The following is a 67409-nucleotide window of genomic DNA, read 5'->3' as shown; positions in this document are numbered from 1 at the left end:
GAGGCTGAGGCAGAAGGATTGCTTGAGCCCAGGAGTTTGAGGTTGCTGTGAGCTAGGCTGATGCCACGGCACTCTAGCCTGGGCAACAAAGTGAGACTCTGTCTCAAAAAAAAAAAAAAAAAAAAGAAATAACAAATTATCTCCTCCTTGAACATCAGAGGTTGCCTGTGAAACCATGTAGACCTGTTCTCCTGTGAGTGGTTGTTATTGGGCAGTATTTTAAGTTGTTTTGCCCATAGTGATTGGACTTGTCAGGCTTTCTGTCAAACTTTAAATTAGTTTAAATGATTTGCATTTTCTTAGGAATTATTCATTTCATGCAGAATTTAAATCAATAAAGAGAAAGTTGTAAACAGGCTTGAGATTCTAAGAAAGTATTTTTTCCCTGAATGTGGTACTAATTTTTTTTCTACTCAAACAATAAGTGTTTTCATTTTCCTTCTCTTGCTGTTTTTCTTGGTAAGACTTACAAGGTATTTATGTATTTTGTTGTTGTTGTTGTTTAAGAACAAGCTATTGATTTCATTTCTCAAGTCTATGATTTTTCTCCTTTCTAATGCATTAATTATCCCCTTTTTGTCTTTATTAATTTCAAGCATTTTGAGCTGAATGTGTACTGGTAAACAATTGATGATAATAATGAATAATTTATTTTCATTCTCTCTTATTTGATATTAAAAGTATTTTAGACTAGGACTCTGCTGTGTGCCCACATCCCATGCAATATGTGATATTCTTATCATTCTCTATTATAATTGTAGATTTTAATTGTTTTTACTTTAACATTTTTGAAAGTTAATTTTTTTCCATTGATGGAGTGGTTCACATTTTGTTATTGAATTCTGGTTTTATTTTGCTGTGGTAAGATAATGTCTACATACAATGGATCTCTCTCTCTCTCTCTCTGTTCACCCCTCATCCCTTTTTCTCTTTCTCTCTTCTCTGTTTCTCTGGGACTGTCGAGTCCAATCCATTGTATCTTCAAGCAAGGGCCCTCACACTATCATCATCAGCTTAGTTATCACTAGCTTCATCTTCCATTCCCCCGACCCCCGAAAGACACCTACTCAAATCTTTCTAATAGGTGTTCTTAAAGATGTCTGTGTCGTTGAAAAATACAGTGTTGCTATGTGTGTATTTCAATTTGTATAAATTACATTGTGCTCCACATCCCCTCCTAGAATTGTTTATTGAGGAGTCTTAATTGGTTAAGGTATTCACATTAAATGGTTTTATTCTTTCAAATAATTGCCCTCATATACCCTATGTCAAATCTTCCTTCCTCACCCAAACATCATTTTGGGCAGAGTTCATAATTTTCAATCACTTTTGGTTATTAAACACCACATCCCATTAAAAGTTTCAATTTAAGAATCTATTTGATGTGAATCTCTCTCCTGCTTCTAGGTCAGCAGGCTGGCAATGGGGTAATCTCCTGGCCACAAACGGCCTCGTATCTCCTCCAACTCTTTTTCTCTGCTTGTTTTTTTTAAGAGTTCTTCTTGCCAGCTCACTTATGCATTAAAAATAATTTTTTTTAAATCCCACATTTTTAGTTATATTTAGCAATAGGTTGATTAAGGTATCTTGTCTTCCATACTGCAAGAACCTGAGAATTGACGTTTTTACATTATTTTAAGTTGTCTCACCTATGAAAAATGGTATGTCTGTACATTAATATAGGTCTTCTTTTATGTTCTCAGGCACAGTTTTATTAATTTTTTTCTTTAAGGGTCTTATGTACTCTTTATTAGATTATGTCCTGCAAATCTTGGTTTGCGTTATGTTTAAAAAATAAATGAGTTATTTTTCTGACATAAAATTTTCTAACATTACAAAAGAGTATGAAGAAAGTTTTTAAAAATCATAAGAAACCCACCATCACCAGAAATAACAGCTATGGCTTTTGATATGTCATTGTAAACATTATTCTTACATGTGCACCCATGTCTGCACAAAGAGGGTGGCTGGTTTACATTTCAAACAGCTCACTCTGCAAGCAGGGTTGTAGGAAAGAAGGCGGCCAAGGGCAACAACTTGGAGGCCCACCAAGATTTGAGGGGAAGATAGAGGAGGGGACTGGGGAATTACAGTCAGAGAGTAGTTAGCAAGAGAATGAAGAGAGAGGCCAGCATGGTCCCCAGTGCAGAGTCATGCGTCACTGAGCTCGTCCTCGGGGACAGCACAGGCCTCATACGGCTCAGGCTGAGGAGGCCCTCCTGCTGCCATACTTAAGCTATATATCCCCTCCCTTCCTCTCCTTTGCAGGCCAACTCTGGCAGCTCCCTTGTCTGCCAAGTGAACAAGACCTGGATTCAGATGGGAGTGGTGAGCTGGAGCTTTAGCTGCGGCCGGCGCCAGTACCCAGGCATCTACACCAGCACCTCCTACTTCACCAACTGGATCCGGACTCAGGTTGCTGACATGAGGTTCCTCAGCAGGGCCGGCCCTGCCTTCCTGAGCCCTGTCTTCCTCACCGGCTACATCCTGCTGGTCTCCTTGGGCTCCCTGTGGCTCTTGTGAGCTGTGTTTTCAGCATGGGCCCTCCCAGAGGCTGCTTCCCTCCTCTCTGCTCTGCCCTCAGGAGAAGTAGAGGCCAGAAGGTGCACAGGATGGCAGAGCAGACTGACCTTGGGGGAGTGTCCCAGAGCCACTGTGTTTTAAGTTCAATGAAGATTCTCTTGAACTTTGAGACACTAATGTCATCATCTTTCTTCTTGACTTTGGCTGGAGCCCTGCAGAACGTCCCTCAGCCCGTCGTCCTGGCTGGCCTCTCAAACTGAGGCTTCCCTAATAGTCTGACCCCATGTGTGTCTTGTGCTTGTTGTGTGACCTGGGGAGAGTGTTCCCCTTTCTGAGTTTCTGCCAAATGTGGGGGTGCAGTGCCTGCTTAGGTATCCCAGCACTCCAGCAGTCCCACAGGGCCCCACAGCCCTGCCCTGGGTATCCAAGGAACACATACATCCCTCAGGCCTTCCTGCCAGGGTTGGCTTTTTCCTGAGAAATTCACGATGGTCAGATCACAGACCCACGCTGTGGACCATGTTTCAGAACCCCCGGGGCCTCTCCCAGCCTCTCCTGTCCTCCCCAAAGGGTCTGCAGAATCTGACCAGCTCCTCCTCCCTCCCTGGCACAGGTGGGTGGTGTGGGGACAGGGCAGCGTGCCTGCTTGGATGGTGAATGTGTGAGGTGACTGTACCCTGAGCTCCTGAGATGTTGTCGGAGACCTCCTTCAGTCTCCAGAGAGCAAAGAACGATGGCCCAAGCCAGCCAGACTGAGAACAGAGCCCTGCCCCTGTGTGAGGTAGTGAGGGGACCCCTCAGACTCAGGACGCCTCAGGTTCAGAGCAGCCAGCCACCCTGCCTGGGGCCCCAGAAGGCAGTGGTGCTGTCTTTTCAGAGACTGGAATAGACGGCTTGAGTATCTCTGCCACACTACTTTTTAAATGTATTAACTATCTGTGGCATTGAACCATCAAAATGCTAACATGCAAAGTGACCTCCTGCTCCCACGATGGCTTAGTGGTGACCATCACTCTTTCTCCGTGGATGGTCCCTTCGCCAGTGCCATCTTCCCTAAGCAGTATGCAGATGGATCGGTGAAGCAAGGACATATGCCGAATGGCGGGGGAGGGGGGGCACATAGTAGCTTAAAATGATGCAGTCTTCACAAATTATTATTTAAAACACATTAATCCGCTTAATTTCAGTGCTGGGGCAAAGCCCCACTGTCGTTACCAGGCTGGAGGGAAGAGGGAGCCACCTGGAGAGTCCCAGGGGTTGGTCTTCATCTCACTATGTGAGATGGAGGGTGACAGCATGAACTAGTCCAGGGCAACTGGCAGAGGGGTGGGGAGGTCTAGGAACTGGCCCAAGTTAGGTCGAGTGACCCCAGGAAACTGCTTGGCCCAGCCGAGGTAGAGGAGGAGGGGCCAAGGAGGGCAAACGTTGCCCGAAACAGGGGGGTCAGCCGGACCATCCGGTCAGATTAGGGCTTGGGAGGCGGAAGAAAGGGTGGCGGTCGCTAGGGGCGCCCTCGCGGGCGGACCCTGGAGCGCCGTGGAGGATGGCCCCTGGGGGGCGCCCGCGCAGGCCGGGCACCTGGAGCGCCCTCACCAGCCAGCACCGGCGGCTGCGGCGTGCGCCCAATGGGGGGCGCCGTCGGGGGCACGCACCCGGGCGCGGTGGAGAGGCGCACTCGCTGCTACCACGGGATGGAGCCCTGGTGCGGGGCGCGGGCCCGCGGGCAGGGCCCACGGACGTCTGCCGCCTCCCACGCCCGCGCCCTTTCGTGGCTGCTGCTGCTGTTGCTGTTGCTGCGGCCCGCCGGTGAGCCCCTTGCCCCCATTCCCCCCTCAGCCTTGCCAGCCCCATCTCATCCGCTCGTGTCCTTCCGCAGGTTGCTTAGGCTCAGAGCAAGCTCTGGGGGCGCTGTCTGCAGCCAACCCGGCCGACCCCGGGGTCCTCTGCTCTCCCAAGGGCCCCTGCCCCTCAGACCTGCCTCGCCTGGCCCAGGAGTCCCCGACCGCGGTCCCGACGCAGTCCTCTGTTTCTGGAGCCGTCTGTAAGTTGTAAACACTGTGAGCCGTTGTAAACACTGTGAGTACCAGGCACTCCATGGGGCAAGGAAGATGCCTGAGGAGCCTTAAAGACCTTTGATCCCGGCAGCAGAAGGGACGGGGAGGAAGGGGCGGGGCGGGGCAGTAAGAGACACCTTCCTTCTGCTGGTGTTTATTGAGCTCTTATTGTGGGCCAGTACCTGGTCCTGCCTGGAGGAACGGACCTTCAGGGACGAGGTAGAGGAGCTTTGGATGGGCAGCATTTCCCGGCTCCCTGAGCTGGCTGTGGGGCCAGTGGCTTCTCCTCCTGCTCCAGGCCCTGACTGGCCTGCCCCCCACCCAGGCTCCCAGCCAGAGACCTTGGGACTCTCCAGCACGGCTTTCAGGACTGGGCTGTGCCACCCTCCTGTGGTGTCTGCAGGGCCTGTGTGTGAGATGTTCTCCTGAGCAGTGGCTTAAGCATGTTTAGCTGAGACTCACATAAGAAATACTTACCCTGGGACTCCATGCATGCCATTTAACTGCCACAGAGTCTCATAAACAGGACCTAGCAGTACTCTGTGCTGTGCCTGCTCACATTCTCTTTCCTATCATGGCCCACTTATGTTGATTGTACCATCTACTAATGCATTCGGAGAACACCTAGTTGTGAGGCTGCTGGGGTGTGGGTTATGTGCATCTTCAATTTAAAAAACTGCTTCCCAAGGTGGCTGCAGCAATGGACACTCCCTCCCCCCCCCACGTGGATTCTGGGGTGCTAATCCTTACTAGCACTGAAGACCAGAGACATTAGTTTTTGCCAGGCAGGTGGTATGGAGCAGAACCGCATTATGATGCAAATCTGCATTTCCATGAGGACTGACAGGCCTGGGCAGCTCTGTGGCCATTTGCTGCTGGGGTTTCCTCCTTGAGATATGCCTGTTCATACACATTGCCTATTTTTCTGTTGGGTTGTCCTCTCACTGAATCACAGGAGGGGGTTCCCAGAGGAGGGAGAAGGGTCTGCTTCGGCTGAAGCTGGGGACATGGTGAGGATGGAACCAGATGGAAACACAGATGAGTTTGGGGAGGGTTTGGCTGGAGCTGAGGGCGTGCTGGGCAGGACAAAGGGGCCAGTGGTACTCTGGGCTGGTCGGCTGGGGATGCTTTCGGGCCCAGGCTATGGGAACAGGGAGGTGCCTGGGCAGTGCTGAGGCCCTCCTGCGGCTGGAGACCCCAGTGCGCATGTGGACAGCACCCTTCTGTGGTGAGAAGTGGAAAAGAAGCACCACCTGGATGGGTGCAGGCCAGTGGCTGGAGAGGTGGGAGGTCAGGTGGAAAGGGTGGGGGAACAGGGAAGAGCCCGTCCCTTATCAAGCTCCCACCTTCCTCCTCAGCCTGTGGCTTCTCCTACGAGTCGGACCCCACCCTCAGGCACCCAGAGGCTATGGCTCGGCGGTGGCCATGGATGGTCAGCGTGCGGGCCAATGGCACACATATCTGTGCCGGCACCATCATTGCCTCGCGGTGGGTGCTGACTGTGGCCCACTGCATGATCCAGTGAGTTGGGGCCCAGGTGGGGCGGGTGGAGAGGCCCAGTCACCCCGCCTAGCTGGTCTGTCAGCGGTTGTCGCACTATGCCCTCCTTGGAACACCAAAATCCCAGCCCCACCTCACCCTGGCTCCAAGCAGGTGGGGGCTGGGTCCTGCAAATTCCTTGCTGGGGGCCAGTCTTTTGAGTGTTCCCACCCTGTGCTCCCCTTACCTGGCCCTTAGTCTTGTGCATTCATTCCACAGATAGGGAATGGAGCTCAGAAGCCATTTGTCTGGCCTCTCGCCTCCTCTCCTCAGGAGGAAGGTCCTAATGCTTTCATTCTACCCACTTTGGTCCTACTTCCTTGTTCCCTCCTTTTTTCAATCAACAGTCTTTGATACTCCTTTGAGCCAGGCCCTGGCCTGGGCACTGGGGGCAGAGAGGGGATGGACCATTCCTCTCAGCTCGGTAGGGGAGAAGACAGATGCTCACAAGGGAGTTTGGTGGGTGTGGGGACAAAAGAATGCGGACGCTGATGTTCTGGGACTGGGGGAGTGGCGAGAGGGTGACGTCTGTGCTGGCTGTGAGAGCTGACAGTGGAGAAGCATGTTCCAGGCCTCGGGGCCAACACGGAGACTTCAAGGAGAATGCCAAGGATGGCAGTCAGCGAACAAGGCCCTGGCCGACTCCACAGGGCCTCTGCCCCTCTCCGGGCCTAGCATGGGATAACAGAAAGAGTCCAGGCCGGTGAGGTGGCTCACACCTGTAATCCTAGCACTCTGGGAGGCCGAGGCAGGCAGATTGCTCGAGGTCAGGAGATTGAAACCAGCCTGAGCAAGAGCGAGACCCTGTCTCTACTATAAATAGAAAGAAATTAATTGGCCAACTAATACATATAGAAAAAATTAGCTGGGCATGGTGGCGCATGCCTGTAGTCCCAGCTACTCAGGAGCAGAATTGCTTGAGGCCAGGAGTTTGAGGTTGCTGTGAGCTAGGCTGACGCCACGGCACTCACTCTAGCCTGAGCAACAGAGTGATTCTCTCTCTCAAAAAAAAAAGAGTCCAGAGTTTGGAACCAAAGCAAACTGGGTCCATATTCCACTTCTCCTGCCTCCTAGCTGTGCAGCCCTGAGCAGGTCACTGGGCTTCTTTGAGTCTCAGTTTCTCCCTCCATAAAATGAAGGGCTGTGAGGACTGGACCACAAAGTGCAGGGCTCTGTTCTCATCTGTTCTGAGGAGCAGGCCCAGGGGGCTGGAACCAGGTGGGTGGCCTGCTGAGCTTTGCTCAGAGGGCAGGACGGCAGGGGCTGGAGGCGGGGGTGGGCTGCCCGGAGCTGACTGCAGGCTCCCTCATGGTTCCCCTAGGCATGATGTTTTCTATTCAGTGAGGGCGGGGAGTCCATGGATTGACCAGGTGACGCAGACTACCTCCGACATCCGGGTGCTCCAGGTCATTGTGAACAGAAGGTACCGGGGCCGGCGGTACTGGTCCTGGGTTGGCAAGGAGAACGACATCTGCCTCCTCAAGCTTGAGCGGGTGCTCCAGTACAACAGTTATGTCTGGCCCATCTGCCTGCCTGGCTTGGACTATGCGCTGAAGGAGAATGCCGTCTGCACTGTGACGGGCTGGGGACTTCCCAAGACTGACGGTGAGTCAGGGCCTCCCAGACCAGGGTGGGTGGTGTGAGAGAGGACCTGGGTGCAGGCCGGGGTGCCACCATGACAGGGGCTTCTCAGCGCCTTCTCCAGGGAGCCCGCTGCCTCTAGGACCTTCCTTTTGGGCTCTCATCTCTGAGGTCTGCTTTCCCTGACGGTCTCAGCAGCGGACACATCACAGCCATCCAGGCCTCTGAGGACCTGATTGCCCTGGAATCCTCAGCCAGGCCCGGGCATCGGAGGCGGGGAGGGCACAGAGTAACATCTTGCAGGCCACACACAAGCCCAGGGCATCCACAACTCGAAGCAGAGTGTGCGAAGCGAGGGGAGCAGGCTTGTCTGGAGAACGCTCCCGGAAGGCCCTCATGGCCGGCTAGGGGCAGTCTGCACCTGGAGGTCGGAGTCACTTGGGGTCTGCTCATGGTTCCCTCCTCCCCTTAGTGGGCCTCAATTCCTCGTCGCCCCAATTTAGGAGGAAGGCTCTAAGAGCAGGCATGTTCTCTCAGGCCTATTTGGTAGTTCATTTCCTGACGGAGCCTAGGAATGCCCATTCCTGTTAGGGAGCCGCTTACCCGCAAGAGAGATGCCCTTCCCTGTGGGAGCCGTCTCACCCCAGAACAGCCCACGGGGCCTTTAGTCCATGTGGGAGGAGGTAGCAGTGACTTTGTCAGCCCTGCCATGGCCTGTCTGGGGAACGCTGGAAGCAGCCTGAAGTCTCCTATCTGCCAGGAGCTCAGGCCAGGGACACGGACACACTGGTGGGGGAGGGGAAAAGAGGAAGCAGTGCCTGGGATTTGTGGAGGGGGCTGGGAAAACTCAGTGGGGGAGGGCTTGACCAGCAGGAGGGATTTAGACCTAGAGAGGCTTGGCGGGCATTCGGGATGGAAGGAAGGGCAAAGCCAAGATGCTGAGGTAGGGGCAGAGGGGATGCTAAGAGGACTCGGCGGGGCTGGCTCTGCAGGAAGCAAGCGCAGGTCCAGCAAGGCCAGATCATGAGGGCAGCCTGCTCTAGGGTCTCTGTATCAAGGGCCCTTGAGGGCTACCAGCTAGAATGGAGGCATGTGCTGGGAGAGATCTCCATGGCCACTGTGTGGCTAGTAGAGGAGGCTGGGGGAGTGGGGGAGAGCGGAGAGAGGATGGGGATGAGGGTGGTGGCACTTGAACAGGGCCCCGTCCTACAGGTTTGTGGCCCCAGTTCCGGACCATTCAGGAGAAGGAAGTCACCATCCTGAACAACAAGGAGTGTGATGACTTTTACCACAGGTTCTCCAAAATCCCTTCCCTGATTCCCATCATCAACTCCAAGATGATTTGTGCAAAGGACATCAGCAGGGAAGAGTTCTGCTATGTAAGCACACCTCCCAGCTCACTCACCTCCGAGGGCACCTGGCCAGGGCGAGGAGGGGCGTGGAGAGGGACCTGAGGGGTGCAGGGTGGGGCGGGGAAGGGGGGAGGGCATCGTCAGAGATGGGCAAGAGGAAGGGACGAGAGAAGCAGGGGTACGGAGCGGGAATGGAGGTTGGAGGTGTGGGGGGTGGGCAGAGATGGAGGGTGGGTGCGAAGGGGAGATGAGGCTCTTTGAGAAAGGTCTGGGTCTGTAGCGCCTCTCACGTGTGTTGGCACTGGGGTGCTGTGGAGGACCTGTGGGAGAGCTGCTTGTCCCTTTCTGGGTCACGCCTCCCTCAGGCCTCGCCTGGCCTCCCTAACCTATTTTACTCCCCCTTCCCCGCAGGAGATGTCTGGGGAGCCTTTGGTCTGCTCCACGGAGAGCACATGGTACCTGGTAGGAATGGTCAGCTGGGGCCCGGGCTGCAAGAAGAGCCTGGCCCCGCCCATCTACGTGTACATCTCCTCCTACCAACGCTGGATCTGGGACCGTCTCAACGGGCAGCCCCTGGCCATGCTGGCCCCATCCTGGGTCCTACTACTGGCACTACCACTGCCCCTCAGCCTCCTTGCTGCTCTCTGACACACAGTGCGCCTTCCCTGGTGTGTCCTCCCTCTCCCAGGACCCCTTGCCCTCATGCCCTCGTGCTGCAGGTGCAGCTCTTATAGCCCTGCAAGGCAGGGCAGACCAGGTGCTCAATTAAACACTTCTCTTTCCTGTGCCTCCTTCTTCCTGGGCCTTGGAGGCCCCTCACTCTGTGGGCCTGCTCTAGAGGGAGACAGGTGAACCAGACGGGGTGGGGTGGGGAATTCTGGGCAGTTTATACTGAAAAGTGCAAAGTCCCCAGGATCTGCCTCCGTCCAAAGGTTCGGGGTGGCTCCTGCAGAAGGTGGATGGAGTGTGAAGGGGTTAGATGGTGGAGGGATTGGATGACGGAGGGGTCAGATGATGAAGGGCCTAGAACATACTGCCCAGGCCGAAGCTGGGGCTGCCAGGAAACAGCTTGAGGCTGGGACGAGTGTGCAGCTGTCTGGGCTGGAAGGTGAGTGTGTTCCTTCTGTGATACTTTGGTGGGAGTCAGGCTCTCCTTGACCTTGGCTGCCTTCTGACCAGAGGCTGGAACACACCTTTTCATTGCCCCAAAGAGCCATAGGGAACTTTAACCCTCTAGCCCTGTCCCCTGCCTGGGTACTGGGGCAGGTGCCCACTGGAATCAGATACTACCCTTTATCAGCGGCCGTGCCTGCCCATAAAGGGCTGGTGGAGGCCCCATGTCAGAGGGAGGGCGGATGGAGCCCAGGCCTGGACTTCCCCCAGTCTTCACCAGCTGCCGCTCTCTGTGACCTGGAGTGGTCCCTGCCCCTCTGGACTCCTGCTGTCTGGCCACACAGAGGCTTCTGGCCTGTGTGCCAGAATGGCCTTTGTCAAACCTACATATGGGAAGCCTATAGGCTGGACCCCTAGGACAGAGGGCAGCTGGCTGCTCCCATCTGGTGGCAGAGTACTCAGCCTCCATGGCAGGGCCTTCTGCAGTCTCTGCCTCCCACTGCCCCTAAGACCCCGTGTCACGTGCTTTCCTCACGACAGCCTGGGCCACTCCCCTTCCTGAGTCGTGATGAGCCTGTCCAGGTCAGGAGCAGGGTTGACTCTTCTGTGTCCCCAGCACCGGGCTCAGGCAATCAAAGGCCAGTTGAGAGCCATGGGGCCGAGTGGGGGAGTGTTGAGAGTGGCCTTGTCATCCCAGCACCTGGAGAGCAGGCAGCTTACCCCCCGCCATGACTGCCTCAGTGCCTGCAGCTGCCTCTCAGCCTCTTGGCCACCATTTCTCCTCTATCTCATCCTGACTCAGGTGGAGAAAAGTCAGGGAGGGAACCTCAGCCTGGCCTGAGCCACCTGTCACCGACTGCTGCACCACCCACCACATAAATGCTCTAGGGACAGAGCACCCCAAGGGGTCATCACGGAGGCAGCTTTCTGTGCTTGGGTCTGAGAAGGCACTCGGCTTTATTTACAAATCTCTGCGGGCTGTCTTTGCAGCAGGCTTCCTGGCTCGGGAACCTCTGGTGTCTCCTTAGTCTTCAGGCCCCTGTCTGAGGACGGCAGTCTGATGTTCGGAGCCACCCGGGTGCACCTCTGAGCAGCTTGCCCCCTCCACCAGGTGGTGTGTGGGCCTTTGTCTTCTGGTCAGGGATGCTGCTTTTAGGCGCCCCTAGTGGGAAGTGGTAGAAGAGCAAGCTGCGAGGAAGCTGGGTGCCGTTACATTCAGCTGGTGGAAGGCAGTTTGTGCCCCTACGCTGATCCCCTGGGGCCATGAAACCCCCCACCACAGCTGGCATAAATAGGGCCACCAGAATAGTCCGAGGTCTCCCTTTGGCTTCTCAAATATTCCCTGATTTCCAAGAGAAGGCCCAAGCCCCAGCTTTCTTCCCTGTTCCCTCTGGCCCACCCCTACTGCCCCCAGCCTCGAGCCCAAGCCCCTGGGCCTCATGTGGGCCTCCCGGCAGCCTCAGCTGCTTCACAACATGTAAAAGAGGGGGTCCCGTTGCCTTGAGCTTGGTGTCTGCAGGGCTGCATTTCTGCTTCCAGGGCCACCTCTGCTCACTCCCTTGGGCTGGAACTTCTACCAGGCTTGGGGCAGTCTCCGCACCATCAGAGCTGCCACCTGCCTTAGCTGGAGTCCCTCCTGCTGCCACAGCTTCCCCCAGCAACCCTCTCTCCCTCCTCATGGCCAGTCTGGGTGTGGCCTCACACCCCAACCCGTGCAGTTCCGCCATCCCGGCCAGAAGGGAAACACACATCTTGTTACTACCCCTAGCGTCTGCTGCCATGGCAGGACAGGTGGGAGGGAGGCATGTCTGTGTGGGGACAGCACTGTGAGGCCACTCGGCGTCTGCAGAGGGACAGGGGCCTGAGACCAGCTTTGCTGAGGAAAGGGCCCATGTGGATGGAGTGAAAGGAGCGGAATCCCGGCTGGGAGGCCAAACACCCAGTGTGGTCTTGTCCTGCACCTGAGGGGCCAGGAGGACGTGGCCATGGGCCTCCCCCTGCCCCTTTGCCCACAGCCTATGTGGTCTGCATATGAGCTCAGAGTCTAGGATGCCTGGACCCTGGCCCAATCTCGAGCTCCAGGGCCCACCAGCCCCTGTGGCCACCTCCAGGATGCTGTTCTCATTTCTCTCCTTTCTTCTTCTTGGCCTCATTCTTCTCATCTTCCTCTACCTTGATGGCCACTGTGTCCACGCTGTCCTTCTTCTTCTTTTTAGTCTCTGTGGGGTAGGGGAAAGAGGCATGCGGTAGTGGTGAGGCATGTCCTGGGGCTCAGCGGGCTCCAGGGAGAGGGCCCAGAACCTTCCACATCCTGCCCTTTACTTCCTTCTTCCTTCCAGACCTCTCCTGCCAGAGAACAGGCTCATTGTTCTGCTTGCATCACTCTCACCGGTTTCTGTGCTCTGGTCTCCTGGGTCAGGGCTGGGCCCGGCTCCTGAACCCGCTGCCACTCCATCATAGTGGAGGGGAGGAAGGGCGAAGGGGAGGAGCAGGGAGACTGCGGGCAGCAGGACTGAAGACCTGGCTGGCTCAGCAGGCTCGGGCAGTGGCTGGTGCCGGGGCCAGGGCCTACCCACCTCCGGGGATTTCTGTGAGCTCGTTGAGGGGTGGCACGGTCTCCAGCTTGTCTGTGTACATCTTGGCTGCCTTTCGCTGCAGGTACCGGGCTTCGATCTCCTTCCGGGTCCGTGGCACGCGGCAGTTGAAAACACAGCACAGGGTGATGACTGTAGGGAAGACAGGTTTGGCCGGGGCTCGGCCTCAGACACCCCAGGAATGGCAACCAAGCCTGCCTCCATCCACCTGTAAGCATCTCACCCAAGAGACTAGCAGGAGACCCAGGGTCTTGACAAAATGCCTGGGGACCGTAGGGCTGCTGCAGCAGCTTTCCTGAACAGGCCTGATTTCATGCAGTTGCACAAGGCCCTATGCTTAAAGGGTCCCATGTTTGGTTTAATGCTCTGCTGTCCAGTTCTTAAAAGTTCTTAATAACTTTTGAATAAGGAGCCTTGTACTTTGATTTTGCATAGGCTCTATAAATTATGTAGCCAGTCCTGGTCCTGAGGGTCTTTCGGCCTAGCTTCAGAGCAAGCTAAGTAGGGTAAGGCAAAGGGCTGCATTGTCATTCAAGCTCCCTAAAGGCCTTCCTGCCATCCAACCTAGGCCTCTGGGTTGCTTCTAGTGTCACCTAGCTTTTCCTCCCAGGCTCCTGAGAGCAGGGCCAGAGCTGCCTCAGACTTCAAAGGACATAGCTGTGTCCTCCCCAACCTCCCCAGGACAAGCCTGGACTCCTCTGGGCTGAGGCGGGAGCTGGCGAGAGGGCACAGACCCGTGGCATGTTCACCTCAGAGTTATTCCAGGAGTGGTTTTCCGGCCGAGGGCAGCTGCCCCCGCACCAGTTGGGCCGGGCATGGAGCTGGCCTGTCAGTGATGGGCAGGGCAGCTCAGGGCTTCCAGGACTGGGCTGGACTGAGTTTATTTTTCTAAGGCCCCCACAGTCTGACTACCTTGGCCCTAGCGCCAGGGGAGGGGATGGAGCTGGTTCCTATTATACATCAGATGACCAGACATAACTTCCTGGCAGACTCCTGGGGTCAGGCGGGCCCAGGCAGGACAAGCCAGGCCTATTTTGGGGAAGATGGGTCAGATCTATGTAGCCTGGGCTGGAGCACCCTCTGGGGCCATTTTGTGCAACCAAGGTAGTGTCCCTTTAGCCAAATATAGTGGTCCCGCTGAGTCTCACCTGGACTCACCAAAGGAATGAAAAATGCCTGGGTGAATGTGGTGGTCTCAAAGCCCTTGCTGCTGGAACAGGACTGGACTCTGCATGAATGGATTGGGGAGCCGACAGCATCCCAGCATGCACTGGGGTGGGGGGCACTGCACGAGGGCCCCTGCAGTAGGCCCGACTGTACTCCTCTCTCCTGGGGTAGACCTGAGCAGACAGCAGGCTTTCTTATCCAGAGAGCTGGGTCCTGGGCTTCTCCAGACCCCTGTGCGCACACCTGAGACCCGACATTGGTCCTCCACCCTGACCCTCCGGCTTGGGCCGCCTCTTCTAGCCACCTCGCCAGGCGCCTCCTTGGGACCGTGCCCCACAGGCTCCGTGCAGGCGGGTCCCAGGCCCTGGGGAGCTGACGCTTCACAGGGAGCTCATCGGGCAGCTGTTGGCAGCCTGAGCAGGGCACAAGCACTGCCCCTCACTCCAGGCCTGCCCCACCCAGCCTGGCCCGGTTTCAAAGAAGGGGAGAAACAAAGTGCTTTGGATGGAGTCTCAGGGCCCAGGGGTAAGCTTGGGACACAAGTCCCCAAGAACCCCAGAGGTACCCCATCCCGCCCCAGCCCCTTCCCTGAGGCTCCGAGGGCTGATGCTCCGCTAACAGCTGCACTCCCGAGGCCCAGGCAGACCGGGAAGCAGGGAAGATGTTTTCTCCCTGGGAGATAGGGTTGCATTATCCCCACTGCCTGGTGCTGTGCCGTGGAAGGTGACAAGTGCTGACCTGCTGCTCAGGGGCCCGTGGGACTGTCCCGTACCCTTTCTAGGAAATGGGGTTAGAGGACGGTCTGTCTGGTTGATGTCCAAGTGCCTCTGGGTTTGACACTGTGCAACTTTCTTGTGTGACCCCAGGCACCTCCACCAGCTGGGGCCGAGCAGAGCATGAGAGAGGCTGTAGTGTGTCTCGAGGCCCCACAGGACACAAGTCACCGCTAAGATGCCTGACTGGTTCTTGGCCTCAGCTGGGAACAAAAGACAGCCTCTTGCTCAGATGGGGGCAGGGGGTGCAGGGCGGCGGATATTTTCTCCTGGGAGGGCACTTCTGGTGCCAGGAGAAGCACATGCAAATCAGATGTCATGTCTTCCTTCAAGCCCCTCACTCTGGACGAGCCTCTGTGGGCCACTCAGCCCTCCAGGGTGGTCTCCCCGCCCAGGGTGCACTCAGTAAATGCCCAGCAGGGCTCGTGTCCAGCAGACCTTGTGTGGAGGCCGTGCTTCCTCCCAGCCTCTGCTCACCCTCCCCCTGCCCGAATGCCTTTCCAGCCTTCCCGCCTGGCAAAACCCCACCGGTCTTCCCACCAGTCTGCAGCTCAGAGGACCCTCTTCCATGACGCCTTTGCAGGGGAGTGGGCTGCTTCTCCCTGTTCTGCCTGCACCCCCATTCCCGCATGTGCCTGCAGGACCCTCTGTCACACTCTGCCTTGGGCCATCGCAGCCTTCCCCACCTGGCTGCATTTCACGTGCCTTTCTGCCCCTTCCCCAACTCCAGACCCTACTCCAGGAGGAGGGCTAAGGGGAGTGGGCCAAGCCTGTTTCTGCTGTGACTTTGCATCAAGAAGCTCCCAGACCCCAGGAGAAGAGTGGATCTCCTGCTTTTAATTGAGGCAAGTGTGAGTCATTCTGGGAAAACGGTATCTTACGAGGCAGGGATTGAAGCCTGGGATGGAAGCCTGGGAGCCACATCTGCTGGGCGTCTGGAGAGCCTCTCGTGGAGGGTGGCCTTGCTGGGGCCCATGGGTGTGGGGACTTTCAGCTGACCAAACTGCAAGGAAAAGCATCAGGAAGCCAGCCATGGGAAAAGTGACACGTCTCTGTCCTTGTCTTGTTTCAGTGGCGCTCCCTGTAATTACCATAATTGCCATGTGGCTGCCTCTCCAAGGCCAACAGAATACTTCGGGTCACCACTGGCCTGTCAGCCCTCCTTGGGGACTTTGTGTGGATCAGGAGGTGCCAGAAACCATGGCAGGCCTGCTGTGGGCGCCTGGCCTGCTAGCACTGCCCAGAATTGCTGCTCTGAGCCTGCAGGGAGGTGCTGGGTGGTTAGGGGGTGCTGGGGTGCTGTGCTCCCACCGCGGGGTGGCAGAGGGAGCAGGGAGCAGCTACTCACTGATGGACAACACGAAGAGCGAAAAGATGCCCACCACGTGCCACAGGCGCATGTCCCAGAACACCACGGTCTCCTTGGTCAGCGGGGGCGGCTTGGGCTTGGGCGGGGCCGTGCTGGGCTGTGGGTCAGGAGAGAGGGAGTGAGCCCGGCAGACGCCAGCAGGCGGGACCGAGAGAGGCCCAACCCAACACTTCAGAGTCTCCCAAAATCTGTCTGAGACATTCACTGCCAGCACCTAGACCTTGGGAAATTCCAGATTTAGAGCAGAACCACGGAGCCAGGGGAGGGTGGTTGATGCTTGGGGAAACCAAGGCCAGGAGAATCAAACGTAGACAGCTGTCCCAACCAGGTTCAAGGTCCCCTTGGACACTTCCCACTCCAGTCCTGGGCCCCACTCAGGCTGATCGGGTCTCAGGACCAAGGCCAGAGACAAAGTGAGGTCTGTGCTGTGCTGCTGCTTCGCTCTGTGGTCTCCCCAGTGGCGGTGGGGGGTGGAGCTGGGAGTCAGGGCCCCACAGCTCTGCCGCCTGGCTTGACCCCCTATTGGGAGGCCAGGCCCAAGTGCTCACAGGACAGGGCTGGATAAATAAACCTTCTGCGATGCAGTGGCGACACCTGGAGGCCAAAAGGCATAAGTGGTTGCAGCAAATCTGGGCAGACCACAGCCAACCACTTCCCACTTTCCCCGCCAGACATTACCATGGCCTGGGGGACTGAGGGAACACGACCCTGCCCCAGCGTCCAGAGGACATGGCTTTGCCTCTAGACCTCAGGGTTTAGGGCACACGGTGCTGCCCTAAGTCGGAGAAGACATGGCTTTGTTCTGGGTGGCCAGAGAACATAGCCTTACCCCGAGTGTCTAGGGGACATAGCACTGTCCCAGGTCTGAGGATATGGCCCTGTCCTGGATATCTAGGGGATAGGGCCCTGCTCCATGGAATCTGAGCAAGACCTGTCTGTGACCAGAGAGGGACATGATCCTAACTCTGTCCCTAAGTTTGGCTGAGAGGTGAGGACAGGGGTCAGTGCCCAGAGGGAGAGAAGACTCTGGAGCATCTGTACAAGATGTTGTCCCCTAATTAACCTAATAAGGACAGGCATGAGGAGTCCCTTCTAGCTCCCTGGGAAGGAGAGGGCACCTATAGCTCCACTGTCCACCCATTTTCCTGCCCAGTCCGTACACATGGACTGGGCACCTGTCACGAACCAGGTGCTTCTTCATTTAATGAGCACCGCCTTTGGCATGGGTTGGAGACACTCGGAGGGTCAGCCACCTGTCCCCGGGTAAACAAAGGATCTGGCATTGGTAGATGATTCCTCAGCTCTTTTCTGCTCACCAGGGTGAACTAGGGTGGGATCCTTCTGCCCTTTGGACCTCAGTTTCTCTGCCTGTAATGGGAGTGGGGTAGGTCCAGGAGCTGCTCAGGAGCTCTTTCTACCCAACCCGATGGGAAGATTGACAAGAAGACACGGTCCTCAGCTTTATCCCCTGGATGTATGTGTAGGGTCAGACACATGTACGAGGGGTTGGAGAACACGTGTGGGGTCGGGCACAGTGTGGTTGGAGCACATGTGCATGTGCTCAGGCACATGTCCATGGCATGAGGGTCATGGCAGTGGCAGAATTCCCGAAGTCTAAGGGAATCTCTGAGGTCGGGTGTGTTGGCCAGCCAGGTTGTATGACCTGAAGACTGAGGGCTGCAGTAAAGTTCTCAGATTCCCAGCCAAGGCAGCTGGTGCTCACTTCCTTACGCATTCTGGCTCCAGGCTTGATGTGGGTGGGACGGGGCCCACTCTCTTTCCTGACAGGGGTGTTGGGTGGACGGTGGCAGGCAGTAGCCATCTCCTCGTGGTGAGCCCTACTGGGGCCTGAATTCTGAAGCTTGGAGGCCCCCACCTCCTTCAGAGGGTAACTGTGACACCTGCAGGGCCGGGGTGGGTGGTGACCTGGACCCCAGTCCTGCCCATGTCTCCAAGGCTTCCTGAAGGACTAGGGCCTTGCTCAGGCTGTAGGCAGATGGCAGGCAGACAGACTCCAAATGCAGTGAGCTGGGAGAATGGGGTCCTGGGGGTGGGGGCGGAGAGTCCTTGGCTCAGAACTGACTTGATTCCCACCCCCAGCCTTCTAACTGCACCCAGGCCTCGGGCAGCCAGTGAGGGGTGCAAGTACACCCCATGGGGCTCAAGCCAGCCTGGCTCCCCTTACAGGGACACTGGAGCTGACACCTAACTCCAGCCCAGCCTCCTGGTCACACCCCCTGGTCAGCAGCATGAGGCTACACCGGGGTGTAGGATTCTGTCCCTATGTCCCTCTCAGACCCCCAGTTTAGGGCTGTGTCCCTCTATATCCTCCCTGGCTCTGTCCTTTCTATCCCACCTTGTCCCCTAGCACCTACCCCTCCAGTCTCCCTGAGTGCCTCTGGCTGTCTCCTGCATTTCTGTTTCCTGCTCCTTCCACTCTGCCCCCGCCCCACAGGCTCCATCCCCCGCTTCACCCTGGCCCTGGCCCTGCCCCTGGCCTTTTCCTTCTGCTTCCATAATTCCACATCTGGTCTGCCCTCTCTCTCTGTGGCTCCCCTTCTAGGCTCAGCAGGAGTGGGGTACAAGGGGCAGAGAGGCTGCATATGGTCCCCACCTCTCCCCTCTCAGCCCTTCCTTACCCCAGCCAGGCCCTGTCCCCCCACCCCAGCCATCCTCCTCACCTCTTTCTGGGCTATCTCAGAAGCTCCTTCTTCTAAACCACAACTCATCACGACTCACCTCTGCTCAGAAACCTTCTATCGCTCCCTGTTACCACCAGGATCAAGTCAGACCCCCCCCAGTACCTGGGTCCTGCCCTGCCCGCCCTTCCCTTCCGGGAGCCATGCTCCCCACGGCTGCTCCATAAAGGGTCCTACTGCTCCACCCTCCGACCTGGAATGCCCTCACCTTCCCAGGCCGTGTCTGCCCCATTACACAGGGAGCCCTGGAGGGAGCAGAGGCTGTTTCCTCCAGAAGACCCTAAGTGCAGGGTCTAGATCTCTCCCATCAAACTAGAGGTCAAGGGCACCAAGGGCTGTGCACCCTCTTGGGTCTTCAATGGGACCGAAGACTGGAGGATAGGGACTGAATGTCCCCATCAGTCCGGGCAGGACTGTGTCCCCAATCAGATTGGGAATCCCTAAGATCAGGGTGCCTTTCTCCCATCAGACTAATGTTCCAGAAGTCAGGGGCTGTGCTCTCCCCTCGGACCAGGGACCCTAAGAGTGGGGGCTGAGTCTCCCCACAGCCTGGCAGCGCTTGGGGCCAGGCTGTGTCACCCCACTAGACTGGGCGTCCTCGGCCAGAGGAAGCGATAATGCCAGCTCCCCATCAGAAAGGTGCGTCCCCAACCCTCTGTCTGGACAGAAAGAGACAGCCACCCCCACCCTCTCCCTGCGCCTCACCTCCACCAGCTGCCCGGCGACCCCCGCGAGGCAGACCCCCAGCGCGGCGCCGCCCAGCGCCCAGAGGGGGCCCGCGCCTGGCCGCTGCCCTGCCATCTTCTTCCCGCCGCGCCTGCCCGCGGGAGCCGAGTGATGGGCGGGCGGGCCGCCTGGTGCAGCCCCTGGCCAGCCCGCGCTCGGTGGCGGTGGCGGTGGCGAGCTCAGTGGCTAGCTCTGGCCGCCAGCAGCGAAAGGGGGCATCATTTATTCATCGTCGGTGTCAGGTTCCTGTGCCGCCCGCCCCCATCTCTGTGGGTGGAGGGCCCGCCCCCTCCTGGGAGAGCAGACTCCAGCCTCCCCATCCCCCATCCCGGGGACACTGAGGTGGGGGAGGGTGGGAAGGAAGACAGGTTGGGGTTGGGTCCTTAATCAGCAGGTCCCCCTCCCTTCCCCACTCCAGCCTCAGTTTCTCTAACTGGGACAAGGGGAGGGGCTGGAATCTGCTGATCTAGAAGGCCCTTCCCACTGTGACGTGCTGAATTTGAGAAATGGACTGGACTTGGGTATGGGGGGGCATAGTGGGCAGGTTGCCATGGTGACAGGCGCTCAGGGATGTCCTGGGCTTTCTGGCCTGGCTTCCTGCCCAGAGGCGGCTCTGGTCACCCTGGACACCAGAGCTGGAGAGGGGGATGGGGAGCAGGGGATGGTATGGCCAGAGCTACAAACTGCCAATGCTACAGAAGGTTCCTGAAGGAACTAACATCTTCTGCCCCACAAGAAAAGATGGGCTGTCCCTGGAAGGGCTGGAGGACAATTTTCTGACCCTGGCTACCTCAACCTCTGCCCTAGCCTGAGCCCTGCTGACTCTGGCTCCAGTCTAAGCCAAGACCCCAATCTCACACTGAGGTTGGCCCACACTGCACTCTGGTCCTGCCCCCAAGGTGAGCCTTGACACCCCAGTGATGGAGAGAAGTCCCGGGGAGCTGTGGAGACTTGAGGAAGGAGCTGAACACTTGGGAACAGGAGTACAAGGCCTGGAGGCGAGGACTCTCCTCTGGTCCAGCCACCCTCCTCCCTCCTTTCCTTCCTTGCTTTATTGCCTATCTGCGGCCTGCTGACTGCTAGGAGCAGCAGCCCAAGTGCTGGTCCCCTGCCCTGTCATCACCAAGAGCACCCGTGGAGACCTGCCTGGGCTAGAGGTGGCCTGGTTCCCCTTGGCAAGGCCTGCTTTCAGATCCGGTAACCCAGTGGGTCAAGAGCCTTGTCGGGCTCCAGCCTGGGGGTGCCACAGATGGGCAAGGACCAAGGCAGGCTGCAGTGGGAGCAGTGGGCCATCTGCAGACACCTGCAAGCATCAGGGCCTGGAGATGACAGGGCAGGCAGGAAAATGGAAGAGCACCTGGCAAAGGATGTCTGGCCTAGGGGACCCATTGAAGAGACCCTTGATGATGGGTGGCAACGTCTGGGGACTCAGTGGGTGGGCCACCCTGTCCTCCCCAGGCATGCCCTGGCCAGGCAAACAGAAACGCCATTAAAGTCCGAATCACTTGCTGCAGCTCTCCAACCCCCACTTCCTCATGCCATCGGTCATAGGCCAGGCAAGGCAAAGCCACCCTGACCAGCCAGGGAGGTCACCCTCAGGACACGGGGTCAGAGAGGCTGGACAGGGAGGAGATTAGTGAGCCTGCCACGAGTGCTGGACAAACCATTACCCCTCTCTTAGTTCCTTCATCTACAGAATGGGGCAGGTAGGACTCCCAGCAGACTGATGTGAGGGTGACATGAATGGGGGCACTGGCTCGCCAGAGTGGGACAAGCAGCCCTCTGCTGCTCACAGGGCTCCCACCTGCGGCTCAGCCCGGGAGAAGGGGGGTCGTTATTTTCTGCAAAGTTCATCGTCTTTTCCATCCATCAAGAGGTAGGGCAAGCCTAGTGAAGAAATCTGAAAGGAAATGCAGTCAGGCATGTCTCCACTGTCCCCTGAGATGGTCACTGCTCTATGTGGCTCTGCTTTGCAGACTCTTCAGCACAGCTGAGATCTCACCATACACGGTTCCCGAGCATACCTCTGTATCCAGAGCTTTTCACCCAAAACAAGCACCAGCGATCCCCCCTCCCAGCTCCCCTGTCAAATGTTACCACACAGGCTTTGAAGTCCAACTGACTCAGACTTAAAATAACAGGGTGTTCTGAAAGTCTTAGTGCAGTTTTAAGCCTTAACAGCCTCAGAAGTATAAAGCTACAAATTTATAGGAAACACCACTTGAAAGTTCATTTAGATTTCCTTTTTTGCCATCTGAAGAGGGCAAACGTTGACTGAAAAGAATTTAAAAGTCATTCAAAACTCACAAAAGTAAATTAGCATCAAGAAAATTTGCATAATTAAACTTCAAATTATGTTTCTTATAAATGTGTAGCTTTATACTTCGTAACCTGTGAAGTCACTGAAGCTTAAAACTGCACTAATACTTCTGGGACATGATCGTGAAGCCTCAGGCAGGCTACTCAACCTCTCTGAGCTTCGATCCCTCCCTCTCAAATAGATACAGTACAGTGTCATGCCCCTGCACATTACAAGCCTTTATTAAGTGCTAGTCCCGATGATTATTGTTGTCATTGTTTTTAAAGGCTGCATGATATTACACTGTATAAGAACCTAACAGTACCATGTTCAATCAGTGCCCTGTTGTTGAACATTTGGGGTGTTCCCACTTCACCAATAATAAACAGCATGTTGAGACGAACATCCTGAAAGCTAAAGTCTTTTCCATCTTTGAGAGTTTTTCGGCATTTGGTGTGACTCTGCCTCTCCCCTGTTTACTCATGAGGAATTGAAGCCCAGAGAGGGGTTATGCACTGCCTAAGGTCACACAGGAACTGGGTCTTTCAACTCAGCCTTCTGCCTGCAATCCAGGGCACTGCCCACTGTCCAATACTGTTTCTGCACTTAGGAGGCCTCCCCACGCCCCGGCACCTCACCTGCAGTTGGCCATGTCACTCCTCCCAGAGTCTCACATAGTCCCGTGAAGGAGGTACAGGTCGGTAGTGGGGTACCTCAGGACCCACCAGCTTCCTAGCCTGGTTCCCTGAAAGATAGCGTCCCTTCCATGCATGGTGGCATGAATGCTGGCCTGCAGAACCCTGCTTGTCCCTTCTGTACTATTTTTAGCTCCTGTGGGTTTCCTGTAGGGACTAGGGCCAGCCCAGCCTCCGAGGGCCCTGGATTGGAAGCTATGGACAAGGCAGTGGGCAGTGGCCAGGGGACCCCATGGACAACTCCCTCCTAGAGCCGGAAACCCTGAGGCTCAAGGTTTAGCTCTGGGAAAGCTGGGGGTAAGGAGTGGGGATCTGCCAGTCACAAAGCTAGGCTGGGATCCAGGGCATTAGGGACTCAGCCTGAGGTGGGGGTGGGAGCCGGACAGGCTGGGGCCTGCTGGGAACTGGCTGTCCCTGACCTTGTTGGCCCCAGGCCCTGACCAAAATAGCTCTGTGCATGAGCATGTGCTTGTGTGCTAGGCAGTGGCGTGAATGGAGTGCACGCGCATTGTGCACGTGGCTTTGTGTGTGTCTGGGTGCGAGTCTCAGTGTCTCTAGAGGCACAAGCACCGTCAGCATGTTTTCTGGAGCAGTATGTAAGTCTGTGTCCCTACATGATCTGTACATGTGTGTCCATGAACGGGCCACCAATAGAGTTGTGCAACATGGAAGCCCTGCCAAAGAGTCCCATGGTAGCTGGGTCCATGTGGCACAGGTGTGTGCGCACACCACCACATTCCCTGACTGTGGGATTGTGCATGTGGAGGGGGTGTGGGAGTGGTACAGGCAGGTGTGTACACATCTGTGGTGGGACTGGGCAGGGCTCTCGGCTGTGTTTCAGGGGACTGAGGGCAGGTGCAGAACCCTTACTTTGCCCCAAGCCACAGACCAGTTGAAAAAGAGGCTGAGCAAGTCTTGCCCCACTTGGCAGATAGTGAAACTGGGCTCGAGATCCTGTGAGGTCTCCCAGTGAGTGGGGCAAGTCTGGTCCCCCGCCCAGGGCTCAGTCAGCCTTCCAGTTTCCCTAGATGTGGCTGAACAGGAAGTCTGGGCTCTGGGGAGGAAGCCTGGGCTCTGGGGAGGAAGCAGAGGAAGCCCTTCCCTTCCTGCTAGAGCCAGGCAGCATGGCCTCCCCTCAGTACATGTGCAGATGCTGAGACTGAGCCACAGGGAGGAGAGGGGCTGGCCCAGAGACACTTAGCACAAGTTCACATGTGTCCTGCTCAGGGGCCTGTCCTGCCTGGCCGTGTTTGTCACAGTGGTGAGGCCATGCACGCTTCCTGAGGCCATGGCCACTCTCCAGCCCTTGCCCTCCCTCCCAAGCCCCAGGGCCCCTGCCTGCCCACACCCATGTGGGGGACCCACAGATCCACTAAAACCATGCTCATTCTGGAAGGAGCCCCTCAAACCCACCATGCCCCTCCTCCCAGAGTCTGACATAGCCCCGTGAAGGAGGTGCAGGAAAGACCATTCTACCAGCAGGAGCACTAAGGCACAGAGAGGACACACATTGCCCACGCTCACAAGGCAAGAGGAAGGCAGCACAAGGCCCACACCTCTTTCCAGAATGTTCTGCTATCTCCCACTGCCCTATAGGCACACAGGATCCCCATGGGGAAGACCTTAGGGCCTGTTTAAAACTTGAAGCCTCAGTTCGATTGCACCTGCTGGGTCAGTGGCTCTGGTTGGCTGTGCTGTAGACTCATGGAGACCAAGTGTCCCAGCAGAGAGGCCATTAGGGCTGTGAAGGGGGCTGGGGGGTCGTTGTCCAGAGCCTGGGGGTGGAGGGTGTGGGGAGGCTCTCCCAGAGGGCCAGAGGGAGACCTCGGGAGAGACCTCGCAATGGGGCTGACACCATGTCCTGCCTCCTTTGAGGCAGGCCCCTCACTCTCTGCCCCCCCCAATACCTCTGGCAGGCAGGGGCCAGAGGAGCAGGGCCTTTAGGGGACGGGAGCCCTCAGTGGAGGAAACAGGGAGGCCAGAGCTAGGGCAGGGGCCTTGGCAGTGTGGGGAGGGACAGTGAGAAGGGGAGGAGGAGGGTTCTTCAGGATGAGGACCTGGGAGGAGAGCAATGTGGGGCAAGAGGGTGAGGTCACCTGGGGCCTGGGGTCACCCCGGGGAGGGATGCAGGGCTGGAAATCTTCCAAGCCTGGGGGTAAGAGGCAGCAGGCAGACCTCAAGCTCCTACCTGGCAACAGACAACCCAGGTTGCAGGGGGTTGAGGTTGGCAGGTCCCAGGCCCCCATGACCTCAGCTGGGGCTCTCTCTCCAGCCTGGCAGGACAGGGGATGCCTCCCACTGCCTCAGACCTGAGTGCAGGCTGCTGGGCCACCCTCTCTGCTCTTCCACAGCCTCTGGACCACAGGTCTCTTTCCTCAGTGTTCTCAGCTGGGAAAGGGGCAGAAGGGCTCAGTGAGGCTGGTCGGCTAATGGGTGGCGGCCCAGGCTGCAGGCTGCATACAGCCGGCTTCTTTGTTACAGCTTGAACTATGGTCCCTCCCCCTCCCGGGAGGTCAGCCCGGGACTAAACTTCGGCCCCCCTGCCAAGGTCACAGGCCTTGGCACAGAAGGGCCGGCTGCACGCTCCACGGGCCATGTGGAGATCCAGGAATGGGGGCAGGGGGACTTCCTCAAGGTCAGCCGACAGGAGCGGCGGACTGTGGACGCCCAGCCCAGGGGCTGCAGGGCCGCCTCCGTTTACCCCTCTGTTTGACGAACCCACACAGCGCTCCGCTTGGGCCGGCCTCTGTGACCCAGAGCGGACCGGGCAAGTCACCGGGCTGCACCCCAGGCCCGCAGAGCGTCAGTACCGGCGGGCATCCTCTGCCCCGCCACCCTCGGAGCCTGCCCGGGAAGCGAGCGGGGTGTGGGCGTGGGAGTGTGGGTGGGGCGGAGGGGCCGAGCCCCACCGTCCCATTTCCGTCCCGCGCTGGGCCCCAGGAGCCCCCGAGCCCAGAGGACGCCCGAGGGAGAACCCGGGAGAGACCTGGGCAACTGGGCACCCGGACGCCGCACGCTGCCGCTCCCGCGGCGGGCCCCTGGCCCCCCAGCCCTGAGCGACACCCCGAGGCGGGGCCTGGACCGGGGGCGGGGCGCGGCGGGCGCAGGGGCCGGCGGGGCGGGGCGGCGGCCGGGGAGCCGCCCGGGCACTCTGGGCGCTGGGAAGCGGCACCGCGCAGGTAAGGGCGCGACGGAGGTCGCACGTCTGGGGGCGGGCCCCGCGCCGCTCGCCGGGTCAGGCTGTGGGCTCTGGGCGCCGCCTCGCCGTCCCTCCACCACTCCTCCGTGCCTGGCGGCGCTCTCACCCCGGCCGTCTGAGTTTGTCGGAAGACCCCCTCGGTCCCTGCGGGGTTCCCTGCGTCGTCCTCCCTGCCCGTGTCACCCCGCTCGGGGTTGGGGCAGCGCAGGGACAGCACCCCGGGCACGAGCCCGCGGTGCTCAGGGGCCCGGCCTGGGCCGAGGTGCCAGGGCCGCGGGGCCCCACCCAGGACGAGAGACTGCCAGGAGGAGGCAACGCCGGCTGGTTGGGGCGGAAGCTGGGAAGCTGGCGTTGCCCGCGTGGGAACGGCGCAGGCAAATGCCTCGCGGCTGCACCAGGATCGAGAGTTTGGGAAACTCCAGTGACTGAATGTGCCCGTGCAGGGAGAGGAGCGGCAGCTGGGACGTATGCGGCTGGAGAGGGTGGGGGCGCCTCGGGCAAGGCGTTGGAGCCATGGAGGGGCAGAGGAAGGGTGCTGGCAGAGGAGGAAACTGAGGCAGGTGCGAGAGTTAAGCTCCTCCTCCCTTGGGCAGTCCCTCTCCCCACCGTCCACCACTGCACGTGTCAGTTGATTAAGGGGCCTCCAGGGCAGCCCAGGGAAAAGCCTCCGCAGCCAGCAGAACTTCCTTGCCTGTCCAGACCAGGAAATGCCAGCGTGAGTGCCATCATAGGGTGCGGCCCAGGGGCCTAAGGGGCCAGGCCTGGGAGAGGGCAGGGGAGGCCCCAGTGACCCTCCCTGGGAGGGACTTAGTGTGGACAGAGGCTAGGAATGCAGGGGAGAGAGTGGGTCTGGCTACTGGTTAGATCACGACAGGGACAGTAGTTGACTCACCTGGGCACGCTGGGACTGGCCAGTTCTGTCCTCACCCTGCCCTACGCCATGTGAGGATCAGGGCTGCCTGGGGACAGCTATGGGGCTGGGCCCTGCCAAGAACTCGCTGTGTGCCTCAGGTGAGTCACCCAGCCTCTCTGAGCCACCTAGCTCGGGTGAACCTGGCTGGGAGCCAGAGGCCTGGGTCTGAGCCTTGCACATGCTCTACAGATCATGTTTCTGGGCCCTCCCATCCTTCCCTGTCCTCAGTTTCCCCACTAAGGAGCCTTTGAACTGGAGGGAGGGAGAGGGTGAGGAAGCCATGCCCCTGACCTAAGGGGAGTGGGATGGGGGTGGGACTGGGGTTGGGGAGCGGAGTATTCCTGTAAGGTTCAGCATGTCCTCCTCCTTCCCTGCAAACGTGTACACTCGTACACTTTCATGCCTGGCCTCACCCCTGCATTTACACTCTCCTTGTCACTTCCAGCATGAAGCCCAGAACTCCCCAGCCTGGGAGCAGGCCCCTAGGGCCACCAAACCAGACTACCTGCCTGCCCTAGCTGCAGCCTTCCCGTCACCCATAGCCTCACCAGCCATGCTTAACGTCTACCCTTTCCTCTGGGCAAAGTGACTCAGTTTACCAGGCTTAGAGATCCCTTTGGGAACACATATGTGGAAAGGCCCCCAGAGTCAGTGTTTGCAACTAACTCCCAGTGGTCCCAGGCTGCTTTTGGGGATGGGGGAGTCTGAGGTCCCCACACCCAGAGGAGCTCCCCTCTGTCAGTTTGTCCTTTGGAGGAACAACTAAAATGGCTTGAAAATCTCTTATCTGGTGGCACCCCCATTTCATAGCAGGGTGACTGAGGCCCGGAGAGGAGCAGGGCTGTGGGTAAGCTGGGGCGTGGCCAGGGCTAACAGTGGGTCGGGGTCAGAAGCCTCTCCTGGGGGAGCAGCTGAGGTGTGGCCACGGGCCCTGGCGACACACTGGGCAGGGAGGGAGAGGGGTAGGAGCCGAGGCTCTCTCCAGGGCAGAGCGCTCCCTGTCTAGGGTTCGGCCCTGGCTGGGGTAGGGATGCCTGGACCCCAGGTGAGTGTGGGGGCTGCTGGTTCACTCACTGATCCCAGCAGTGAGTTAGTGACTGCAGTATCTTTTAAATTTTCCTGATGTGGTTCCTAGTCTGCACCTCCCATCCTGGCCTCATCCTCCTCCCCACCCATCCAGCCAGCCAACCCTGGGTGTCCTCACCTCTCAGCTCAGACTCCTGCTGACTTCTAGCTGAGACTGGAAGTGTCACCCCAAAGGGTCTTTCCATTCTATCAGTTTCTGAAGACATGGGTGATGGTTGGGTAGGCCCAGACCACACTTTCTGCACCCCTAATCTCTTTGCTATTCTCTCCTGGTCTGCCTGAGCTACCTGGAGCCCCTATGTCCCTGGGGGCTGGGGCTGCTGCAGGGGCCAGCAGGGAGAGAAGATGGCTGCAGCTGGGCGTCCAGCGGCTTCTCCTTCCTGCCTCTCCTTCCAGCAGCCTCGCCCTTGAGAAGCAGCAGTGGCAGGAAAGGTGGGGCAGGAATGCCTGGGCCCCCGCCCTCGGCCAGAATTCTGAGGCGCCCGCCCACCCTGCTCCAGAGCCAAGTCCCTGGGAGTCATAGGCTCGGCCAGGGGCCTGGGGTGCTCCATGGCATCTTTCCGGTGGTTTGGGGAGGGCTGAGACCCCTTCCTGTTTGCACTTTTGGGTCTGCCTATGTCACTTGCCCTATGTCACTTGTCATTGGGTGTCCTGATTATGTCCCCTACCTCTCCCAGGTTGGCTAACTCCAAAGCCTCAGAGTGTCAGACCAGGGAGAGGCACCTTGCAACTCTCCACCCTCAGATGAACTCCTTTGCTAAGTGACGGCCCCAGAGTCTGGTGGGAGAGGCTGAGGCTGTGGCCTGGCTGCGGCGGCCTTGAGCCCAGGCCCCTCCAGGCAGGATGCTGCATTCCTAGGTGATCCCTGCCTGATTGGAAAGTCCCTCACTCCAGGGCAGGAAATCCCAGGGCTCAAGCCCACCTGCCCACCCCAGCAGTCCCCACCTCTTGAGCGGGTCTCATCCAGCAGGCTCAGCCTGGTTGGGGGGATTCCAGGCTCCCATCCACACTGACTCCCCTCTCACTGCTGGCACCATCTCTGCAGCTGCCACCACGTTCTTCTCCCCAGCTCTGACTTTGGACCCCACCATTACCTCGCTCTGGAGTCCTCCGTGACTCTCCATGGTTGACTCAGGCAAAGTCTAGCTCCTCTGATGGCCAGTTAGGGTGTGCTTGGTGGGCTACCCTCAGAGGCTGGGCTCACACCCACGAGCCTTCGATCTCACGGTCCCCCCGCCTGTGTGCTGTGTCCCGCTTCCTCTTCATTCTTGCCTGTCCTTCGTGGCTCTGGCAGGAAGCCTCCAGACTCCCTCCATCCCCCCACACCTCTTCTTGCCCACACAGCCTTGTTGGGTAAAGGGAGCCCTCAGCCATGGCCTCGAAGACAAGGCTGGACTCCTCCGACAGCATGTCCTTGTTACCAGAGACCGCAGAGACCCTGAGCAGAGACTCAGTAGAAAGGGGGCTAAAGTCAGAGCACCACTAGATGTGGGCACTTGGGATCCATGGTGGGTGTTTGAGCAGGGAATGAGCAGGCCAGAACTGGGCTTGAAGAGTATCTCCCCTTTTGGGTAAAAAGGGTTGCTTCCCTTGGAAGTTCTGAGCCCTCTCTCCCGCCCGTTCAGGCCCCCCTCCACTGGGCCCAGACAGAGCAGGGCAGGGGTCAGTGGCCAGGCCAGGAACTCCCTGTGAGGTGACCTGTGCCCACTGCTCAGTTCTGCTGCAGGTGGGCACCCAGCCTGAGAGGATGGGCACTGACCCTGCTCCTGCTGCTGCTCTCTGGCCGTGACCTGTGCCCCCCTAGGAGGCCCTGAGCCGGGCACCCTGGCCATGTGCAGCGCTGAGGAGGCAGCCCTGCTGCGGCTGGAGGAGGTCTTCTCAGCCACCCTCGCCCGCGTCAACAGCCTTGTCCTCCAGCCCCTGCTGTCTGCCGGTGAGTGGGTCTAGGCTTTCCAGTGGGGACGGCAGGGGACCCAGGAATGATCCCAGGGATGGGAGACCTACCTTGCTGGACTGTGTGAGCCACAGCTTTAGTCAACCTTAAACGGGAGGGTGACACTTGGTATCAGCATCTCCTGGTGGAACTGGGGCCCTGGCCTCCAGCTGCTGGCTGCTCCTTTCTTAAAGGGACCCTGAGGGCCAAGCCATGATCCTGCACTGTCGCCCAGACCTGGCTATGCACAGAGATGAAATTCCCCTCCTCCGGGGCCTGGGCCTGGAGACAGCCCTCTGCCTGAATTCTCCTCGCTCCCACCCAGCAGCCCCGGGGTGCTGGGAAAAGCCCGACTAGAAGGCAGGGACCTAGGTTTTACTTCCAGCTCGAGTCTCACCTGTGCCCTTGGGCAGGTGCCTTCTTCTGGTGGACTCTGGGCATGTGAGAAATAGGAGAGGACTGACAGTGTGACCCCGTGGACTCCACATGCTGGATCTGAGGAGTCGAGGGCAGGGAGGCCAAAGGCACGGGGATCAGTGTATGCGCTTGGCTGCCTGGGGTTCCGGCCATGCCTGTTTGGAGGAGGTGGCGTGCGCCCTGTGTACGCCTCAAGGTGCTGCCCGCTGCTCGGCCTGCCCTGCCCCTGCTGAGCTCTAGTGTCAACCCTGTCCTCAGGGATGCGGGTCCCCGCTGCAGCCACAGGGCTGTGGGGTTCTGCTGGCCCTCGTGTGAGCACACGGGACTGCTGTGTTCCCAGGGCATAGAGTGGCCATGTCCCCCACTCACATGTGGCTGTGCTCCCGCCCCAGCCCCAGAGCCGGCGGAGCCCCAGAGCAGAGAATGCCTGCGGCTCTTGCAGCAGCTGCACAGGAGCTCCCAGCAGCTCTGGGAGGTGACGGAGGAAAGCCTGCACTCGCTGCGGGAGAGGCTGCGTCACCCCGACTCCACTGGCCTGGAGTCCCTGCTGCTGCTGCGAGGCGCGGACCACGTCCTGCAGGTCTACACCGAGTAAGACCACCGAGCGGGGCTGGGGCCTGGCCATGGTTCAGAGCGCCGCCTGGCATGAAGGCCCACCTGGTCAGGGCTTGGGCAAAGGTTTGGGTTCAGCCCAGGGCTGGTGCTCACCTGGAGTGGGGACTCACCTGGGTTTGGTGTCACCCGGCTGGGGTGTTAGCCTGGCGGCAAGCTCAGACGCTCCAGACCTGAGCGCTGGGGCCTCTCAGGGAAGAAAGACTGTAGGTTAGAGCTGTCTTGTTGGGTCAAGACTGGAGGTCACCAGTACTCAGGCCACTGTCTGGGCCCTCTGAGCTGTAGTTGTTTAGTGGGTGAGCTCTGGGGACCCCAGAGGCCAAGGACTTGGGTCTGGAGCTGGGGGCTGGGCTCACAGGTGTCCCCTGTGCTGCCTGCAGGTACATTGAGTCCTACACGAGCTGCATAGTGGTGCAGGCCTTTCAGAAGGCAACAAAGAGGAGGAGGTGAGCATGGGGCTGCCTCAGTGGGCCCCTGGGTGGGTGGGGGGTGTCTGAGTGAGGGTGGGGCAGGGAAGCCCCCACCCCAGAGCAGCGGGTGTCACAGCCTAAGACACATCCTGGAGGACTCCTGGCTCTAAGACGTCTACACTGATCCACACTGGGAGAGAGGGAGGAAGGCCTGGCGGGGCCAGGAGCAGATCCAGATAGCGACAGCGACCGGCCGGGCGGGGAGGTGGCAGGTGTGAGCAGAGGCGGGGAGGGTGAAGGGGTGCGCGCCCTCCCTCTGCGCAGCGAGTTCTGGCGGGCCCAGCTGAAGGCGCTGCGGCAGCTCCTGTCAGGCGTGGGCTCCAAGTGCTCGGTGGGCACAGCGCTGATCCAGGCCCTCCGCCAGCCGCTCGCCCACCACGTGCAGCAGTATGTGCTCCTCCTGCTGAGCCTTGCGGACGCCGTCCCGGAGGTGGGCGCAGGGACAGCAGCCCGTGGGGAGGTGGGGGGGACACAGGCCCAGGCCCCGGGGGCCCAGCTGGTACTCAGGAACCCTAGCTCAAGGAGGAAACTGGCCATGCCTGTGGGGCCTGAGGAGGTCACGCCCTGCCCTTGGGTGTCGAGGGGACCTGGTCCTGCCCGGGGGCATCTCAGTGGGTCAGGCCTTGCCCCGGGCTGTCTGGGACGCATGGGCCTGCCCTGCTGGAGCAGCAGAGACCCAGAGAGCCGATGTAGAACTGTCCTCTGGGTGTGAGGACACATGGCCCCAAGCTGGGGGCGTCGTGGAATGGTCTAGACCCCTCTGGAATCACCTTCACACCCCCACCCCACAAGAGAAGAGGAGCTGGCCTAGATCCAGCCTCCTGACCAGCTGGGGCCAGGACAGAGCCAGGGCAACCATCCCAGGGTGGGGGAAAGCTCTGCCCACCCTCACTGGCTGCCCCGTCCCTGCAGCACCACCCTGCACGGGAGCTGGTGGTGAACGCGGCGACCCTCTTTGGGAACCTAGAGTCCTTTATGAGGCAGGCGTTGGACCAGGCGGTGGCCACCCAGGCCCTCTGGCACACTCTGAGCAGCCGGCAGAGGGTGAGTGAGGGGCAGTCAGAGGGGGTTCCACATGGGGCATGGGGCTGCTGGGTGGCTTCAGCTGCTTGCCATGTTCTCTGTGCCTTGGTTTCCCCATCTAGAAGGAGGATGGTGGCTGTAAGGGCCCTCTGTCTGGCCACCCTCAGCCATCTGCTGAGCCCTCCTGGGCCAGGCAGTGACTGGCGCTGGGGAAGAAGCAGTCAGCAGGACGGACTGTCCCCCTGGGGAGCCACCAGTCCCACCCCTGCGTCTCTGCCCACCGGGGCAGGCACTGCTCTTGCAGGAGGGAGTCCTGTGTGCCCTACGAGGGTGTGACAGGCTTGCGCCAGTGTGGAGAATTAGAAGAACAGGTGGAAGGGACAAGAATTGCCGAAGGGAGGCAGGGGTTGCAGGATCCGGGGTGAAGGTTGAGGGGCGTGGCTGGGGCCGGGACTCGGGGGTGGGATGTAGGAGAGGACACAGTGGAGCCTTGAGAGGGAAGTGCCACCCCACTGGGAAAGGCCAGAAATGATCCCCGCATCTTGGAGCCCAGTGCCTGTCACAGCCCTGGGGGCACGCCGGGTCTGCTGGAGGAGGAGGCCTCTGGGATGTGTCTGGGGTGGAGGGAGGTAGCAGAGTGGCTGCAGCTGCTAGCGCAGGTGCCTGAGCCTCGCGCCGCCCTCCTTGCCCCGCCAGGACGTGCTCTGCACCCCCGCTCACCGACTCTTGCAAGACAGCCAGGACGTACCCGTGACGGTCACCCCGCTGCGGGCTGAGCGCGTGATGCTCTTTGATGATGTCCTCGTCCTGCTGCAGGTTGGGGTGGGGCCGACCTGGGGTCCACAGCAGGGTTCAGGGGTCCGGTTGAGAAAGGAGCAGGACAGGGACAACCTGCTGGGACTTAGGCTTGGGGAGGTGGCGGGGACAGAAAGGAGAGTGTTGGGTGGGGCCGTGAGTGGACATCCCCAAAGGGCGTGGGCTGTGGGGAAAGGCTGCACGGCACACCCTGGCTTCCGCCCTGCCCGCCGCTGTCCCTGGTCAGAAGTCTTCACCTGGGCTCCCTCATCTGGAGAGTGGGGAGCACCGCCAGTGAGCTTGTGCTGCGGCAGGTGCCCGGCAACTCTTAGTTCCTTTCTTTGTACTCAAATAAGAGAGGAACCCCAGGCTGGGCGCGGTGGCTCACGCCTGTAATCCTAGCTCTCTAGGAGGCCGAGGCGGGCGGATCATTTGAGCTTAGGTGTTTGAGACCAGCCTGAGCAAGAGCGAGACCCCATCTCTACTATAAATAGAAAGAAATTAATTGGCCAACTAAAAATATATAGAAAAAATTAGCTGGGCATGGTGGCGCATGCCTGTAGTCCCAGCTACTCGGGAGGCTGAGGCAGAAGGATCACTCAAGCCCAGGAGTTTGAGGTTGCTGTGAGCTAGGCTGACACCGCTGCACTCTAGCCTGGTCAACAGACCAAGACTCTGTCTCAAAAGAAAAAAAAAGAGAGGAACCCCAGAACAGAAGTTGGGGTGGCCTGCGGTGACTGGGGGGGCCAGACGAGGGGGCTTCCGGGGGAGCGCCCGTGGAACAGTACAGATGCCAGGACGGAGGCAGACCCAGGGGCTGGGAGCTGTTACGTGGCAGAGCCTCTTGATTGCTCCGTCCTTCCCCCACTCCCGTTGCCCTTGTGAGGTCCACAGCGCTGTCACCTCTGCCCTTAGAATGTCGGCCTTCGAGCCCTGTGCAGACAGGGAGGCTGAGGCCCGGGAGGGACGCTGTGTGCCCAGTCCAGACCCAGGCCTCCTGAAGCCCGGTGTGGGGTTGGTTCTGATTTAGTTTGTGTTCCTCTCCACTCCTGACTTCACCTGTGTGCTCCAGGTACACTCACGAGATCCTGTCCTTTAATGTGCTAGTGTCCTCTCTCGCCTCAGGACCTTTGCACATGCTGTTGTCTCCGTTGAGCCCTCTCTTGTCCCTGGCCTGCATCTGGGCCTCACGTCTCCTCTTGTTCTGGCCATGGAGCAGCGCTTGGCCTGCCTAGGCCAACGTCTTCCCAGAGGAAGGGACCTTCTGTCTGGCTCGCAGGGCAGGGTGGCGTTCCAGGTAGAGGGAACAGCATGAGCAGAAGCCCAGAGTGAGGAGAGTTTGTGGTCAGCTCGGGAAGGGGCCGTGTGGAGCGGCCAGAGAGGGTGAGGGCTGGGAACGCACGAGCCTGGGCTGGTCTGTGGGGTCTCGAATCCCAGCTCGGCGGTGTGTCCCGGCCCCCAGGCCGTGAGAGCCTCTGACAGTGGGGGGGACGGGGTCCGAGCTGCATTTCCAGAACATTCTTGTGGCCACAGGGAAACAGAGGCTGGTCCCGGGTCCCCAGCCAGGCTCTGGGGTGGAAAGGACAGGGGGAAGCTGGCCCTAGGATGGGAAGCAGGCGGAGTGGTGAGGGACTCAGTGCCGGGACAGAGCAGCCTCCGGGCACCAGGTTGGTGCGTGGGGCAAGCCTGGGCCAAGGGCAGGTGAGCCTCTGGTCTGTTCTGGATGACGCCTGTGTCCATCTTCTTCCAGGGCCACAATGTCCACACCTTTGATCTGAAGCTGGTGTGGGTGGATCCTGGGCAGGACGGGTGAGCGACCCCCTCTGCTGACACCCTGGGTCTTCCCTCCATGCACCCCATGGCACCTGCCACACCCAGGGCTCCAACTCAGGCCCTCTCCCACCCCTCCTGCACAGAGCGGGGCCTACTCACCCCCTCGTCTGTCTAGGTGTACGTTCCACCTCCTCACGCCTGAGGAAGAGCTCTCCTTTCGTGCCAAGGACCCCCAGGGCCAGGTGAGTGTGGGTGAGCTGTGCATTGGGGAAGTGGGTTCAGGGGACGGGGGGGGGCAGCAGGGTAGAAGCGTGCAGCACTGCAGGGCTCCACACGGGTGCTGGCGAGGGGCTAGCAGGCCTTGGGGGCCAGGGTCAGAGGAAGTCAGGGGTCAGCCTGGGGTCGGGCATCAGAATGCCAAAGAGAACAAGGACTTTTTCTATGAAGCCAGAGCCGGGGCCTGTGCCATCCCTGCCCCGTGCCTTGCTCGGCCCTGCTGGGCAGACTCCAAAGCTGCAGCCGGGGATCTCAGCCCGCGTGGGGCCCTAGGAGCAGCGAGGGGCACTTGGGGGTTCTCGCAAGTGACAGTGGGGTGGGGTGAAGGAGGGGGTGGCACCTGGAGCTGCCCCAGAATGCTTCTCAGAGGGGATGTGTCTTGCAGTGACTTGCCCTGTGTTTCCCTGTCCCCACCAGGCGGTCTGGCAGTGGAAGGTGACCCAGGCCGTATGCCAGGCCCTGCGTGGGAAGAAGGACTTCCCCGTGCTGGGGGCGGGCCTGGAGCCCTCCGAGCCCCCCGCCTGCCGCTGCGCCGCTCACACCTTCCGCGCGGAGGGCCGGTTCTGCCAGGCCACCTACGAGGGCGAGTGGTGCCGGGGCAGGCCCCACGGCAAGTGAGTGGCCGGGGGCGGGGCTGCTCCCGGGCTCTGAGACCTCACCCCCTCAGGGCTCGCTCCGAAGGCTGTCACTGTCCGTGGTCAGCGGGTCGATTCTCTTTGTCCCTCAGAGTCTCTCTTATGTCCCCTTGGGCAGGGCCTGGCCCAGAGTAGGTCTGTGTCAAATAAGGTGTTGGTGGTGACAGCTAGAGAGCACGGGGCAGCCGTCAGGTGCTGGCCGCGGGGCCTGTGCTCGTGCCGCTCCCTTCCCAGGAGGGTGGGAGAAGAGTCCTCCAGCGTGGTCCGGTGGTGGCGAATGGTTTGCACACATCTCTCTCCACCTGTCCTCGCGAGAACCTTCTAGGGAGTGTGTTTTACCCATTTCAGAGGTGCAGACACTGAGGCACCGTGTCTGGCAGGACTTGCCCAGGGTCTCAGGGCCGGTGATAGGTGGGCCTGGCCTCAGCCACAAGCAAAAACCCTTCCCCCCATGCTACAGCTGGGAACACTGAAGCCCAGAGCGAGAGGGTTCGCAAGGTTACACTCTCAAGCACATCCATTCGTTTCTAATACCCTGCCGACTGCCAGAAAGGGCTTAAGGAGGCTTCTGAAGAAAAAGACAGAAAAAAACAATGCCATATCAGACGATGGGAGGAGGATGGTAGAAACTCCACTGACTAGCATTTAACTTGAGTTTGAAGTTTAGCTCTGAGCTTCCTGTTGGTCAAGGGGAAAAGGGAATCTAGATGTTTCCTGGGCTCTCCTTATAGAATATGGTGAGTGTATCCCACGAGGCTATTGGAGCAGTTGTGCCAGGAGCAGAGAAGGGCTAAAAGGGCTTTCTTTGGGGGTCTTAGAGCTCAGGCAAGAAGGCTGGGTGTGGACAGAGTCCAGTCCAGTGGGGAAGGGAGGGCCTCTGGGAAGTCTGCAGCTGAGGCTGTTGAGGGGTGAGTGTGGTGGGCCTGAGGTCCTGGGCCTTGGCTGTGTTCCAGGGGGACCCTGAAGTGGCCGGACGGGCAGAATCATGTGGGGGATTTCCGCCAGGGCCTGGAGCATGGGTAAGCGGCCTGGGCCGAGGCTGGCGTGTGGGGGGGCAAGGGGCGCTCTCCTGCCTGCTGCGGTCACCAGTCTGGCCCCGTCCTAAATGCCCGAACCTCAAGCAGGACTGAGGGACCATCTGGTCCAGCCCCCCTCACTGTACAAAAGGGGACCTGAGGCCCTGAACGGCGGGCTGGTCCCAGCTCCAGGGCACGGAGGGGTGGCACCGGCCGGAAGGTGCAGGGGCGGGCGGGGGTGGGGGGCGTCCTGAGGGGGCCCCTGGTAGGAGAGGGAGCCGAGTCCTTTGAGATTCTCCCTATTGTCTGGAAAGCTGGCTGGGGGCAGGGACGCTCCTGGGTGGCAGGGAGGGGTGTGACAGGTGTCTCAGGTCAGGGATGCGCAGGGAGGTGGCCCTGGTACTGATGCCTTGCCCCGCCCCGCCTTGCCGTCAGCTTTGGCATCCGCCTGATGCCCCAGGCCTCCGAGGACAGGTTCGACTGTTACAAGTGCCACTGGCAGGAGGGCAGAATGAGTGGCTATGGCATCTGTGAGTAAGTGACCCTCGTAAGTGACCCTCGGCTGGCGGGGCAGGGGCGGGGGATGGCACGTCCCCTGGGCAGGACTGTGCGAGGCTGGGCCAGCTGTCTGTGACTCTCCGCAGATACGGCACCGAGGAGGTGTACAAGGGCTACTTCCAGGAGGGCCTGCGGCACGGCTTTGGGGTCTTGGAGAGCGCCCCGCAGGCCGCCCGACCCTTCAGGTACACGGGCCACTGGGAGAAGGGCCAGAGGAGCGGCTATGGCATCCAGGACGACAGTGACAGGTGAGTGCTCCCCAGCCACTGCCCCCAGCATCAGGGACCGGGAGGATGCTCGCAGACAGAGTGACCCAGGACACAGGCTCCTGTGCGTCCCCACAGGGTCTCTCTTGAGTCCCTCCCTCCCTCTCTGCCCGCTGGGTTGTTGCGGAGCCCGGACCATCCTCACTGCAGGGCCACCCCCTCCCCGACCCTCCCCATGGGGCCGGAGAGCAGTTTCTGGGCCCTGACCTGCTGCTTCTAAGAAGGGCAGCCCTGTCAACTCTCCGGGCCGTGGGACAGAGCCTGGGTCCTTGGCCTGGCCATCACAGCCTTGCCCGCTCCTCTGACCCCGTCCTGGCCGTGCTCCCGTGCACCCCGCCAGCCTTTCTGGACCCCCGAATGTCCCCACATATCTGTCACATGCTCCTGCCTGCGTGGCTTTGTGCACACAGGACTGCACCCCCGTTCCATCTGTCCTTCCTGCCACGTCCACCAGGCAGCCTCCCTCCCTCCTCCACCCTCTTGATCCTCTTGGGGGTCCTGACCTCACCTGCCCCGTGTCTGAGTTGAGTGGATGCAGGCGACGTCCCTGCTCCTTATCCCCACCAACCCCACGGCAGCAGGGCACCCAGAAGGTGCCTGGGGACGACTCTGATCTGCCTCTGGCCTCACCCCTCTTGCCCCAGGGGCGAGCGCTATATTGGCATGTGGCAGGCTGACCAGCGCCACGGCCCGGGGGTCGTGGTCACCCAGGCGGGCGTCTGCTACCAGGGCATCTTCCATGCGGACAAGATGGTGGTGAGTGGGGACACCTGCGTGTCCTAAGCTGCCCCTCCCTGCAGCCCGTCTGCTCTGGGGCCCGGAGCTGAGCTGGGGCTGTTCATGGGTAGGTGACGAAGGGCGCTGTGTTCCTGGTGCTGGAGGGACCTGGAACCTGGGCGGGCCCCCAGCTCTGCCACCCCCCCTGGCCTTGGCCAAATCCATGCCCAGCCAGCCTCAGTTTCCCCATCAGCAAGTCAGGTTAATAGTTCTTACTGTGGACTCAGTGAAATAGCAAGAATGGGCATGTGGTAATGCTGCCAGTAGCCTCAGTGACCGACATTCGTGACCCGTGCCTCAATGTCTTGCTCTGCTAAGCCTCCCGCCAGGGTCTCATAAGACCCTCCCAGGAGCCCTGCAGGTTGATGTCATTATCATCCCTAGTTATGGATGACAAATGAGAGGCTCCAAGGGGCCAGAGAAGCTGCCCAGTGTCACACCTTTTGAGTGGCAGGCAGAGCGGAGGCCCACCCAGAGCCCTCCCCTTTTGCCTCACCACACCCTGGCGCTCGGGGCTCGGTACTCAGGGGGCTCTGGCCTGGTGGCTGTGACTGTCACTTCAATTTGTTTGTTCACACTCCGCTTTGTTCTGGAAGAGACTGAAGGAGGCCTATGAGGGAAGAGGAAGAAAAGGCGAGAATAGGCACACGAAATAGGTTCAGAAGTAAGCTGAACACAAATCATATCCCATTTGGCTGTGAGCTTCCTGGCAACCAATGTGGCAAGGGAAACTGATCAGTTCCACCGTCCCTAGGGCCAGTGACAAGCAGGAAGCAGGGATGGTTCAGGACAAGCCCAGCACCCCCTAAGCTCCAGGGGCTTCCTGAAGAGGCTGCTGGGGGTACAGAGCCAGGTCTGGGGGTGTCATTTAGGGACACCCAGGGATGAGGTCCAGGGGGCTGATGCTGGACAGGCCAAGGATTAGGGTCCCACTTAGACACAGCCTTAGGGGTGTGGCAGGGCTCAGGGCCTTCCCTCTTTTGCCGTCCCCTCCCCACCCCCGGTTTCCTGGCCCTTCTCACCCACTGCTCCACCCCCTTCCTCCCCAGGGCCCAGGCCTCCTCCTCTCAGAGGACGACTCCCTGTACGAGGGCACCTTCACCAAGGACCTGACCCTCATGGGGAAGGTGAGGGCCACCAAGACCCTGCTCTACCCCATGCCGAACGCTTGGCCGGGGTCTGTCATCTGCCCCCAGGACTGAGGGCGGAGGCGGTGCAGGCAGAAGGTGGCCGGTAGGGGAGGGCCGCGCCCACCTCCGTCACCTCCGAGGGTGGGCACAGCGACTGCTCTCTGCCACGCACTCGGGATGAGTCCTGGAGCCAGCTGGGAGGGGGCCAGCCCAGTGGGCGTGCCCTGCGTCCAGAGGGTGCTGGTGGTCTCCTGGCTGACCCCCTAGTTCAGAATGCACTCCCTCCTCCACCGCCAGTGCCTTGGGCAGCTGCCCCTAGAGTCACCGTTTTTCAGGGTCCTGCTGGGGCCTTTGGAAATGTGAGGCTGTTTTGGTTTCATGGTGACCGGCTAGAGAGCAGAGGTGCTACCAGTGGGACAGCCCCGTGCAGCCAGGGGTTGCCTCCCCTGGCCTCTGCCTGTCTCTGGCCTCACCCCCGGCCCAGCCCCGCAGCAGTGGCTCCCCCACTCTATCCTGTGTGTCCCTCTCCCCCTCCCCCTCCTGCCTCGGAGGTGAGCCCCGGAGAGGCAGCGAGGCGGTGGCTGTTGGTGGCGGGCGGGGCTGTGCCTGGAAGATTGAATGGAGGGTGGGGAGTGCACCCATCCTCTCTGGCCCAGATGGACGGGCACGAGGCCTGTCGTGATTGGATGGAAGGGCAGCTGGCCAGACAGACACCCTGCCTCCCTCTCCTGGCTCCAGGGCAAGATTACCTTCCCCAATGGCTTCACCCTGGAGGGCTCTTTTGGCGGTGGGGCAGGGAGAGGACTGCACACACAGGGCGTGCTGGACACGTCTGCCCTCCCCCCGGACCTGAGCAGCATCTGCAAGAGGTGAGAAGCTGGTCCATCTGCCTGGCCGTTGTGGGGCTTGTCTGGGGGTGTATCTGTGTTTCCACCCCAAGAACTCGGAGCCCATCAGAGGGGCCTCTCCATACCCCCTCTTAGCACCTCAGAGAGTTCAGAGAGCCCAAGGCACATAACCCTCCAGTCAGAGACTCTTGGACTCAAGGGCTACGTGGAGGTAACTCCCTACACCGCTAAACTGGAGAAAAATATTATTCGTAGGCTTTGCTTAGACCCTGCTTTTTTTGTTTTTCTAAAAAGGGTACAAGACAGTTTATAAACCAAACAAACAAGAAAAAGAAAAGAATAGAAAAGAATGAATTGATCATAAAAGAAAGGGATGTGCAAATAGGCCCTACAAAGATGTGATTGAGCGTTAGCCTGGCCCTGAGTTTTCTGGCAGCCAAGGTGAAGAAGGAAACTTGCTAAGTAGAATCACTTTCGCTATCAAAGGGTATTTGAAGGGGAATAGACCTCTTTTCCCTTGGGAACAGAGTTCTTCCCTGGAAAACTGTAGTTCAGGTGGTGACTCTTGCCATATATCTGTTGAGAAAGACTTGGTATTGCACAGATGGATTCTCTATGGGTGGTAGTTCTAATGGGGAGTGGTCCCAGGCAGCAGCTTCTCCCTGACAGCAGGATTTGGGAGTGGACAGCAATCCCCAGGGGCAGGCCCTAGCCCGGGTGGGGTGCAGGTGTAGGGCAACAGCATGACTTGGGAGGGCAGCATTCATTAGACAGTGTCCAGAGGTACACTGATATATGCACAGTGTCCACACAGTGTCCTAACGTACAGCCAGGCCCGGCCTGTTGGCCAAGGTGGGATCAACCACAGGAAAGAACTGGCTATGGGGTGGGCAGAGTGGGGTATTGAGGCAGGAGAATCCCAAACTCTGGGCACCAGTCTATCTTGGGCCAAGACCCGCTCTCTGGACTTGGCCTCCAGCTCTCTGGATCTGTCCACCTCCTGTCTCCGTATTTTCAGGACTCCGTGTGCCTCTGTCTCTCTTCTCCATGGCAGGGTAAATTCTCTCTGTCCCTCTCTCTGCCTCTTTTTCCCCTGAGCCATGGCGGTCAGCCCTATTTGCATGGCCTGATCCATCCACCCTTCCTGGGGCTTGAACCTGGGGCAGGCTGGTACCCCTACCCTCCAAGGGCCTGGACAGGGTCCTGCCCACCGCAGCGCCATCTCTCCCCGTCCCCAACCCCGCCTCCCCCCTTGCAGGCAGCTGGGTCTGGGCGCCTTCCCCGTGCAGAACCGCTGGCAAGGAGTCTACGGCCCCTTCCGTGACTTTGTGGCTGCCGGCTGCCCCGGGGACCTGCAGGAGGCCCTGCTGGGCTTCCACGTGCAGAGCTCGAGGGAGCTGCGCAGGTCCCAGGATTACCTGTGCTGCGCGAGGTGAGGCCGGTGTGTGCGGGTGTGCGTGCACCCACGGGTCAGGGCGGAAGGCCCCCTGGGGGACGGGCCCGGGTCTAGCGTGGGTGAGGGACTCTGCGTGTGGTGCCCCAGGACCCAGCCCGAGGACGGTGTGGGCAGGATCAAGGACAGCCTGGCGGAGCTGCTGCGGCACCGGGAGCCCAAGGCCCTGCAGCGGCACCTCAGGAAGGTGAGGGCCCCGGGGTGGGCGGCCGAGAGGTGATGGTGGGGAAGGCTTCCCATGTCTCATAGCAGGGGCTGACTAGGGGGGACAGGCCTGTGGGCCCCCTGTCCTCAGAGGGCCTCAGTGTTCCCATCTGTGAAATGGGAGCAGTCTTGGGGGCTTGTCTGGGCGTGCTGTGCGCCAGACCCTGGTGCTGAGTGTGTCTTCGCTGCCTGCGCGCCGGCCCAGGCTCTGAGCAACTCGCTGCACCCCCTGGGGAAGCTGCTGCAGAGGCTGATGCTGACCTTCCAGGCCACGTACGCGGGAGTGGGGGCCAACAAGCACCTGCAGGGGCTGGCCCAGGAGGAGGTGAAGCAGCATGCCCAGGAACTCTGGGCTTCCTACAGGTGAGCTCGGTGGCACATGGGGACAGTCACTGCCCTGTGACCTCAGGTGGGGAGGTGCTGCCCTTTCCAAGCATCAGCTCTGCCGGGCATCCTGGTAGGACGGGTGCCTCTGTCTCAGGTCTGACTCAGCGAAGAGCTGGAGGGCTGGTCAGCGAGCAGCTGGGGAGCAAACGGGTTAGAGGTGGGGGGTGATAGCAAGGGCCCAGCTGCAGCCCTCTGCTACAGTGCGAGCCCCAGCCAGGCCCGAGGCACTCTAACCCCAATGCAGACTGAGCCAGGCCCCCAGGGCACTCTAACCCCACTGCAGGCTGAGCCAGGCCCCAGGGACACTGTAACCCCACTGCAGACTGAGCCAGGCCTCAAGGGCACTCTAACCCCACTGCAGACTGAGCCAGGCCCCCAGGGCACTCTAACTCCACTGCAGACTGAGCCAGGCCCCAGGGACACTGTAACCCCACTGCAGACTGAGCCAGGCCTCAAGGGCACTCTAACCCCACTGCAGACTGAGCCAGGCCCCCAGGGCACTCTAACCCCACTGCAGACTGAGCCAGGCCCCAGGGACACTGTAACCCCACTGCAGACTGAGCCAGGCCCCAGGGACACTCTAACCCCACTGCAGACTGAGCAAGGCCCCAGGGACACTGTAACCCCTCTGCAGACTGAGCCAGGCCCCAGGGACACTGTAACCCCACTGCAGACTGAGCCAGGCCTCAAGGGCACTCTAACTCCACTGCAGACTGAGCCAGGCCCCATGAACACTCTAACCCCACTGCAGACTGAGTCTGGCCCCATCTCCAGTCCCAGGCCGAGCTGTGACCCCATCAAACATTGCAAATAGAAGCCCGAGATGCTGTAGCTCCTCTGTCACTGGGGTTCCGGGATTCTCCAGCTGACCTCCTGTAGCTCTGGCCTCCCGGCTGCCGTGGTCTGGAGGCTGGCCTCCGCAGGCCCCGTGCCCACGGGCCTGAGCGTCGGAGGCTGCCTGCTGTCGCCTGCGTGGACTAAGAGGTGGAGCTCTGGTTCTGTGGGAGGTGGCAGCCACACCGATCCTCTCTCCCTGGTTTGCAGGGGTCTCCTGCGTGTTGCCTTCCAGCATAAGGGCCAGGCCCTGGAGGAGGAGGAGGAGGAGGAAGACGCAGAGACAAGGTGACCGGACCAGGCCTCTACGGGTTCTGTCCCTGGGGCCTCCCTCGGGGGAAGGAGCGCTGCTGGGGGAAGTGTTGGGCATGCCTACCGTCCAACAAGCTTCGTCCACTGACCATTCGTGGATCAGAATGGCCCGCGACCTCTGTCCTGTGAGCGGCCAGGAAGAGGGCCCCACTGCGACGCAGTGAGCGCGTCCCCGCGCGTGATGCCAGCCCCATCTTTCCGTGCGCGGAGGGGAGCAGCTCCCAGGCACCCCCTGCTCCCTGCACGCAGAGAGGGACGTCGAGGCCTGGTGGGGATGAGCCCGAGGCCGCACCGGAGTTAGGTGGGCCATTCCACCCTCTTCCCCAGTCTCGGAGCAAGCCCTACAGTCCGCCTTCAGCTTCCAGGCCTGGAGAAGTTCCTGACCAGAGGGGCCTTTCCGTGCCCGCGCGGCAGGCGGCGTGGGAAGCGGGGTCAGACGGCAGGGCAACTTCCCCTGGAGTCGTAGGAAGCACAGCAAATAGCAGGCAGAACTGGACTGGCCCGGAGTGGCTGCCCAGAGTGTTGCTGCAGGCTGCTTGTCCGTCGGGGCCCTGGGATTGCCTTTCAGCCGGATGGGGTCACGGTCCGGCCCCCTCCGCCGTTGTAGGTCTCAAAGTCAAATGCGGAGTGAGGCAGCCTCGGCGATCAATCGAATGAGATGAGAAGAGGCTTGGAAAGGGCTTTCTAGGGAGGAGGAGGCTGGAGGCTGGGACACTGGTTGTCATGGGACTGGGAGCTCTATGGGCTCTTTGAGGGGTGGCCCCAGTGGTGACCCTGCCCCCTGTCCCCCTGTCTCCCTCAGAGACCTCCACGTACATGGACTGGTGCTGCCCCTCGTGCTGCCCAGCTTCTACTCGGAGCTCTTCACGCTCTACCTGCTGCTTCACGAGCGGGAGGACAGCCTCTACAGCCAGGGCATCACCAGTCTGAGCCTCGTCCCTGACACCAAGCTGCTGGAGTTCCTGGAGGTGCAGAAGTAAGCCTTCTCCCCGTGCCATGTTAGCCAGGGCTCTGGCGTGGCAGACAATACATACTCCATGCAAGACTGTCTCAGCAAACCAGGGAGGTGGGGTTAGTTGACTACCTACCCATGAAGTTCTAGGGCTTGCATTCAGGTATGGCTGGATCTAGGTGCTCAACCCAACGACAAATGGGAAGTGCCTTCTCTTTTTCTCTGTTGGTCTTTCTCTGGCTCCCCCTTGTGGTGACAAACATGGCACCAGCCCCTCGAGGCTTACACCCTCCCAGCTGAGTCCCCACAGGGAGCTGGCACTTCCTCCAGCAGAGTGCCCCGAGTCCCGCACTGGCCAGGCTTGGGTCTTGAGTCCACCAGAGTGCTGGCTGCTCTTGGCCAGACCTGCCTCAGTATCCACCACTAAGGCAAGGTCACCTGTTCTGAGCACTTGAACCCGAGACTGGGGAGGGGAGGTCCCCAGGGAAACTGAGGACTGTTCTGGGAGCAGGTCGGGCAGATGTTTACCATGCCCAGGGCCTCCCTTCTAGCCCCTGTGCCCCAAACACCCTGTCTCCTCAGCACCCCTCTGATCCGTTGACGCTGTGAGGGACCCTGTCCCCGTCCCCAAGGGAGGGCTCGGGCACTCTCTCCTCCCGCCCCGAGGTCTCCTTGGTCACACGGGACAGTGCTTCCTCCCGCCCGCCCTGTTTCCCTGCCATCTCAGTGAATGTCCTGCATCTGACCGCTCACCAGCCCCGAGGCCCGGCTGCCAGGAGTCCCTCCCTCCCTCCCTCCCTCCCCTCCGTGCCCCTCCCCCCCCACCGGCCTCAGCTCTGCCGTCCCCACGGCCTCAGCTCTGCCGTCCCCACAGTCCCTGCCACCGCGCTCTTCTGAGTCCCACGAGGCCTCCGGAACAGAGTCCAGTCCTCTCAGCCCTCGCTCTCTGCCCGGCCACCAAGATCTTGCTCTCGCAGGCCTTGGCCAGCGGGGCCACCGCACCCTCCTCTGCACCCGAGCCCAGCTCCCAGAGCGCTGCCTTCTCTAGGAGCCCCCTGCTCTCCCCGCGTCCGGCTCACTTCCTTCCCCTTTCCTGCGCTCAGCCCCACTGGGGACACCGTGGCACAGGGAATTTGCCCTCTGACCTCAGACCCTACCCCTTTGTCCTGGCAAAGCCTCCTGGCTCACTTTTTCAATTGCAGGCACCTGTGGCCCCTCAAGGACCTCACGCTGACGACCAATCAGGTAAGAGGGAGGCCCGACCCCTGAGTGATGGGTCCTATCAGTGATCGATCCGATCAATCCGTCACAGGGTGGAGGCTGCAGAGAGGGGGCGGCAGGCGTCCCGTGTTGTTCTGACCCCCCAGTGTGGGCGAGGGTGTGGCTGCCGGCCCACGGTGACCAGGCTCCACACGGCCTCTGCCCTTCTCTGGCTGTGTGACCGCGGGCAAGATACTGGAGCTCTGTGCCTCAGTTTCCCCAACTATAAAAGGGAGCCAGCACTGGGACTACCTCACAGGATCGTTGTGAGGGTGAAGTGGGCACACCAGGCGGTTGTTCTCAAAATGTGCTTGCCAGCCAGACCAGCAGCCTCGGGGTGACTGGGAACCTGTTAGAAAAGCAGATTCTTGGCCGGGCGCGGTGGCTCACGCCTGTAATCCCAGCACTCTGGGAGGCTGAGGCTAGAGGATCGTTTGAGCTCAGGAGTTTGAAACCAACCTGAGCAAGAGCGGGGCATGCCTGTAGTCCTAGCTACTGGGGAGGCTGAGGCAGGAGGATCACTTGAGCCCAGGAGTTTGAGGTTGCAGTGAGCTAGGCTGACACCATGGCACTCTAGCCCGGGCAACAGAGTGAGACTCTGTCTAAAAAAATAAAATAAAATTTTAATAAAGCGGATTCTTGGACCCACCTATTGAGTCAGAAACTCGAGGAGTGGACCAGGAGCCCGGCTGCCACAAGCCCCTGGGCCTGGGAACCGCTGACATGGGCCCTCAGAGCCTCGTGGCTCCCAGTGGCCACTGCCGGTTATGATCATTATCTTCTTTCTCGTTTTCCATCCCCCCAACTTCCCGGAGCCTACTCACCCATTCTGCGGTTGTGTGAACTGAGGCCCACAGTGGAGCTGCGGCTTGCCCCGTCACTCAGCCCTCAGGGCAGGGCCGTGCTGAAGCCAGGGGTGGGGAAGGGTGGGTGGCCAGAGGCTCAGGGCCTGCTCAGGCCCTGGGGGGTGTCCGAGCCTCATCCCACCACTCCCCCACCACACAGAGGTGCTCCCTGGTCAGGGACAAGTGCTTCCTGTCGGCCACCGAGTGCCTGCAGAAGATCATGTGAGTCCCCACCTTGGGGAGGGTCGGGGTGGAGGCGGGAGTGTCGGGGGCCCCCAGTTGGGCCTGAGCCCGAGGGCCGTGACCTGGAGCCGGCTACTCGCTGCAGGACCACGGTGGACCCGCGGGAGAAGCTGGAGGTGCTGGAGAGGACATACGGGGAAATTGAGGCCACCGTGTCGCGGGTGCTGGGCCGGGAGCACAAGCTGCCCATGGATGACCTGCTGCCCCTGCTCATCTACGTGGTGTCGCGTGCCCGGTGAGCCCGGCCCGGCCAGGAGCCATGCCCACCCTGCCATTCCCCCAACCAAGACGTGCCGAAGCCTCTGAACGTCAGGGTTTATGGATGCAGCTTTCCTCAGTACAGAGGGGGAAGCTGAGGCCCAGAAAGGGGAGGGGCCTCGCCAGGGTCCTACAGGTGCCAGAAGCAGAGCGAGGGCCACACCCCGGGTGTCCAGCTGTCTGGGTCAGGGCTCCTCCCCCAGCTGCATGGTGCCTGTCTGTGACACCCCTCTCCTCTCCCTCGCTCTCTTTGTGAGGGTCGTTCTCTAGAATCCAGCACCTGGGAGCCGAGATCCACCTAATCCGCGACATGATGGACCCCATCCACACAGGAGGCCTGTATGACTTCCTGCTCACGGCCCTGGAGGTGAGCGACAGAGGCCGTAGGCCGCTGGGGTGGACTCCTGCCTCCCCGGGACACCGTCGTGGGGATGAGCTGAAATTCGCTGCTCACCTGTGTCTCCATGGCAAGGTTTTCACGGCGCCCCTGGGCCTGCCTTGTTAAAAGGCTGGAGGGGAGGGGTCCTGCAGTGCAGCCCAGCCCTGGGGACCCTGGGGTCATGACCGCGGCAGGCTGTGTCCCCGAGCACGGTGGGAGAGGGAGAGGGTGCACCCCCGTTTCCCTTGCAGACTGTGGCTGAGCGGGAGACAGACCAGGGAGGTGGGTGCACCGGGGAGGTGGGTGCACCGCCTGCTGGGCCTTAGGTCCCGGCATGGGGCAGGGAGCAGGCAGGCCCGCTGGCCCCAGCCTTGCCTCTCTCCCGCCAGTCCTGCTATGAGCACATCCAGAAGGAAGACATGAGGCTGCACCGCTTTCCCGGCCAGTGGGACTCCAGGGAGCTCTGGTAGCTTGGCCACTCCTGGACAAAGAGCTGGGCTGAGAGGGGCTGCTGTGTACCTCGCCTGGGACCAAGCACCGCGCAGTCTGTCCCTCATCGCCCAAGGCCAAGGACAGGACATGCCCTTGGAGGAGATGGGCGTTTTGTTTTGCACTGGGAGATCTGCTGCTGCCCTGGCCGGGGTGAGGGTGAGGGGTGACAGGCATGCCCTGGAGTGGGTGGTTTTCCCTTGGCCACTAGGCCAGTCTCCGATGACCCCCTTAACCTGTGGCAGATCACGGTCTGGGGGTGAGGAGCCCCAGGCTTCTCTTAGCCTGAGCCTTGCCTCCAAGTTGTTGAGCCTCTCTGGGCCTCGGTGTTGCCATCTGTAAATTGATGCAGTGGGTGGTCTGTGAAGGACTGAATTCCAGAGTCCTTTGGAAGTCTGACTGTAGTCTGTTGGGCTGTAACTGAAATTCCCATGTCACTGATGGTCTCTTACCTGTTTCTTCACTCCCAGTCAGAAGGCTCCGAGCTGATAGTGACCAGTCTGTCTATCGGGCCCTTTTCCCATGAGTGGCCTCCCGGGGCGCTGCCTCCTCCCCAGCTCAGCCCCAGGCCCAGGCAGCCTCTCAGGGCTTCCAGGCAGGAGAGCCCCTGCCCCACCCCAGCCTGCTGGGTGACCCTGGCAGGCCCCAACCCTCGCCGGGTGTGCAGTCCACAGGGTGGGCTTGGGGGTCCACCAGCCGCAGTCCACGTACACACAACGTGCGGCAGGGCTGGAGCGAGCTGGGGGTGGCGGAGCAAACCCTCCCCGCCAGCAGGCCCCAAGTGGCCATGAGAACGCTGGTGACCTGGCCTACCTGTGGGAGGACAGCAGAGGCACCTGAGGCCGTCCTGAACCCCGGCCAGTAGCACCGCGGGCATAGGGACCCTGCAGGGCCCCTTTGGGAGGGGAGGACTTTATTGGCATGGTGGTTCTAGCCCGAGAGAGGCAGCAGCTGGGTCTTAGGCCAGCTCTATCACTGCTGGGCCTCAGTTTCTCTTTTCCACATTGAGGGGCTTTGGCCAAGTGACCTGCAGGGTGCCCCCTGTCCCAACAGGAGATGTGATGATGGGCAGTGGGGCCGTGTCCTGAGGGATCCTGCGTGAGGCCTGGGGACAGAGGGGCAGATCCCTGCAGGGAGCGCCCCGGGGGAGCAGGCTGAGCCCTGGGCTGTAGCAGGCCCGCCACTCTCTGGGCCACTGCTCCAGGCCGCTCTCCTGGCCACTGCTCCAGGCCACTCTCCCGGCCGCTGCTCCAGGCCGCTCTCCCGGCCGCTGCTCCAGGCCGCTCTCCCGGCCGCTGCTCCAGGCCGCTCTCCCGGCCGCTGCTCCAGGCCGCTCTCCTGGCCACTGCGGGCCACTGCGCAGGTTCCAGGGGCGCCTCCCGCACACCGAGCACCACCTTCAGCCTGTGGAGGAAAGGCCAGGGGGGCTCCGAGAAAGGCGCCTCCCTTGGCCGTGGCCTCCCGGGGAAGCAGGCAGAGCCTTTCTGGCTGGGTCCTCTGAGCGCGCCCGCCTGACTGAGGGGCCTCGGCTCGGTTCTGCCAGGAGCCTGTGGTGTCCCCAGGAAGGTCCCTGGAAGGGGGCGGAACCGAGGCAGAGCGAGGATGTCAGGGTGCCGTGGAATTCACTCTTACCCAGCACTGCGGCAGCTCAGCTCGCTCGTGTTTTAATCCTGTCCAACTGTTATCGGCTGGTTCTTGTCCCCTGACAAGTGAGGACAGCCTGGCCCCACCTGCTAGGCGGCCCTGGGTCCACGCATGCTGCAGAGACCCCCGGCACTTCCTGGCTTCCTCTGGGCTCTGTGAGCCCTTGCTGGAGTTCAGATTTAACGGGACCCTGCCACCCACCCTCTCACTGGTCTCACCCGACACCGGGCGGGCTGGAGCCTCTGGACAGGGCTGTGGGGGCGGCAGTGTTTTGAAAGGGTCCCGGGAGAGTCCAGGGGCAGCCAGGGCTGTGTCACACCCTTAAAACAAACCACACTGCAGTCAGGGGGCCTTGGCGTTAGAGCGCGAGGAGATTGGCAGCCACGGCGTCCCTTCGCTGACAGAGGGACAGCTGCAGCCGGGTGGGGTCACCTGCAGGCAGGCCTGTCCACACCAGCCACAACGTCTCCCAGCTGCTGCGGGAACCCCTGGAACTGGCCTGAGACTGAGCGCAGCGGCGTTCTCTCTCTGGACGTCGGGGTTGGCAGGCAGGGACCCCGGGGCCCAGTGATCCCACCAACGACAAGAGCAGCCTGGCAGGTCCCCGCTGAGCCCTCGCTGCCCTCCACCTTCCCAGCCCCCACCTTCTGCAGGGCAGGGAGGCTCCTCTCGGCGGCCACGTCGAGGAAGCAGTGAAGCCCTCCGTGGCATGTCCCAGACTGGGCTTCACAGTCCCCTGGGGCAGGGTGGAGAGCGGCCAAGGGAGCCGCTGTCAGCTGAGGGCTGAGCGCCAGGCTGTCACTCCGGGTGCCCCTGGCCCAGGAGGCCTGCCCACCCGACTGCAGCCCTGGCCTGCGTGCACGTCTCATACCACGCTCCACCTTGCTCCCCTGCGCCTGCTGCGTCCCGCACCAGCCACACCCATGTGCGCCCCTGGCTCACTGCTCTGCCCCCCAGAAACGCCCTGTACCCCCTAGGACCCGGGCAGACCCATCCTCGCAGGCCCAGCTCACGGAAGCCCTGTCCCCTCCCCCAGCCCCTTCCCAGGCCCCTTCCCGCTCCCGGTGAACGACCTGCGGGCACCTGCCTCCCCTCCGCCCCCGGGGCACACAGCGGAGGGACACGTGGCAGGGCCGATGGGGGACAGGTCAGCCTGAGAAGGGCCGACCCCTGGGCAGCTTGCGCCTGACGCCGGGAAGCCCCTGAGCAAACAGCCCTCAGGCGCGGCGGGGACAGACAGGGCGCAGGGAAATGGGACCTGGCCACACTCGGCCCGGAGCAGAAAGGAAGCTAACGCCAAAGGCTTGGGAGAGAAGAAGCGACCACGCTCTCTCTGCCTGGCTCCAGGGCGCCAGCCTTGCCTGAGCACCAGAGGCTCAGGCCTGGCGTCCCCGACCAGGGCCCGTCCACATGTGGCAGATGACGCCAGTCTCATGGGACACCTCCGTGCGCTGCTCCGCATGAGCTCCGGCTGCAGGAATGCCATGTGGTGGCTAGGCCACAGCTGCTGTCCCACTCGTGGCTCATCGAGATGGTGTCCTGAAAGGGACCAGGGCGCGAGTGGTGCCATGAAGTCCCCTGGAGGGACTCCCGCCCTCCCTGTCAGCCAGCCTCCCTGGGGCCAGCCCTGTCCCCTGTCTGGGGCACCATGTGGAGCACAGCAGACGAGGTCTCAGCCCTCTGCAGATGCGAGGGGCTGGCTCTCCTCTCCCAGAATAGGCGCCAACAGTCTACCCGCGCTTGCTAGGCAGGAGAAGGGGAGCTGGGAGAGACGTCCGAGGGAGCCGAGTGCTGCCCATGCCTCTGTTCATGCAAATCACCCGAGGGTGCTGGAGCCAGTGCACAGCCGGGCCACCCGCTCTGTGTGGCCCCTTGCGCACTGCAGCGCCGGGAGGGCTGGCGGGGTGGGGGTGCTGGGGCCAGAGTTGTGTAGCGCGCGCTTGCCGGCTAGCCCTCAGGAGGCCTGTGGCCTCAGCCGTGGGTCCTCCCAGGGGGACAGCTGAGCACAGGGGTTGCCAGGGGCAGGGGCTGCCCTCCTGTGGGCACCGGGGAAGGGAAAGGTTAGAGTTTGGGTCAAAGTCAGTGTGAGGGGTAGAGCTAGGGATTGGGGGCAAGGTCAGAGTCAGGGTCAGGTTAGATGTAGGGGCTAGGAGTGGAATTAGAGTGAGGGTGAGAGTGCGATCAAGGTCACATTAGGTTGGGGCTTTCCTGGCGGCTTTGTCAAGGGTTGCATAGACGCACACTCTGGCATTGACTCTTGCTGTGGGCAGGAACCTGGAATGGGGGCCAGGCTGCCAGGACCTTGGTCTCTCTGTGACCTCGGCCAGGTTCTTCCCCAGCTGCGTCTGTAAGAAGAGGAGGTGCACCGGCGCCACCGCTCTGCCATCAGGAGTGTCTTGGGCTGTGAAGGCAGCCAGGAGCTGCAGCCGGGCTCTGGGCACTTCAGAGAGGGTGCCAGGCTGGGGCTAAGCCCATGGACCCCTTATCTCCATTTCCTCCTCAACCCAGGAAACCGAGGCCCTGGGGGAAGGGGGAGCACACGTTCTTCCCCTCAATATGCCATGGGCTGAGTAGCTAGTTGGAAGCCGGACCTGCACGGTCTCCCTCCAGAGCCCAGGTGCCACCTGAGTGCTGAGCCCGGACCCCAGGTGTCTGGCCACCTGTCTCTGTCCCCCACCCCCACACAGAAGTTGCCTCCAGACCAGTAAGTCTTCACATGTGCCCTGGCTGAGGCCTGGCGCCCCAGGTCCAGGGCGTCTGGGAAGAGGTGGGGTGGGAGCAGTGTGGCCTGTTCCTCGGGGTCAGGTGGGGGCTGGCAGGTGCAGTGACCCGTTGAGCAGTAGCTATGGTCTGGGAAAAGCACATCAGAGAGTGATTGTTTTGTTTGGAGTTTTTAAGTTTTTTTTTTTTTTTTTTTTTTTGGCAGTAGAGGAAGAGCACAGGGTGCCAGCAATAGCAAGACGAAGCTGAGGGAGACCTCAGCAGTGTCTAGAAATTAACCTGTCCCTTTGCTCTGGTGGGGGCTGTTCCACCTCCAAAGTCAACAGTCCTCAGTTGAAGGTCTCCCGTGAGGGCAGTGGTGACTGTCTGGGACAAGGTGACTTTTCGGAGATGACAGGCTAGGCCAGGTGTCCTGCAGGTGAGTGCCACAAGTTGCTAATGGCCCAGGCCCAAAATCTCCCCTCCTGGGGTCTAAGATGCTCCATCCCCACCACGGAGTTGCTCTCCTCTTCAAGATCCTCACCCCTGCCTGGGCGTGGTGGCCTTTCCTCTAGTCCCAGCTACTGGGGAGGCTGAGGTGGGAGGATCCCTGACCCAGGAGCTTGAGACCAGCCTGGGCAGAGACCCAGCGGCCCCCTCTCATAGCGGGCGATGGCCACGTACCTCCCTAGACGTGTGGGCCGCGCCAGCAAGACACTTAGGAGTTGTCACATTTGTGTCATTATTATCAATATCCACACCTATCCCGACCCAGCAAGCAGCCGGGAGGCAAGAGAAGCAGCAGGTTAGTGACTCCCACGCCCCGGCCCTGCCCTGCTGCCCGAAGGTGCCCCTAGCCTGGTTTCCCGAAGGTGGGCGTGGAGGAGGGAGGGACGAGCAAGACAGCCCGGCTGTGCGGTGAGGGTCTGGCACAGCTAGCGTGGGCCTTTCTCATTCGCCCTCGCTGCCTCCTCGTCAAGCATTTTGTTTAAAAGAGTGGCACTTTTCCGGAGAATTGCCACAATTAGAGACTCCTTCTTTTTTCAGATTTTTTTTTAAATTTTAGTCCATTTCATCTTATAATGACACCTGCTGCCTGTGGAGGATGGGGGTGGGGGGAAGAAATGCCCACAGTGCCAGGATGGCTGCCCACTGCTGCACTCCTAACTGTGAAGGCGGCCCCGTCGTCTGACCCGGTGTGGGCAGGGAGTTCAAGTGCGTGGTGGCACACTCAGGCAGGAGTCCGTCACTGGTGTGGCCCACACTCTGCAAGCGAGTTGTTGTGTCACACCCACAAAGGCACCTGCTGCAGCCAGTGCCCGGTGGCACCCTGGGAGGAAGGAAGGCAGAGCTGTTTGCCAGGACTGGCCGGGTCCAGCGTGCGGGGCTGTGCATGTTGGAGGGCCCACGTCCCCAGCTGTGGGGTCAGGCATGTTTGCGGGCTTGCTTGGGCTCCTGTGCTGGCCTCACCAGGCTTCGATTCGGGCCTGGTCCTGAGCTACAGGTAGATTGCCATGCCCTGTGTGACTACGTGCCCAGGTGGCTCTGGGCCTTCCCTGGGCCATGCTGATCAGCTTGCTGGCCGCACTGATGCTCGTTGCCATGGGCATCTTGGTCATGAACAGAGGACATGGGCCTGTGCAATCTGCTGCCATAGTGTTTGTCCCTGCAGGGGTTGGGGCTTGACATCCAGTTGTCCCCTCCTCAGGTGCTAGACAACACTGTCAGCCCACTGGCGACTGGCTGAACACATAGCAAGGTGCATTTCGGGTGGAGGGCAGTTTCTAGGAAAAGCGCACAGTCTGCACCTCTGCCCTGGAGCAGACTGTTCCCATCGTTCACAGTTTAAAAAGGTTTTTGTGTGGGCCCTTTAACTTAGCAGATCTGCCTGTGAACCAGGCCTGGCATCCTGAGGACCTGGCTGTACTGAAGTCCTCAAGGTGCCCCAGGTGCTGGCCCAGATTCCTGTCTGGCATCGCTGCACCTGGGAGTGACTGGGCACCTTCCCATGCCCCTGGGTGGTTCCATTGGTGCCTGACTTACTCCTTGGATGTCCCATTGTCATTTGATGAAAAATATGTGCTCGCCGTGCCCACTTTATTGGAGTCTTCCCTCCAGACTCATCCCGTCCTGGGGTGCCCGGGGGGAGACGACATGCGGGGGCTAGTCTCCCAGTGCCCACCCACGCCAGTGGGGTGTGCCGGCAGGTGTCTGTGGGGAGATTGCTGCACTCAGAACACCAGGGGGCGCCATTGCCGAGCGCTGGCATCCTTACCGGGCCTGGGTAGGGGGGCGGTCTGCACAGCCTGCTGGGTGCTCCCTTGGGCGCTGGGTTGCTCCCTGCTCTGGCTGGGGCAGGATTCCCCTGCCGCCCTCCCTGCACTCCACACTGCTTTACTGCTCCCTGTGGCTGGGCTGGGGACCTGGGGGGCTCCCAGCTGCCCACTTGTCCCCATGCCACTGAGGCCTTCTCCACTGGGGGCACCCCTTACAGTCGGGGCAGTGGCTGCCTGACCTCAGGATCACAGGGTGGGCCGAGGTGCAGAGCTGCTCTCTCCCTCCAGGGCCCTGACCCTGCCGCGCCCTCTGCTCTGCCCTCAGCTGCTTTAAGAAAAAATCCCTCTGAGCCCAAGGCCTCTCTGGATATCAGGGCTGGCAGTATCCAGTGGCTGGCTTCCATTCTGCCTCTTGCTCCTCAGCCCCCAGACATTCCTCGGTAGGTAGGATGGGGCACCCTTGGGTGACAGCCTGCCCAGGATCCCCAGGGGACCCCAGGGAATCTTTCGCATCCCTCCGCTCAGCCAGCCATGGGGGCCTCTTCTGTCTCTTCCCCAGAAAGGCACTGCAACCTTACTGGGCCGCGGTGGGGGCCAGTCTGTTAAGCAGTGAAGCAGTCCCCGAGCGAGGCGTGGTGGCTGCACTGCCATGGCGGCTGGTAGACGCGCACACTTCCAGCCAGTGACGCAGCAGTGAGCCCACGGGAATTATTTACAAAGACAGCAGAAGCAAGATGAGCATGTCACCTCCTGAGACCCTGGTCCCACAGTCTGACCCTGAATCAGAGGGGGCCGGAGGACAGGCAGCACGGGAAGCCGGGGTGGGGCTGCATCTAGGGTTCTGTAGCCTGCAGCTGTGCCCCAAGTGGTGTGTGTGGGGGCGGGGCGCATTGGAAAGTCCTTCCTCAGCTGAAACTGGGACAAGGATTGAGACAGACCACGAAGCGGCTGCTCGCCAGGCTTGTCTCCCCTCACATGGAGCCATAGCCCGTGCTCCACTCCCTGCTTCCAAACAGCTCTGGCATTCCTCCATTGCACCTTCAGAATTCGGGTTCCCTTCACCCCTGATCAGGCCCAGGGCGTGCACCTTGCTACCCTGGGAGATCTGTGATTCCTCCCTGCCCCCACCTCTGTCCCTTCAGCACATCTGTCGGTCCTAAGGCCCACATACCGAGTCTTCCTATCCATACACATGGAACAAATACCTCTCCATTTATTTGGTTCTTCTTTGATTTCTTTCATTAGACTTTTTATTATTATTATTATTTTTTGAGACAGAGTTTTTCTCTGTCACCCAGGCTAGAGTGCAGTGGCATCATCATAGCTCACTGTAACCTCAAACTCCTGGGCTCAAGTGATCCTCCTGCCTCAGCCTCCTTAGTAGCTGGGACTATAGACACATGCCACCATGCCTGGCTAATTTTTCTAAGCAAGGGTCTCACTCCTGCTCAGGCTGGTCTCAAACTCCTGGCCTCAAGCAATCCTCCTGCCTTGGCCTCCCACAGTGCTAGGATTACAGGTGTGAGCCATTGCATCTCGTCTTATTACACATTTATAGTTTTTCTCATGTATGTCTTGTACATATTTTGTTAGATTTACCGAGGGTTCCTCCTCTTTTTAAACCATATAGGGTAACTTCTGGGAGTTGCCATGGAATTTGTAAAGTGTCATGGTGCTGGTGGGAGTTTCTTTTAGTATGCCAATACATTATAAGCAAGGTAAAATGCACAGTGATGGTAACCTGAGGCCATTTTGGGGGACCATCTTAGTCCTAGCTGGTTTGGCTTCTCTACCACTTCCCGTTTGATCAGACACCACGGTTTGGGACTTATGACTCCTGATGCAGCAGGGCCTGCTGGGTCCCTAATCTCAATATCATTTATATAGTAAATGTCTAATAAACGGGGGCATTCACAATAATCATAAATCACATGGCTGAGTGAAAGACAAATATAGCCTGATTGATGTCAGATATTTTACTAAAAAGGGTAAAATATGCTGGCAGGATTGAATTCTGTGATGAATGGTTTATTCATCATGTTAAATTCTCTAACCTGCTGCTAACACAGCGTTTTTGCAGGGTTCTTGCCATTTATACAATTTTGTTTAAGAACTCAATCTGTTTCTTCAATAGGAACTCCTGGTCTCCTTCTATTAAACTCATAAAACACATATTTGGGCAACTCTATCCTTTCTGTAGCCACTTGGTATGCAGTATGCAGTAGGAAACTTATATAACTGGGCGGTTGTGTTATTAAATTAGTACATATAGATCTTTGAGTAATAAGGTGGATGTGTTGATTGTCGTCATAAAGCTTTGCTCTGATAATCCGAGGTGTCTGGCCAATGCTGAACTCAGTGTCTAACCTTGGCACATCTGACTGCACACTCTGTTGGATCCTCCTGACTGGTAAAGTCTTGGCCACCCAGAGTCTGGGGGATGACACGCTGTCCCATCTCCACTGGCTATGACCGTCCTGCAGGAAAGTTCATAGAGTTTAGAATATGGAGTATTTTGTCTCATCTGAGCGAACCTGCCAACCAACGCTATTGCTAAAGTTGAGTGTAACGGAAAGTGAATCTACCGAGAAAATGAAAACCCAAGACTCGTTCCCAGTTTTGAGTATTTTGCTCTCTAGACCCATGGAAAATCACTGCTTCCCTCAGTCCTAAATGTAGGAAAGGAAATTTGTATTTTTATTGTGTCACAATTTGCAGGGCAGAGGGAAAATGTCACATGTGAAACACTCAGTAAACTAAAACCTTACATGTTAATATACACACACATATTCGTATTTGTAGATATATAAATGTTAATTTGAATGTCAGTTGCATCTTCGTTACTTAGGACAAGGAGCCCTAGGCACCGTAGGCAGGCAGTTTGCATCATAAACATCAAGATTAAGATTAAGGCTAACTATTGACTTCAGTATCTGCAATTTCCACAGTTGGTGACCCAAAGTCTATCGGAGTCAGATGGTTTAACAGTAAAATGAGGATGAGAACTAGCTCCTGATATGGCACAGGATTAATTGAGATACATTTTGTAAACTAGTGAAAGGAATGTTCTGCACAAACAAGAAGCTTAAAGAACTTGTTCCTCCAACTCAGTCACCGGAAGACCTCACGGGTGAGGTCAGAAACATTCTCCCCCAAGAGCGCTCCGCTGGCCTGGCGTGAGAACGCTGTGTGCGGCAGAGATGGCCTTAGACTCTGTCTTCTAATTCATTTTCTCACGCAGAGACATCTTGCATGTGACAAACATTCCCACCTAAAATGTCCATATTGCGGACACTCATGTTCTAGAACTGCGCTGTCCTGCGGAACTTTCTGCGATGAAGGACCTGTCTACATCTGTGCTGTCCAGCGTGCCAGCCGACAGCTGCCTTTGGCTACTGAGCACTTGAAACTCGGCAAGTGCGACAGAGGAGCTAAATGTTTTTATTTAATTTAAACTTAAATTTAGGGAGCCGAGTGTGGCTCACGGCTGCCATGCTGGCATAGTGCTAGAGGCCATCTAAAAAGTGAAACCAGCGTGGATCCTCCTTTAACTATGAAAAAAGAAAACCCATCCCTTTCAGCTGATCATCTTTTGAGCTCTGAACAAGTGTTGGAAATGATCATTTTTTTTTTTTTTTTGAGACAGAGTCTTACTCTGTTGCCCTGGCTAGAGTGCCGTGGCGTCAGCCTAGCTCACAGCAACCTCAAACTAACTGGGCTCAAGCCATCCTCCTGCTTCAGCCTCCCCAGTAGCTGGGACTACAGGCATGCACCACCATGCCCAGCAAATTTTTTTGTGTATGTATTTTTAGTTGGTCAATTAATTTCTTTCTATTTTTTTAGTAGAGACGGGGTCTCGCTCAGGCTGGTTTTGAACTCCTGACCTCGAGCAATCCACCTGCCTCGGCCTCGCAGAGTGCTAGATCATGTTGTTTAATAAACTGCAGGCTCTCTGGCCAACAAGACAAACATGGAAGTCAAACAATTTAGAAAAAACTTTCCCTGGCAGAGGAGAAATGTCAGACTTCGTGCATTCACCACAGACTCCATTGCTCTCACTGTGCACAGGGTCTCAGGGGCGGTGTGGCAGCAGCACGTGCAGCACTGTGCACAAAGTTACTGGGGTCAGACGTGGTCACGTCGAGAACATTCAGAGGCATAAACTCCAAGGAAGTATTTGGCGGGCATTGGCCCCAATTTTCACAGTCATATTCAGAAGACATACAATATTTTTTTTAAAATGCTCCTTAGTTTACTAAGGAAAATATCATCTCGGTAATTAAAAGGGTTAGCTGTTTGTAGAAATTGTTTGAAACGAGGAATTTCATGTTTCTTGTGTGAAAAATCAAAGCTCCTATAGAAAGGGTCAAGCAAGGTTGGTTTCCATCGCTGGTGCAATCCCACTGTGAGGCTGTGATCCACACCTTCCTCATGGTTGAAGCTACATGTCCAGCAAAATCAAGGCTTTTTAGGGAGCTGGTGTCACCATAAACAATAGTTACAGTTGCTAGTAGGTCTATGAGGCTGATGAAAAATTTTATATCCATAGGACTTGGTAGTTCTCATTAATAGCTATCTTCTTCTTCTTCTTTTTTTTTTTTTTGAGACATAGTCTCACTTTGTTGCCCAGGCTAGAGGAGTGAGTGCCGTGGTGTCAGCCTAGCTCACAGCAACCTCAAACTCCTGGGCTCAAGCGATCCTCCTGTATCAGCCTCCCGAGTAGCTGAGACTACAGGCATGTGCCACCATGCCCGGCTAATTTTTTCTATATATATTAGTTGGCCAATTAATTTCTTTCTATTTATAGTAGAGATGGGGTCTTGCTCTTGCTCAGGTTGGCTTTGAACTCCTGAACTCGAACGATCCGCCCGCCTCAGCCTCCCAGAGAGCTAGGATTACAGGCGTGAGCCACCGCGCCCGGCCAATAGGTGTCTTCTTTATAAAGGCCATGCAGTTAACTCCTCTGGTCACTTCTCTCAGCTCCCAAGGTCCAGCCAAGGTGCAGCGGTGACAATACCATGCCTATAGCCAGAGATGTTTCCCTGGGACCATCCGACAGATAGATGGAAACTGGCTTTTTTTACTCAGAAGAAGATCAGAAGGACCACATGTCATCTGAATGTAACAGGAAAGCAAGAGCCATTTTTTTGGAGTAGGAAAAATAATTCAGTGGAGAACAATGAAATTTACATCATAAACACCCAAACTTCCATTACCAAGGGAAAACCCACAATGGCTATTCAGCAGTTTTAATTAAAGCAAGAAGAATGGGATGAAGAAGATGTTTTTCCATTCCACATTTTATTTTTCATCAGCCTTCTAAAAGACCTCAGTAAAGCAGTTTTTTAGGAACATAGTTTTCAGAAATGCCCAAGGCTTAATTCAGCTGGATCATGCCTTCATCCTAAAGCTCAATACTTCTCTGCACTTCAAAAAATACCCAGCAGACCAAGAAAGCTGTGCAACTTAGCTGTCCACTTTGAAAGAGGCATAAGGCCATTCTTTATGACTTTGTTGTTCTGGCAAGAGTTGAAAAAGAGACATTTCAATCTGAGATGACACCAAACCTTCATTGCTGAGATCTCTTGTGGAGAAACTTCTCAACTGATGGCCTCCCTGCTGGCCCCTGAATTCACCCCTCCAGTCCTGCTGAGGTCGTGCGTCATGTGGGCTGCTTCCAGGCGATCGCTGGGCTTGGCAAGGGTGGCAAGCTAGGCCCAGGCTGGTGACACACAGGACTCATGCGGTGGGCGATTTTGGCTTGAGGACTTCCCATCGCTCTGAGTGAATGTTTCTTGCAACTGTGCTGCAGAATAAGCACGGTTTCTTTCCTCCTCTCTCCTGTCCCACTGGTTTTAGATCTTCATTGTGTTCCAGTGTAGTCTCATGTGATCTAAAACCACCTTCTTCTGCTCCCTCCCCTCCCAAAATTTCTTTTGTGTTTAATCCCATCTTGACGTCTGCTTTTTGGTAGACCCCAATTAATGTCTAGAAAGCAGGTAGTAAGGTGGGGATTCGGGACTGGCGCACTCGCCATCTGGTAGGCAGGGAGGATGCCATTCTCAGTGGTGAGAGGGCACAGGCAATGCCTGGGGAAAGGTTTTGCTGCTAAAGATTTCACTGGTGGTGACCTGACAGACATCCTGGTGGAACAGAGCACTGTGATGGCTCAGGAATGTGAAATATGTGAGGAAACGACATGAAAATGGTAGAATAGGGAGCACCAAGAATTGGTCTGTTCACTGCAGCAACTATTAAGCTGGCAAAAATTATCAGAACCAACTTTTCTGGACTCTGGAATCTAACCAAAAACTTACAACACTCAGGAGAGTGCTTCATGAAGGAAAGAAGCTGCTAAATTTTTGTAACAGTGTTTTTACTTTACTGTCTCTGGGGGGTGGGAGACAGTGCCAGCTGTCTCCCACCCCCCAGATCAGCAGCAGCGTGGGAATGGTGGCCCACATTCCTGCTGCAGCCTCCTGGTTCAGGGTGGGGGTGGGGGCAATGCAGATCTTGTTAAAAAAATTGTGGTTGCGATTTTGACTTATCTGGCAGAGGCTGACCTTTGTTTTACTCCCTTCAGGTGGGCTCTCCAGGTGTCTGCCTGCCCAAAGCATTTGAAGACATATAGTACCCACAGACATGTATTATCCATAGGACAGGGAGTGGCAGGTGGGGCAAAGAGAGGTAGACTGTAGAGTCTTGGAAGGAGGAGCTTCAGAGGGAAGGTTCTTGGGTGATTAGGGGTTTGAAGGATTATCCAGTGTGCGGGGAAATCCAGGGTGTAATGAGCATGACCAGGGGCAGATGCATGCCTAGGAAAGACCTGAGAGGACACTAACTCCTAAATCACACCTTTGGCTGTCTTCTGGCCTCTATGCAAGCAGATGATGAAGACATAAAGGAGAGTTGTAGGAGTCCTGGCTTAGAGTTGAAGGACCAGTCTATCTCAAAGCCATTCTGCAAAGACTGAGAGAGATTTCTATAAATGTTTTGGCTCCAGCCATTTAAGGAAATCTGTATTAAGTCAATGGTTGACTACTGAGATAATGAAACAGAGATTTCCGTGATCACACATGACAAGAAATCCAGTCCTTAAAAAATAGTTTGGCAAAGTAACTAAACAAACGGATGACTGCAGCCCTCATCCATCAACACCATCAAGCTCTGGGCAGGGAGACAACATGATTTTCAGAGTTGCTAGCCTATAATATTCAAAATGCTCAGTTTTTGACCAAAAATTACAAGGTACACAAAGAGCAGGAAAGTATGGTCCATTTACAGGAAAAGAAAGAAAGAAAGAAAGAAAGAAAGAAAGAAAGAAAGAAAGAAAGAAAGAAAGAAAGAAAGAAAGAAAGAAAGAAAACCTTTCCCTGAGGAAGACCAAAATATTGGGCTTTAAATCAATTGTCTTAAATATGCTCAAAGTGCTAAAGAGAACCAGGATATGGTGTATGAGCAAAGAAAGAATATCACTAAAAAGACAGAAATAATAAAAAGACACCAAATAGAAATTCTGGAGCTGAAAAGTACAATAGCTGAATCGAAAAATTTGCTGGAGGGTTTCAACAGCAGATTTGAGGAGGCAGAAGAAAGAATCAGTGATATTGAATATGGGACAAATGAAATTATCCAATTTAAGAAGCAAAAAGAAAAAAATAATGAAGAAAAATGAGCAGAGCCTAAGGGACTCATGGGACAAAATCAAGCATACCAACATATACATTATGAGAGTCCCAGAAAGAAAAGAAAGAAAGGGGAAGAAAGAATGTTTGAAAAAGTAATTGGTCAAAATTTCCTAAATATGATGAAAGACATAAATGTACAAACCCACGATGCTCAATGAACCCCAAGTAATGTACACTCAAAGGGATCCATGCTGAGATACAGTATAATCAAACTGATTAAAGCCAAAGCCAAAGAGAGAATCTTGAAAATAATAAAAGAGAAGTGGCATGTTGTATACAAGAGATCCTCAATGAGATTAACAGCAAATTTCTCATCAGAAACCATGGCAACCAGAAAGAAGTGGAATGACATATTTAAAGTATTAAAAGGAAAAAAGATGTATCAAGTCAAGAATTCTGCATCTGACAAAACTATCTTTCAAAAATGAAGGAGAAATTAAGATATTTCCAGATAAACAAAAGCTGAGAGGCTGTGTATGATGGCTCACGCCTATAATCCTAGCACTCTAGGAGGCCAAGGCAGGAGGATCACTTGAGGTCAGGAGTTCAAGGCCAGTCCCAGCAAAAGCAAGATCCTGTCTCTACTAAAAATAGAAAAATTAGCCAGGCACAGTGGCGTGCACCTGTAGTCCCAGCTACTTGGGAGGCTGAAGCAGGAGGATCATTTGAGCCCAGGAGTTTGAGGTTGCAGGGAGTTATTATAATGCTACTGCCCTCTATCCAGGGTGACAGAGCGAGACTCTGTCGCAAAAAAATAAAATAAAATAAAATAAAAATAAAAAAAGAGCTAAGGGAGTACATTGCTAGTAGACTTGCCTTACAAGAAACACTAAAGGGAGCCTTTCAGGTTGATATATAGGGGAAAATGCCTAGGAGACAGGCATTGTGTAGTTACTGCTGTGTTGTATTGATACCACATACAGGGATTATGAGAAACCAAGTGCCATTAACCAGCAGGAAAAGGCTTAATGTCAGAGTTAGGGGACACGTTTAGCAGCTTACAAAGAAGCCACCTATCTCCTGCAGTGGAACACCGGACACAGCTAAGTGGCAGACCAGGAATCTGATAGTTTAGAGCCATAGATATCCAGAGATGTTTGGCTGCAAAAGCAGCTCTCTTACGCTAAGGTCAGGGCCTTGGCTAGGAAATCCTGGGACTCTGAAATATGGGATGGTGATACCTGGATGAATGTACTCGAGGATGCCAGTCCTGAAGACTAGTCCGCCGCATCCCACCCTGTGCCTGAACAGTTAGAGCTTGCAGAGGTGGCGGTAGTAAGAGGTAGCACTTCCCACTTCCCCTTATGCTGGGAGATAATAAAGATCCCTCTCCCCAACAAGACAATAGGTGTCTTCCTATGCATCTATCCTACTTTCTCTCCTGGTTGCCAGTCCAATGACTAGTGTTAAATCCTAGAATAACCTGACCGGAGATGTAGTGGGTCTTTGATAAGGGAGGAAAGAAATTATACACTTGAAAGAATTAGTTAGCACGTACTGGCTGGCACCAGGGGCTGATCATGGCTGGCACCAGGGGCTGATCATGGGTATTGGATTTTGAGTGTGCTTGATCAAGAAGCTTGGAATGTAGACTGGATAAGAAAGAATTCATTGACTTGGAGGAACTATCTTAAAACAGGAGATTTAACACTCTTGCAAAGATCCCAGGGTATAGGCCAAATTCATGACTAGGGAAGTTTTTAGAGGACTGAAAAAAAAAATAGATAATTTTCAGATCCAGATCCCATCGACTGAAGAGGTGGCTGAATCCCTGGGAGGAAGGATCATGTATACTGCAGCAAGCGCATGATTGCCCCAGTTCTTCTCAAAGGGACATAGAGCCATTTTCTTGTGTGGCTGTATATTGGAGAAAAGGGAATCTCCAGACATCTTGGGGGCTACTGAACACAGGGTCTCAGTTGATATTAACACCCAAAGACTCTAAGTATCTGGTCTTTCTGTTAGAGTGGGGACTTATGAGGTCTAGGTAAGAAATGAAGTCCTGGCTTCAGTAAATGAAGTCCAGTTTATAGTAGGTCTATCAGATCTGGAGACCCACCCAGTGGTCATTTCTACAGTTCACGAGGATATAATTGGAATCAATCTACTTCACAGTTGGCATAATTACCATATCAGGTCCTTGGCGTGTGGAGTAAGAGCTATCATCATGGGAAAGGCCAAATGGAAACCTCTAAAACTGTCCCCCCAGCTAAGATAGAAAATAAGAAAAGATTGCATCCTTAAGTCAGCGCCAATTGGTGCCACCATTAAAGACCTAAAAGATTGCCGGATGGTATTCCCTTTCATATCTCCATTTAATTCGCCAGTCTGGACCCTGCAGAAACTGAATGGATCTTGAAGACTTAGATTACTACAAACTCAATCAGCTAGTAGCTCTGATCGTGGCTACTGTGTCAAATGTGAAACCATTGCTAGAGCAGATTAATAAGGCTTCATGTCCATGGTATGTGTGGTTCTTAATTTGGCACATTTATTCTTTTTCATTTCAATTATAAAAAAAGCGTCAAAACCAGTTTGCATTTATGTAGACTAGACAATAATATTCACTTGTAGTTTTGCCTCACAGCTATGTTTACTCTTCCACATTTTGTCATGATATAGTGCGAAGAGATCTGGATTGTCTGGGCATCCCACTGAGCATCTCATTGAATTCATTGCAGTGATGACATCGTGCTGATCAGACAGAACAAACAGAAGAGGGCTCGTGTGCTGGGCACCTTGTTAAGACACATTAGTTCCAGAGGATGAAAGATAAACCCTATGGGTATTCAGAGACCTGCAACTTCAATGAAGATTTTTGGTGTTCCATGGCCCGGGAATACTGGGAAATGATGCATCTCCTACCACAGGAAGGAAGCACAGCATCTCATAGTCCTCTTTAGTTTCCGGTGGCCACACATTGTGTACCTAGGAACACTGCTCCACTCCTATAGCTGGTAACACAGGAGGCTGAAAGCCTGGAGCAAGACCCAGAGCAGATGGGCTTGACAGCAGGTCCAGGTGACGGTCCAGGCAGTCCTGCAATTTGGGCCGTGTGATCTGATGGGGGAGCTCCCATATGACCAGCTGGAGGAAAACGAAAGAGGGAAAAAGCTGAAGAGAAATTTACAGATGAGTCATTTTGAAATATGTGATCAAGCTGAACTGGCTGGTGGCTGCATTACAGTCACATTCAGGGGTGGTCTTGGAAGACAGTGGAGAGGGGGCGGCTCTCCACGGGAGTTGCTTTCAGCAGCACACCTGGGTGACTCACTTGGTGTGGTAAGGAGAAGAAGTGACCTGAAGTGAGAATATGTATCGATTCCTAGGCAATGAACGGTGGCATGGCTGGCTGACCAGGGGCCTGACATAAAAAGGATTGGGAGATCAGATATCAGAGGGTCTGGGGGAGAGGCATGTGGGCTAACACATGGGAGTACCAAAAAGGGTGGAGAGGTTTGCATCAAATGTTAATGTCCACCAGAAAGCTCCCGCCATGGAAGAGGAATTGACTAACCAAGGAGATAAATGGTGGGGACACTTGACATTAGCCAGCTTTTGTCATCAGCCTCTCTTTAACTGGCACAATAGACACTTGGAGGAAGTTGCCATGGTGTAGAGATGGAGATGACATGTGGGTCAGTGCCGGGCCTCTGACTTTTCAAGGCATCTAGTTACTGCTGCCTCTGAATACCCAGCCTGCTGGCAACAGAGAGCAGCACTGAACGGTTGCTAGGACACTGTTCCTCCATGAGACCAGTCGGCCAATTGGTGGCGAGTTGACTACATTGGGTCCCTTCCATCTTGGAAGGGCCAGTGGTTTGTTCCCAAGACAATGGATAGAGCTCTTCCTTCCTGTCTGGCTGGAAAGATGGCGTCCCGCAAGGAAGGCGCCGGCTCTACCGCCAGCTCTTCCAGCTCCGCCGCCGGCGTGGCAGGGAAAGGCAAAGGCAAAGGTGGCTCTGGAGATTTGGCCGTGAAGCAAGTGCAGATAGATGGCTTGGTAGTATTAAAGATAATCAAGCATTATCAAGAAGAAGGCCAAGGAACTGAGGTTGTTCAAGGAGAGCTTTGGGGCCTGGTTCTGGAAGATTGGCTTGAAATTACCAACTGCTTTCCTTTCCCCCAACACACAGAGGATGATGCAGACTTTGATGAAGTCCAATATCAAATGGAAATGCTGCAGAGCCTTTGCCATGTAAACGTCGATCACCTTCACGTGGGCTGGCACCAGTCCACATACTATGGCTCATTCGTCACCCGGGCGCTCCTGGACTCTCAGTTCAGTTACCAACATGCCATTGAGGGGTCTGTCGTTCCCATTTATGATCCCATAAAAACTGCCCAAGGGTTCCTCTCACTAAGGGCATACAGACTGACTCCTAAACTGATGGAAGTTTGTAAAGAGAAGGATTTTCCCCCTGAAGCATTGAAAAAAGCAAATATCACCTTTGAGCACATGTTTGAAGAAGTGCCGATTGTAATTAAAAATTCACATCTGATCAACGTCCTAATGTGGGAACTTGAAAAGAAGTCAGCTGTGGCAGATAAGCATGAATTGCTCAGTCTTGCTAGCAGCAATCATCTGGGAAAGAATCTACAGTTGCTGATGGACAGAGTGGACGATATGAGCCAAGATACAGTTAAATATAATACATACATGAGGAATACTAGTAAACAGCAGCAGCAGAAGCATCAGTATCGGCAGCAGGAGAATATGCAGCGTCAGAGCCGAGGAGAACCCCCACCCCCTGAGGAAGACCTGTCCAAACTCTTCAAACCGCTGCAGCCCCTGCCAGGATGGATTCGCTGCTCATTGCAGGCCACATTAACACTTACTGCCAGAACGTCAAGGAGTTCACTGCCCAAAACTTAGGTAAAGTTTTCATAGCCCAGGCTCTTCAAGAATACAACAACTAAGGCAAGGAAGTTTCCAGAAAAGTTAACATGGACTCTTCAGATCACATCAGGGCCTCTCTTCGGAAGAAATATATTTGCATATTGAAAAGCACAAAGGATTCCTTTAGTATCATTTCAGTTTTTGGCTATAACATCTTTCTAGCCAACAATAAAATAAAACAAAATTTTGACTGCTAAAAAAAAAAAAAGACAATGGATAGCTACTCCAGATGTGGGTTTACATTTCATACCTGCAGAGTCTCAGGCAGCACCGGTAGGTATTTGGGGGTTATGCCTTACTCGCAGGCGTGGAATCCCACACGCAACAACATCTGAGCAGGGAGCCCAACCTCACACTGAGGTGCGGGAGCATGC

General features: G+C 57.5%; 4 protein-coding genes and 1 pseudogene across 6 annotated transcripts in view; 4 read left to right on the top strand and 1 right to left on the bottom strand.

The window, feature by feature from the left end:
* Window positions 1-2692, top strand: part of PRSS46 (Putative serine protease 46) — a 13549-nt gene extending 10857 nt beyond the window's left edge. The window contains exon 6 of the mRNA XM_012771055.3: window positions 2269-2692. Coding sequence (XP_012626509.1) covers window positions 2269-2523 — 255 coding nt within the window. The 3' untranslated portion in view covers window positions 2524-2692. The remainder of the gene's footprint in view (window positions 1-2268) is intronic.
* Window positions 2693-4169: 1477 nt separating this feature from the next.
* PRSS50 (serine protease 50) lies at window positions 4170-9836 on the top strand. Its single transcript, XM_012771053.3, has 6 exons — window positions 4170-4329; window positions 4400-4564; window positions 5936-6098; window positions 7438-7721; window positions 8910-9076; window positions 9461-9836. The coding sequence occupies exons 1-6, from the start codon at window positions 4215-4217 to the stop codon at window positions 9695-9697; spliced, it is 1131 nt and encodes a 376-aa protein (XP_012626507.2). The 5' UTR covers window positions 4170-4214; the 3' UTR covers window positions 9698-9836.
* Window positions 9837-11095: 1259 nt separating this feature from the next.
* TMIE (transmembrane inner ear) lies at window positions 11096-21726 on the bottom strand. 2 transcript variants are annotated; one of them, XM_076007042.1, is made up of 4 exons: window positions 21295-21726; window positions 16045-16162; window positions 12739-12888; window positions 11096-12381 (listed from the first exon to the last, which is right to left on the bottom strand). In XM_076007042.1, the coding sequence occupies exons 2-4, from the start codon at window positions 16094-16096 to the stop codon at window positions 12284-12286; spliced, it is 300 nt and encodes a 99-aa protein (XP_075863157.1). In that variant the 5' UTR covers window positions 16097-16162; window positions 21295-21726; the 3' UTR covers window positions 11096-12283. The 2 variants fall into 2 exon arrangements, with proteins under 2 accessions (XP_075863157.1, XP_012626504.1); XM_012771050.3 differs by lacking the exon at window positions 21295-21726 and adding an exon at window positions 19470-19988.
* Window positions 21727-25721: 3995 nt separating this feature from the next.
* On the top strand, window positions 25722-48264 carry ALS2CL (ALS2 C-terminal like). Of its 2 annotated transcripts, XM_076007032.1 has the most exons (26): window positions 25722-26398; window positions 29398-29615; window positions 30425-30623; window positions 31025-31090; window positions 31379-31544; window positions 32027-32158; window positions 32834-32953; window positions 34683-34741; window positions 34881-34947; window positions 35399-35595; window positions 36570-36635; window positions 37068-37166; window positions 37277-37438; window positions 38101-38212; window positions 39283-39360; window positions 40102-40232; window positions 41470-41643; window positions 41755-41851; window positions 42074-42231; window positions 43300-43377; window positions 44204-44377; window positions 45556-45598; window positions 46619-46680; window positions 46787-46936; window positions 47230-47326; window positions 47728-48264. In XM_076007032.1, exons 2-26 carry the CDS (start codon window positions 29513-29515, stop codon window positions 47806-47808), a joined length of 2871 nt encoding a protein of 956 aa, XP_075863147.1. In that variant the 5' UTR covers window positions 25722-26398; window positions 29398-29512; the 3' UTR covers window positions 47809-48264. The 2 variants fall into 2 exon arrangements, with proteins under 2 accessions (XP_075863147.1, XP_075863140.1); XM_076007025.1 differs by lacking the exons at window positions 25722-26398; window positions 29398-29615; window positions 30425-30623; window positions 31025-31090; window positions 31379-31544 and having other exon boundaries at window positions 32005-32158; window positions 47230-47431.
* A 17721-nt stretch (window positions 48265-65985) lies between these two features.
* Window positions 65986-67070, top strand: LOC105874880 (eukaryotic translation initiation factor 3 subunit H pseudogene; annotated as a pseudogene).
* The last annotated feature ends 339 nt before the right edge of the window (window positions 67071-67409 follow it).

The sequence above is a fragment of the Microcebus murinus genome, chromosome 1 (genome assembly GCF_040939455.1).
Source record: "Microcebus murinus isolate Inina chromosome 1, M.murinus_Inina_mat1.0, whole genome shotgun sequence".
NCBI lineage: Eukaryota > Metazoa > Chordata > Mammalia > Primates > Cheirogaleidae > Microcebus > Microcebus murinus.
Note: the sequence above shows the minus strand (reverse complement) of the source record. Positions and strands in the feature narration are given on the sequence as shown.

Excerpts from the sequence above, each read along its gene's own strand:
- PRSS50 (XM_012771053.3), top strand. The coding sequence starts at position 4,215 with ATGGAGCCCTGGTGCGGGGCGCGGGCCCGCGGGCAGGGCCCACGGACG. Across the intron at positions 4,565-5,935 it reads CTCTGTTTCTGGAGCCGTCT|CCTGTGGCTTCTCCTACGAG; the intron begins GTAAGTTGTAAA and ends CTTCCTCCTCAG. Across the intron at positions 6,099-7,437 it reads GTGGCCCACTGCATGATCCA|GCATGATGTTTTCTATTCAG; the intron begins GTGAGTTGGGGC and ends TGGTTCCCCTAG.
- TMIE (XM_012771050.3), bottom strand. The coding sequence starts at position 19,565 with ATGGCAGGGCAGCGGCCAGGCGCGGGCCCCCTCTGGGCGCTGGGCGGC. Across the intron at positions 12,889-16,044 it reads GCTCTTCGTGTTGTCCATCA|TCATCACCCTGTGCTGTGTT; the intron begins GTGAGTAGCTGC and ends TCTTCCCTACAG. Across the intron at positions 12,382-12,738 it reads GCTCACAGAAATCCCCGGAG|AGACTAAAAAGAAGAAGAAG; the intron begins GTGGGTAGGCCC and ends CCTACCCCACAG.
- ALS2CL (XM_076007032.1), top strand. The coding sequence starts at position 29,513 with ATGTGCAGCGCTGAGGAGGCAGCCCTGCTGCGGCTGGAGGAGGTCTTC. Across the intron at positions 31,545-32,026 it reads TTGCGGACGCCGTCCCGGAG|CACCACCCTGCACGGGAGCT; the intron begins GTGGGCGCAGGG and ends CCGTCCCTGCAG. Across the intron at positions 32,159-32,833 it reads CTCTGAGCAGCCGGCAGAGG|GACGTGCTCTGCACCCCCGC; the intron begins GTGAGTGAGGGG and ends TTGCCCCGCCAG.